The sequence below is a fragment of the Silene latifolia genome, chromosome 10, assembly GCF_048544455.1.
Source record: "Silene latifolia isolate original U9 population chromosome 10, ASM4854445v1, whole genome shotgun sequence".
Taxonomy (NCBI): domain Eukaryota; kingdom Viridiplantae; phylum Streptophyta; class Magnoliopsida; order Caryophyllales; family Caryophyllaceae; genus Silene; species Silene latifolia.
The window spans coordinates 30,034,572-30,106,660 of NC_133535.1; the positions used below are offsets into that span (position 1 = coordinate 30,034,572).

At 38.5% G+C, this 72,089-nt stretch overlaps 6 protein-coding genes across 6 annotated transcripts; 4 read left to right on the top strand and 2 right to left on the bottom strand.

Annotated features, from left to right (window-relative positions):
- Positions 1 to 24,653: 24,653 nt before the first annotated feature.
- Positions 24,654 to 25,783, bottom strand: LOC141607367 (uncharacterized). Its single transcript, XM_074426719.1, has 2 exons — positions 25,438 to 25,783; positions 24,654 to 25,342 (listed from the first exon to the last, which is right to left on the bottom strand). Exons 1-2 carry the CDS (start codon positions 25,781 to 25,783, stop codon positions 24,654 to 24,656), a joined length of 1,035 nt encoding a protein of 344 aa, XP_074282820.1.
- A 354-nt stretch (positions 25,784 to 26,137) lies between these two features.
- On the bottom strand, positions 26,138 to 28,293 carry LOC141607368 (uncharacterized). The gene is made up of 4 exons (XM_074426720.1): positions 27,607 to 28,293; positions 27,171 to 27,519; positions 26,703 to 26,832; positions 26,138 to 26,519 (listed from the first exon to the last, which is right to left on the bottom strand). Exons 1-4 carry the CDS (start codon positions 28,291 to 28,293, stop codon positions 26,138 to 26,140), a joined length of 1,548 nt encoding a protein of 515 aa, XP_074282821.1.
- A 6,705-nt stretch (positions 28,294 to 34,998) lies between these two features.
- Positions 34,999 to 35,910, top strand: LOC141607369 (uncharacterized). Its single transcript, XM_074426721.1, has one exon. The coding sequence runs from the start codon at positions 34,999 to 35,001 to the stop codon at positions 35,908 to 35,910; it is 912 nt and encodes a 303-aa protein (XP_074282822.1).
- A 3,189-nt stretch (positions 35,911 to 39,099) lies between these two features.
- Positions 39,100 to 49,276, top strand: LOC141605431 (protein PHLOEM UNLOADING MODULATOR). The gene is made up of 4 exons (XM_074424193.1): positions 39,100 to 39,629; positions 45,115 to 45,509; positions 47,142 to 47,335; positions 48,619 to 49,276. Exons 1-4 carry the CDS (start codon positions 39,316 to 39,318, stop codon positions 49,012 to 49,014), a joined length of 1,299 nt encoding a protein of 432 aa, XP_074280294.1. The 5' UTR covers positions 39,100 to 39,315; the 3' UTR covers positions 49,015 to 49,276.
- A 15,721-nt stretch (positions 49,277 to 64,997) lies between these two features.
- Positions 64,998 to 66,008, top strand: LOC141607370 (uncharacterized). Its single transcript, XM_074426722.1, has one exon. It carries the CDS (start codon positions 64,998 to 65,000, stop codon positions 66,006 to 66,008), a length of 1,011 nt encoding a protein of 336 aa, XP_074282823.1.
- A 4,215-nt stretch (positions 66,009 to 70,223) lies between these two features.
- Positions 70,224 to 71,962, top strand: LOC141605432 (uncharacterized). Its single transcript, XM_074424194.1, has 2 exons — positions 70,224 to 71,114; positions 71,508 to 71,962. The coding sequence occupies exons 1-2, from the start codon at positions 70,449 to 70,451 to the stop codon at positions 71,706 to 71,708; spliced, it is 867 nt and encodes a 288-aa protein (XP_074280295.1). The 5' UTR covers positions 70,224 to 70,448; the 3' UTR covers positions 71,709 to 71,962.
- The last annotated feature ends 127 nt before the right edge of the window (positions 71,963 to 72,089 follow it).

Sequence of the window (72,089 nt, forward strand, 5' to 3'; positions counted from 1 at the left end):
AAAGACCCAAGTGTAGGATCTCTCCCAAGGATTTATACCCAAAGCTTACTCTTAATTAAAATTAATACTATGAATACTAGATAATATTAATTTTGTAGAAAAATGGCCCAAAAATATTATAAGACACTTAATATTTTCGGTTTTGGGAGGAAGAAGAAGGGAGCTTTTTATCTCTCTAGAATTCTTATTTTGGATGAGTAAAGAATGAATTGCACTAACTACATTTTTAGTGTATTATTAGGTAAAATAAGATGAAAAACCAAAATGGTTTTTTCATCTCAAAAACCGGTGGGAAGGAGGGGCAAAGGGAGCCAATGCATGCCTTTGTTTATCTTCACAATGCAAACTAGGGTTGCATGGCTAGGCTATTAGTGAATGATTATGTTCTCCACTAATTTAAACAACACAATATTAGCCTAAACCTCCCCTTAATTTCGGTACATACATAAAATGGAATCCATTTTATTTTTGTCAATTTTGTCAATATGTCACATGTCATATGTTACATAAATTTGTTATGTATTTTTAACATATTAAAAATCAACGTATTAATAAAAATACGTCATATACAAAAATCGACTTTAGTAATTCATAATTACTTGTACCAAAATATTTCTCCAATTATAAATCACAATAAATTGTATTTATAATAATTCATTCAAATTTAATTGTTTCCTTAAACAATAATTTCATCTGAGTAATGATACAATTCGATTACTCAGACCGTATCTCATTTAATCAAATTTCAATGTGATACGTAAATTTTACTTCCAAAATCGTCCGTCAATTTTCAAGTAATTTAATTAACTCGTAACGTTATACGATTAATTAAATGATCAATTAAGAGTGTTGCCCTATAGGTATGACCTAGGGGATCAACTGATCATCACCGTCGCACGACGACGTAATGTCAAACTCTAGTCACCAATCATTACCGATATATGTTGATCGAGTTGACAAAAAAATTACTTCCCAATTGTATTCTTTATAATGAGATTTAAACATGTGATCATCATGATCAACAGTCGTGATCGCATTATTGTCGGAGGACACATATTCCAACAATCTCCCACTTGTCCTCGACAAGTGTGCGTCACCAATTCTCTTGTCCTATTACTATCTCCCACTCAATGCAAGGTGTCTTTCAGGTCGTACTTGCAAGTGATCATATCGAGAGTGGTTTCCTCGATCTGGAGAATAACTGATTGATCGGACTTATCTATCATAGATACTTTCCGAGCGTGGCCACGCATTTCCAGTTCATTACTCCTCGAGTGGCCCTGAGATATTGTTATAACCCTGACTAGGGGTGGACAATTCCTATCGCACTCATTCCCTTCGATTAGCCACAGCCATCATAACCCAAAATATGCCCATTTGAACCCATTTACGAAGGTCGTAGTAACATAAATCAAAGTTAATCTGAAACTGTGCCATCTTAGGCGAATAGTCTTTAGTCAAAAGAATCGACTCATTTGAATACTATAGCAGCTCTCGCCACGACCAGGCTATATAAATTTGCCAGAACTCTATAAGCGGTCATTAGGCCCGACAAAATGTTCCTAACAGTCTGCCTATATGATCGACTAGTCATCTCACATGACTCTATGGCACTTGAACTTGCCATCAATCGCATCACACTCTAGTCACTTCGAGACGTCACCTCATGTAAGTAACTATGGGCAAATACAATGTTAATCCATGTTCACTTTAACGGGGTTCAATTGTCTCCACAACCCGTTTGGATGTAACAAAGTGTACGGTGAGTTAATAATAACTCAAACGACAAATGTCGACATCACACTCGGGTAGTCAATACCATATTTCAACCTTGTGATGTATATCGTAAGTGAAAACACTTATTGATTGCAATAGAAGTTTAACACGCCATGTTTCCATGTGTTCAAACTTCTTACACTTGCATTTTCCTTTACATTCATGTTCTCTCTCATAGCATGAATCTTACCAAGTACAATTTAAGGTTCCCGACCTTGGTTTCGGTTCCTTAACTTGAAAGAACTTCCTTATCGATTATCACATAACGAACGAATTTGTGATGAATGATATAACTTGTACTGATCAAGTACTCCATCCACACACAATGTACTAGGTACATGTTTTGTAGAGTCTTGCAACAATTTGTCAAGATGATCAGCCTAGCACTTCTTACAAGTCCTAGCATAGTTAGGAAAGATAAGTTTTGAGTAACTTCTTATTCAACTAAGTATCTTTCCAATAACCTCTTATTTCTCCTTTTGATTTGAAAAGTTTAGGATTTTCATAAATCTTTACGTGTGTTCGAACTTTCTATAATATGTGCAACCTCTTAACACATAATAGAGTATTCCGTCAAACACCGAAATCGCTCATCGGATTCTACTTGAGAATTCATGACGTTTCTATTATGGCTTACCAATGAATCATCATGCTCTTATGCATATGATTCACCATTGGACATGTGCATGATTATTCTAATGGCGGAAACATTAGTTACTAATAATCATGAGATCAACCGTTCATAGGTTCAATGAACGACCATGACTGCTAATGGCAATTCCATTTTCATCTACATGAATAACCTATGTGAATGTTGATACGATGTGTATCTCCCAATACTTATCCAACATCCCTAGATGTAATTGGATTCATCATAGTCCATTTTCATCCAGAATTGAAAACTCAAATCTTCCTCTATGAAAGAAGGTATTAGCTCGTCATTCTTCAATGAGTGGTGAGTTGTAAACATTCAAAGGATGATAGCTCCCACTAAATTCCATGTCTTCACATGATAATTTCCTAACTCCCACTCAATTCCACATATTTTGAAATCGACTTTTCAATCGAAACTTTTCAAGAATTGAAATATAAATTGCATCGCCAAGTTATTAAGATAGAACCATATATGTTCCCATCATATCCCTTCAAAATACCTATTTTGAAGTGGTCTTATCTTAACCTTATGGAAAGAGATTTTAATCTTTAACTCACACATATCATAATAATGTGTAGCGATGTCATTATTCAAATATAAATAATATCTAGAACACGTCCTTCGAAATCCCCTTTCGGAAGGAGGTTTAACCATTTCATAATGAGGTTAAGTAATGACATCTGCGTGGTTTAAAACTTTGACTATTGAAGATATCGGTATATCAATCCTTGCAACCTCTAGTCATAAATATCGCTTATTACTAGGATGTTACATTGATTCATTTAGTCTCTTAAGTAAATCTTAAGGTTGAAACTATTGGTCAAAATTTCATAAACTTAGTCAAAAACTTGTTAAGACTTTACATTAGTCATTTTGTTCCAAAACTTTCTTTTGGTCTCCTCGTGTAGTTATCTTAAGAATATGCTCTTATGATTACTTCACTTGGTCTCTTTAGTCATATAGAACTTACTTGAGACCATAGATCTCATCTATTTGGTATACTATGTGAATAGATATACCCTTCATTCAAATCATTCTACCTTGCGTAGATCTCAATTACACAAGTACACAAATTTATCTTGTCTCGTGTGTTGTGTCCTCATTTTTCTCCCACTCTATCTTTAGAATAAATACACTATAGATTCAAAGATAGCATATGAGACACAAATAATGATTTGAAGTATAAGGAGAACTATCTCATAGATTGACTAATATTTATAGATTTCGTATGTGTACTTGGTGATTGACATACCTTTAAGAGAGTTCATAATAGACTCAAAATCGCTTTATAAATGATCATACACAAGCCTTAAGCATGTGGACATATAATAAAACCCGTCATTATATTTGTCTATTAGATCACTTTAAGTTATATGTTTCTAAGAGTAAGAATTTAAACATGAATTTTAGAACAAAAGGATAAAATGATAAAACGGGTGACTTGGGTTGCAAACCAAGTCACCATTATCCAAAATACAACCCATTATCCAAAATACCTTTCCATGTCAAACACGGAAACTTAAGGTTCTAAAATTCAAAACATGAATAAAATAAGACAATAAAAAAGCGAAGCTCCATGAAAGCTATTCCTAGCTTCTTGATGGTATCTTATGCTTGCTTTTCCTTTCCCTTGTCTTTGCTTGGTGGAGGCCCTATTTACAATTAAAAAGGGAGATACATTATCACAACTTTGCATCATAATACCATAGTTGAATTAGAAACATAAAAGAAGGATAGTCATTTACCTACTGGAGTAATCTTTCCAGCCTTAATATCACCAAGGTATTTGGAACAATTTCTTTTCCAATGTCCCATACCATTACAATAATGGCATTTATCAAGAGGACCCTTCTTGATTTTTGAAGTGCTAGCTTCACAAGTCTTAGCTTTGGTGAATGTGGGAGCTTGCTTCTTACCCTTCCTCCCATTCTTTTTGAACTTCCCCTTACTCTTTGTGCTTATGTTAAGCACATCCTTTGGAGGGTTCACATTTAACCCCATGTCCCTTTCGGCTTGCACAAGTAACTTGTGCAATTCTTCAAGAGACACATCCTTGTCTTGCATGTTAAAATTCACCCGGAATTGAACATATGCTTTGACTTTGGACAAGGAGTGTAGAATCTTATCTACAATGAGTTCTTTGGGGATTTCAACCTTTTGAATCTTCAAGGTCTCGACAAGCTCCATAAGTTTGAGCACATGAGGGCTAACCTTTTGGCCCTCTTTGAACTCGAGATCAAAGAATGCCGCGGCCGCCTCATATTGGACGATCCGCGGAGTTTGTGAAAACATTGTCACAAGCTTGGAGTAAATCTCATTAGCATTGCCCATTTTAAAGGCTCTCCTTTGGAGGTCCGCCTCCATCGCAAATATCAAGACATTTTTCATTGCGGCGGACTCCTTTTGGTAAGCCTCATATGCTTCCCTAGTGGCGGCGGTCGACCTAGTAGTAGGTTCGGGTGGAGAGGCCTCGGTAAGGTAACGAAGCTTGTCGTCACCTTGGGCGGCCAATTTGAGTTGGGCATCCCAATCGGAGAAATTTGACCCATTCTTTTCAAGTTTACATCGATCCATGAAGGATCGGAGCCATGAAGTATTAGTGAGAGGCGTGACGTTTGGTGTTGGTGTTGCCATTTGTTATGAGAAAAAGAAGTGGTCTACAAAACAAAATAGAAGGAGTAAAACAAATGTCGTTTTAATAATACTCGTAAAAATGTATGATTTAAACAAGTTTTATGCATTTTTCTAGTGACCTCTACCCAACTAGATAAATGATTCCAAGACCCAAATTCATATCGACTTAGGCATGGTATGGCCGATGAAACCTTTATCAATATAACTCGGTGGATTAACGTTTTAATCGATTCTACTTTTAGAACTCTTGGTCGATAAAATTACTCTAATAATTATCTATAGCCCAAAACACATCCGACAAGGGCACGGTATGGCCGATGAAACCCTTATCGAAAAACTTTTGTTGAGTTCAATCCAAATTTCGAATAAATGTGTCCATGATCCAAATCCACATCAATTTAGGCACGGTATGGCCGATGAAACCCTCATTAACATGAACTCGGTGGATTAACATTCATCACCCACTTCCCCTACGTAACAAGGTTTGTACCCCGGTAGGGCCGAGTGCACTCCCTCGCGAAATAGGTTTTCATGGTTTCTACTATTTGGTAAGGCTATGTCTCAATTAATTGTTTTAGCGAGAGGTCATGTCAATTTATTATCTATCACGTTTTAAGTGAACTAAAGCGGTGAACTACGATAATTCTAATTGACACGGTCGAAAAACTCGATGAAAGAAGATGATGCATGTTTTAGTTATGGCGATTTAGCGATGCATGTGACATAAAATAAAATGCAAGCATAAAATAAATAAATCCTAGTATGGCCTTTCCTAAAATAGAAAAACTATTTAACTATTACATATTCGGAAACCAACTCCATTGGTCCCTTGAACTTCGGTTGTGGCACGCATCTCGAGGTAACACCGTCTTTATGTATCGCCATCTTGAAGAAATCCGTCTTTGGGAACTCCGAGATAAAATAAATTACATAGCAAATTACATAATTTCCTATTATACATTTGTAACTAAAATAAAATAAATCTATTAAATTACAAAACGGTGATACGAGATCACAATAAAATTACAACCGAATCGATATTCCCATACATTTCGGGAAATACCAATTAAAATCTAAGGCCATACTAAGTAAAAATTACATAATTCAAAAAATTACATAAATTAAAATTATGACAATCATAAAGAAAATGCAGCATTATAATATGTATGAACATGCCCAATTTTATGCTAAATCGCCTTTAATTAGCCAATATCGTATATTACTCGGTTTTTACGGATTTGCGTGATTTCAACATTTTATAATCACAAAAATTACATAAATTCATATTTATGCATAAGTTAATTACCCTAACCTCTTAGGACTCGAAATTTAGTCTTCACTAATTATTTCACCATAATTAACTCATATTTCTAAAATTGTTCATTAATGGACCACAAATTACAAAAATAAGCTATAAACTTCAAATAAATCACAAAATTTCAAATAAATTCAAAATTTGAAATTTTAAACTCATGAACATTCTGGAAAAATACCATGACACTCATAATGTTCAAAAACTTAGGTTAAAATTTCAAATTTTTATCCGGAAAAACAATGTTCCGGTTTATCGGTTTTAACTAAAATAATCATAAAAACATGAGAAAAATTATATTCATTAAATTTTCAATTTTAGATCTGAAAATGATAATAAAATGCAACATTGGACATTTTTCCTTAGTCATAGATTATGTTTTATTAATTTTTCACTAATAATGTCACTATTTATGCTATTTTTCTTCAAAAATCCATAAATCATGCAAAAAGACTTCACTATAGCCCATTATTTTACACACATCTTGTAAAATTGCATGTGACAACATACTAAATTTCTATGACCAGATTCGAAATTTATCTCATATTAACCTATTTTTCACCTAAATCCGAATTTAATAATGAAAAATCCATTTTTCGAGCATAAGAAGTCCAAAAATTATGAAAATTTACAGGTTATCTCAAAATAATATATGTGACAACATATCCAAAAATCACTGGAAAATTCGAAGTATAGCTAATTTTAGACCAAAAATGACATTTTTACTCATAAAATCATATTTAAATGCCATTATTGTATAATATGAACAATAAAAATCCGTAAATATAACCAAAATATCCTAAAACATTTTAGGACCAGAAATTTTAACATGCATGAATTAATTTCGTGATATCTCATAATAACACAAAATACAAGTTTTATATGTTATTCTTATAACTCGGAAAAACTTTTAACCGATTTGCATGCAAACAACCATGGCTCTTGATACCGATTGAAGGAAAAGTAGATCTATATACTTGACATACTCATATATGTTTTAATTTAATTTGTCATAAAATTAACTAATGGTCTTATGCATGCAAACAAATAAACAAAATAAGGAAGAAACATCCATTCTTACATTGGATTTTCGGTTCAAATGGGCACAAGAGAGATCACCTTTCTCTCTTGTTCTTGAGCTTTCCTTTTGGATGAACAAAGACCCAAGTGTAGGATCTCTCCCAAGGATTTATACCCAAAGCTTACTCTTAATTAAAATTAATACTATGAATACTAGATAATATTAATTTTGTAGAAAAATGACCCAAAAATATTATAAGACACTTAATATTTTCGGTTTTGGGAGGAAGAAGAACGGAGCTTTTTATCTCTCTAGAATTCTTATTTTGGATGAGTAAAGAATGAATTACACTAACTACATTCTTAGTGTATTATTAGGTAAAATAAGATGAAAAACCAAAATGGTTTTTTCATCTCAAAAACCGGTGGGAAGGAGGGGCAAAGGGAGCCAATGCATGCCTTTGTTTATCTTCACAATGCAAACTAGGGTTGCATGGCTAGGCTATTAGTGAATGATTATGTTCTCCACTAATTTAAACAACACAATATTAGCCTAAACCTCCCCTTAATTTCGGTACATACATAAAATGGAATCCATTTTATTTTTGTCAATTTTGTCAATATGTCACATGTCATATGTTACATAAATTTGTTATGTATTTTTAACATATTAAAAATCAACGTATTAATAAAAATACGTCATATACAAAAATCGACTTTAGTAATTCATAATTACTTGTACCAAAATATTTCTCCAATTATAAATCACAATAAATTGTATTTATAATAATTCATTCAAATTTAATTGTTTCCTTAAACAATAATTTCATCTGAGTAATGATACAATTCGATTACTCAGACCGTATCTCATTTAATCAAATTTCAATGTGATACGTAAATTTTACTTCCAAAATTGTCCGTCAATTTTAAAGTAATTTAATTAACTCGTAACGTTATACGATTAATTAAATGATCAATTAAGAGTGTTGTCCTATAGGTATGACCTAGGGGATCAACTGATCACCACCGTCGCACGACAGTAATGTCAAACTCTAGTCAGCCAATCATTACCGATATATGTTGTATCAGTTGACAAGAACAAAATTACTTCCCAATTGTATTCTTTATAATGAGATTTAAACATGTGATCATCATGATCAACAGTCGTGATCGCATTATTGTCGGAGGACACATATTCCAACAGTTTGCCACTTTAAGACAGAGCTAGGCATTTTATTGATTAAATATGTTGCAGTTAGTAAACAATCTCCCCAGAATTTTATTGGAAGATTAGAATGCAACCTTAATGCTCTATCTGTGTCTAGCAAATGCCTATGTTTGCGTTCAACTCTACCATTTTGCTGAGGTCTACCTGCAATGCTTCTCTGATGTACAATGCCCTCAGACTGAAAAAATTCTTTGCACTGGTCCTAAAAGAATTCAGTGCCATTATCTGATCTAATGATCTTAACACATCTATTGAACTGTGTAGCAACAAATTTAACAAACCCCTTAACCAAGCCAGGAACCTGTGTCTTGTTATGAATAAGAAAGACCCAAGTGTTCCTAGAATGATCATCTAGAACAGTCAAAAAAGATCTAGCTCCGATCATGGTTGGGACTTTATAGGGACCCCAAACATCTACATGTATTAAATCAAAACAACTATGTGCATATGATTTACTTCTAGGAAAAGGAAGAATATGATGCTTGGCAAGTACACACGATTCACAAAAGAAATCTTTTATTGCTGTAGCAGAAGTTACATTCACATGCCTCAATTTTTCAATGGAACTATAACCAAGTCTATTATGAAACAACTGAACATCAGTAGTACTATTATTCCTTGAACTATTTACAGAATGAACAATTTCCTGAACTAGTGAATTACACACAACATTATTTAGTCCTATAGAAGATAATGAGAGTGGCATCCTGAACTTGTAGAGGTCACCATATCTCTTAGCTTTGATCACAACTTCTTTATTTGATGGGTCCTGGAATTGACAACCATTTTGCAAGAAAATGACAATTAATCCAGTAGCAGAAATGAATTTTCCAATAAATAGCAAATTTTGCCTAAAATCAGGAATGTACAACACATTACTCAAAATAATTTTTGATGTCAATCTGACTGTACACGCTTTGTGAACTATTTTTACTTGAACCATCGGTAAAGACACATGAACAGGTTTCAACAGACTCTTTATATCAGATAACAAGCAAATATTGGACACCATATGATCTGATGCCCTTGTATCAATTATCCAATCTTAATTGATATATAAAGAATTAATGGAAGCCATACCTGCAAAGTGCACAGAAGACTGCGGAGGGGTAATTTCAGTCTTGACTTGTCGAAATTGCCTTGAGAACCTTTGCCATGACTGAATCCACAATGTTCTGCACTATTCTGGATGAACTTGATCACCAGTAGTCTTCCCAGTGGTATGAGGCACCGGAGAAGAATGATCATCAAGAGGTGTAACATCAACATATTCATCATCTTGATCAGAACATGATGTATAGGCATTATTAGCAGCTCTAGAAAAACCAGTCATCTTTCCTTTACCCTTGTTCTTTCTAGCATTGAAAGCCTTGAACTTGTAACAATGCTCCTGAATATGACCCTTAATGTTGCAAAAAGTGCAAGTCTTGAGTCTATAACAATCAGCAATATCTTGACCCTTTTTCTCACAATGTGTACAAAACTCAGTTGACGTATCTTTGAACCTCTTCTGCTGGGACTCATCAGTATGAGCAGTATCAGAAAACCTCTTCTTGACATTGTAAGCTGCTCCTTCAACCAAAAACTCAGAAGCATTGTCATTGATGATCTTCTGCATTTCTATCTTCTGCAACATACCCAAAGCACAATTTATTGGAGGTAAAGGCTCCATGGATAGCAAGGTGGTCCGAACCTGTTCATAACAAGAGTTCAATCCCATCAACAGTTGAATCCATTTTCTTGAGTTTCTCGATCAAGAAACCGCTTCATGATATTGCAGGTGCATTTAGACATAACCCCACATTTGCAAGTAGGCATAGGATCCATGTTGTCAATGCCCTCCCAAAGTGACCTGATCTTGCTGTAGTATTCAAGCAAAGAAAAATTTTCTTGAACCAGATTGCTGAGAGTTTTCTTCAGATCATAGAGCTCAATAATGTTAAGCTGACCAAAGCGCTCAATAATTTCAACCCATAAAGCTTTGGAAGAATCAGCATACTGCAAATTGTCTCTGAGATTCTTAGAAACTGAATTAAGAATCTATCGAAGGACCAAGAGATCACATCTAACCCACTAGTTAAATTTCTTGTCAGACGGATCAGGAACACTGCAATCTCCAGTGATGAACCCCACCTTGTTCTTTGAAACCAATGCTTGAATCACATCCACGCCATTGATGGAAATTATTACCATCAAAGAGATAAGCGATAAGTTGAAGATTGGGTTGATCATTTGGTGACAAGAAAAGTGGATCATCCAAAGGAGAATAGAAAGAACGCTGAGAAGAATCTGGTGTTTCAGTAAACTCAGGCATGTTTGAATGATAGGAATTGAAGAATTTGATGAAAAAGATGAAAGAAAGAGATATAGAAGATGAAGATTAATGCGGAAGCTTTTGTGGTTTATGAGGATCGTTCAACAATGGCGATTGATACCATGTGAACCTTCAATGTTGGTGAAGATTATAGAGAAGAAATGTAGAGAGAATTAAGAGAGAAGAATTAAGCAATTGATCATTTTATTATATTATCAAACTTGTGATTATACAATAGATGGGATTCATATATATAGGCTAATGTATAGCTCTAACAACTCCTAACAAACTACTGCTGATGTGGATAACTAACCACTCTATTATACCATAGATGGGAGTTCATATATATAGCCTAATGTATAGCCCTAACAACTCCTAAAAAAACTACTGCTGATGTGGATAACTAACCACTCTAACCGACTAACTAATCTGTAACAACCTAGTTAGTTACATAGTAGGTTAGTTAATTATACATATATGCTCATACAACAACTTACAGAAGAATTGTGATGTCAGAGATATTTTGTTTAGTCCCATTTTTTTTATTAGTTTGTGACTTAGAACAAACCACAATATATAGACACATAGTGTCATTTGAAATATTTGCAAAAGACGATTCATGTCTTTGTATAAGTCTGATAGCCACTTAATAAGGAGAAGAAATGTAACTGAATTTTCCCTTCATTTTATTTTCTTTACATCTTCTAATGCTGTAATTTGTGATCATAGAATTTAAAATATAACTTGTAATAGTCTTTTTAATCATCAAATCTTTGACTTGTTTTTGTTGTAAATCGTCAGTAGATTCAAGACCCCAATGTATGATCTTTGAAAGGAATCACATCTCTCGACCTTGCGTGCTCGCGTATCATCAAATCGGCAATCTATTACGCTCAAAGAATCAAGGTTTAAGGTTCTCCACAACATAGTTTGTTAAGCATTCAAGTATGAACTCCTTTTCTTTGCTTGCTTCAACAATTTCATTTTGATAGTTTTCAATTAAGAATTGCAGTCCCCTTTTTTTTCGACTTCGAAGTTTGAACGAAACCCTCTAGTACATAGTCCATGCTTTAGAGGTATTGGCCTGACTTTATTTTACTATGATGATTATAACAGGCTTTTCACTATCTTAAAGCTTGCGCTTACTTTCTGTTGAAAAGCCCATTAGTCATCTTCTCGTCATCTCTACTTCCTAGTCACATAGCTTGACTCTTGATTTTCTACTTGTTTCATTTTTTTTTTTATGATCACTGGTAGTGTTCACCATTTGTTATCTTCATCAATTCTTCTATGTCCAACAACTTACCGGGCTGATATAACCTCCTTGGGGGCTCTCCTATTGGTTTCCTCGGGGCATGCAGACGGCAAAGCATATCGATCTCCTTGGCAAATAGGTACATGTAACTTACATTTGATTTCTATTAACACATACCCATATATAATTGATAGAGGCCCTCGATCTTTATACAATTTGACGTATAACGTAATTATTTTAAATACCGTGTCGAAGCTATCTGTTGAAAATTAAATTTTTTTGGAATTCTATCACTTCTAACATAGCTATATAGCACTCCATAGCCTTTGTCTTCTTGAAATCAAGTCTGCAAAAATATTTGTTTGAATAGTACAACAGCTGGCATAATTTTTTGCTTTAAATTTGAATTCTAACTATCTTCTACTCTACTCATCTTTTACGTGACATACTTTTATGGATTTAGGATATATGTGAAGAACTAGGCGTGATATAATCCTCTTCATCCATATACCAAAGTATCTAAATATTTGTTTCATCCCGAGTTTGCAGGTGAGTATTATATGCAATTTTTTTTTTTTGAATCTGTCTTGCTCATCATTTTTTCTTTTTCTATGCTAGGTATAGAGCTCAGCATGGCGCACTTTGTCGAACGCGTCAAGGGTGATCGAAAATACTTGTGTATTAATAATGGTGACCATGGTGAAGAGTCCGAGACCAGCCTTCCTGTCTACAAATCATTGTTGCGTGTTCAGTATGAACTAGTTAATACTATTATTCCGGCGGATTTTCAAGAAAACATGTCACTTCATGCTAGACCGGGCGCTTATGGGACTCGTGGTCATACGCTTATCAGCACTTTGCCTACACAATCTATGCAAGATGAAATATTTCCACTTTTGGGGTGTAGAATCATTTCCGGAGATACCAGATGGGGATGTCGCGTCATTCAAATTCCCGGAGAATCAAGTTACATCGCAAGATACTGGGAATGAACCGAAGATGTTCTTGCTAGATATGGAGCCATCCTCAAAAATTTTTCAGTTTATGATGCGGTGTATGCTTCATTATATTCTTATGTCCGAGAACCTTGTATTTTGCGTGCATTCCTAAAAGCTTGGTGTTCCACTACCAACACACTTCATACTATGTTCGGAGAATTTTCTATTGCTTTATGGGATCTTCATCGTCTCAGTTGTTTGCCTATCCTTGGATCAATTTATGATGAAGCTTTTGCTAGTTTTGACAACTTACATGCTCTTGATGCTCAAGGTGTTCGGGTAATTCCCCGAGCATGTCATTTCTTACTGGTTGTTTATCATCGTCTTAAAATGCAATCTGGTAGAAAAGGTGTCAAAGGTGTAACTTCACAACAATGGATTGAGTTTTGGTGCAAGAGGTCTCATGTATATAAAATGCCCCCGAAGCGACGACGAGAGAGCAAGAATCCTCCCAAATTCATGGGAAACCCTTCTGGAAAAATTGACCCAAAACCGCTTGTCTGGACATCTGATGAGTTAAAAATATTTGAGTCAATGGGAATAGTTCATGAAAGTCGGAAGCAATCAACATATTTGGCAACCTTCTTGTCATGTTGGTTATATGTAACTTTGTACTCCCATAATCTGAAGATCGACTTATTAGACCAGAAACTTTTGAGGTAGCAAGCTTGATGGCTCGTGGAGAAGTATTTAGTCTTGCACCGCTTGTGTTAGCAAGTATTTATCGAGGGCTCAACATGATTTCTACATCTCCCAAGCCTGGTTTTCCCTGCCCATTATTTGTATGGCTGGCTTGCTCACTATTTCAGGACACATCATGAAGTTGAACCATGCCCGAGCGGTCCAAGAATGGTGCTTTATTTTGGTGCGCAACCCGCAAAAATTTTCAGAGATGACGAAGCTCGTAGACTCATTCACGAGGGACGGTCCATCGACCTTAGTTGTATTACTAAATTCTTTGACAAGGGTGTATGTTTTCACGATGATGGAGCCTTAGATAAAGTAAACTTAAGCTATTTTATTTGTTTACGTACTGCATATTTTCCATTACGCTCCGGTGCATTATTTGTGCTCCTGCCATACACCCTATACCGGTTTTCCAAACAATTTGGTTTCTGTTAAGGGCTTCCTAGTAGGGCAGAGCAAAAAATCCGATTATCCAAACTGATCCGATATCCGATCTGTATCCGATCCGAATGTTTGGATATCCGATCCGAAAGTTAATTTTGGTTTGGATATCTGATCTGAAATCTTTGGTTTTGGTTTGGATATGGATATTAGAATTAAAATATTTGGATATCCGATCCGATCTGAAACTATAGTTTTCTAGTATAATTTCGAGAAAATAAAATTTTATTTGATACAACAACTTAATTAATGTTTAAAATATTAGAGAAATATCTAGGTAGTACTTAAATTTTATGCCGAGAACATTCGAATAAGAATACTAAAGAAAATCATCATGTAAGACTATGAATATAATCGTGTTTCAAACTTAATTTTAAAGTAAATTCAAAAGTATGGATATCCGATGGATATCCACATCCGATCCGATTATTTTGGATACCCGAACATTGGATATCCGAAACATTTGGTTTGGATATTGGATATCTAATTTCAGGATTTTTAATATGGATATCCGATCCGAACTAGCACTTTAGATTAAATACCCGATCCGTACTCTCTCCTACTTCCTAGCACTCTTACTTCAGACGTTAAACATGTATCTTGCAAAGAAGCACTAAGAAAATGGCGAATGATTTTATTTGAAGGTAGTCGATCTCGGGTGCATTTGTTTCCTCTTCCAAGGTCAAAGTGGCGCGATTTTAAGTCGGTAGCTTTTGAAAAGTGGTGGAGCAAGTTAGATGTAAAGGACTTGTTAGCAAAAGCCCATGTGCTGAATTCGGCAATAGAACCTGATCCGACCAAGAAGTTATCTAAAAGTCATGGAAAAAAGAGTGAAACACGTATACGTACGTCGCCGAATCATTCCATAACTGAAGACTCTGGTGAGACACCATCCATAATTCAATCTCCGAGAAACCAGGCGGGCAGTTCACAACCAAACCAAATTTTTGCAGGAGGAGTGGATAGTGACGATGTGGAGTCGGGCACCAACTTCAAACATAGGCGTCGAGGAGACGTTGATAAAGCCAGAGGAGAAGTTGGTAAAGCTAAAGGAGCTGCTACTATCAATGTGCGAAACCTCAATCGAGTTGATGTGGACCTCTTTGCAAACATACCAGAATTCTCTGACAATCCCTCAAAATTGATTCTGGTAGTACACCTTTAATTATTATTTTTTCTTTTAAATTTCTTTTTGCAGGACGGAGAATTTAACCTTGATAAAGAAGTGCCAAATTTGATAGGTGAACCTCTTCCTGATGTTGTTGTTGACCGACTGAATCCACGCAAAGGTGTAGATACCTCATTCTACACCTTCCGCCAACCACTCAGTGATGATTAGGCCGCATGTTTGGTACACGGAACGATTTATGACAGTCCGTAAGTTTATCGTCAAGTGATAGCTCAAATACCTGTGTCTACCCCTTGGTCATCATCTACGCACCGATACGGCCGTTTTGACAGTAATTAGAGTTCATTTGGAGTCCGGGTAAAAAAACCGCTTCATTTACTAAGAAACCGTTTAAAATGCCCAGTCGGAATGTTCTAGAATATTCTAGATATTTATTTCATAATTTAATTTTATATCTTTTGGTAAAATATCATCCATAAATCATATTTTACGGAATAAGGAAGTAGAGATCTACCGCAATTCCATAATAGGAACGTGGAAATCTTTCTTCCGGAGGAGGAAACCTCTGGGGAAATGACGTAGCAGGTGTTGCGCCTCTTAGAAGGATCGCAGCAGCTGCTGCGCCTCTTCTCCAGCCTATTATCGTTGTTTACAGAACTTTTCCGTGATTTATTTCCAAAGTTTGAGTCATTCCATAACTCTTCACATTTTTTAGTATAAATAGAGACCTTTGGTCTCCATATTTTTCACGCGAGTGTCCGCCCTTCTCTTCTCTCTTTGCATTCTAGACCGTGCTCTAAGCTTTCGACGCATACGTGCTTGATCAATCGACCACGTAAGCTCAGATTATTCTGAGTCCCAGTCACGTTGCATGACTGACCAATTTGACCACTACATATCAATCAATCAATTAATCTAAAATCCTTCAACGAGGTCACTTTCTACATACATTCGAGTCGAGCAATCACTAAACGTTAACGTAGTTAATCTCGTTTCGTCAAACATGTAAGTCTGAGAGTGTAAACCCCATCTTTTTTTATTGTATTTTATTTTTTGTATCAATTAATGTAAGATTCACGTCAAAAGTACACTTAAAGCCGAGTTTAAAAACCTCTTTACAAAACTGTTTTTACGAAACAGCAGTTACCATACGTCGAGAAGAAACCCAGCAGGAGCTACGCCTCTTCCAGAGCCTGCCGCTGCTCCTGCTCTTCTTCTTCCTCCTCGGTTTTCTGTGGTTTTGTTCCTTTTGTTTTATTTTCTTATTTTCTTCCTTTCTTCAGTACAGAAACCGTGCTTTAATCATTCCTTTCAATTATCACGTTTCGTTTTCGACTTAAATCCCTTATAATTCAATATTTGCGGGTTTTCGTCATTAAATCAAACCCGGATTTTAGAAGCTCGATTCGTCCATATCAAGTTTCTAGGATTCGTCTTTTGTACATATTTTCTATTGTTTATTTCCAATTCATCAATTTCTTTTAAAGTTGGTTCCTTTATCGTATTTAAACCTAACTCGTTTTAATTCGTTATAATTCGTTTCTAACCCGTTTTAATTCGTTTTAAATCGTGTTTATCGCTTTTATGACGGTTTCATATATAATTAATATACTAAATCACCTTTCACTTGAGTTTAATATCAATAATCAATCGTAAACACACCAAAGAACATTAACTACCCGCGGTTCTGACTTCACAGCCGGAGCCCAACTCAAGAGTAGACGCGGGAATAGCTGCGCCTATTCTAAGGGATGCAACAGATGCTGCGCTTGTTCTGAGTTGACTTCTGTCCCTGAACTTCCGTTCTCGCTTTGACGTAGCCTTAATTAAGTGTTTAATTGACTATTAATCGTAATATCACTCTTTAATTTGTTCTATTTTGTCACTTTAATTTCTAACATTTTATTTTTCTTTTCTTCTTTTCCTCAAATTTCCGTTTCGAGTGTATTTTTGACCTAAATCAATTATTCATTGTAATTACTTGTAATTTTAATTATCGTTATTTATTTATCGTATCTATTTATGTATGGTTTATTCATTTGTTTTCACATGTAATTAATCCTAATTCCCAATTCGACATAATTGTTTGCTAACTATTTGTGCACCGAAATAGTTTAATTCACATGCTAGGTTTAAAACATTCGATGTTGCATTGCATGCATATAACCGACAACATATCAAGTATGAATAACTTCCCTAATCATTATTAGAGGCCGCTATCGAGGCGGACGGGATTAGTTGTTCGATTAAAGAGCTTCCTAATACGTACCCTCACCCCTTACTCCAGATCTCTATGAACATCCGTGTTCATTGGCATCCACGAGAGTCATTCTAGATATAGAATGCTAAGGATAACGAGTTCTTAGTGTTCATGTCACTACTTTGTGTCTTGACATAACACGAGGTATTCGAACGGTTCTAATTTCCCATAAAAATTGGTGGCGACTCCACAAATGCACGCTTATTTCAAGCGCTTTCGCGCGCGCCGCGGGTGGCCCGTGTCCACAGTTTGGCGACTCCGTTGGGGATTATACACTTACGTATTACCCACGGTGAAACTTGAACGAGGTTAGGGAATAGTTTATACGAGACAGTTGTCGGTTTTCATTACTCAACCGTATTAGGTCGTTTTACTCGGCCTTCCTAGGCCCAACCCAACCAATTCGACCAATCGTCCCGTCTGGACGGTCCAAATTCTTATATGGGCCTAAGGATATATTGAGATTGACGCCAATCATACCGTGGTACATACTCTTGTTTGTATCAAGGGCTTTCACTACTCGAGGAAATGGACTAGGAACCGACCTTACTCATGTTTGGCACGTACCTCTCCACAGACCAGGGTTTGATTGTTTGGTATAGCAACCCACCTTTTAAGCCCAAACCTTTTAAATGCACTCAGCATACCGTTATTATGCCTATTTGTATCATATATGTGATCACCGTTTTGTAAACAAAACCATGACGAAATTTCTGTAAAACAAAATCCCTTTTAAAATGTAAATACTTTCAAAAGTGGCCTAAAATAGCGCAAAATGAGTCGAAACTCTGTCCAAATGTCCAGTTAAAATTCAGGCCTCAAAACCCATTTTAAAACCTCACTTCGAGTCAGCACTCCTACAACTACACTACAGTTGCCTAGGACAAACATTTCAAAATTTGTCATTTTCAAACCTCACTTAACACAAAGGGCACACTCCCACTTCACAAGTCGAGTCTTTTTTGAGTAAGTGCGCTAAAATGGTCGATCGTGTTTTGATTCATCGTCGATCTCTTATCCAGCTTCCTAAATGCCTGGAACTAGTCACGCAAGCGTTAATGGTCAACCCCAACAACCCAAAAATGGTAATGATCTAATCCTAGCTGCGCTCATCCGTCTCCAAACAAGCCAAGACCAAGCTTATGCTCGCCTCAATGCTATTGAAGGTGAATTGTCGCCGAGAAACTAGGCTTCCTCCCCGCAGAGAAAGAAGTTCCCGACATGAGCGTGCATGATAACCTTCCACCCTTTGTTGGACAACCAGAAGTCAACCCGCCACTAAGTCCTACTCAAGCTGAAAAGCGACTCCAATACTTGGAGGAGCAACTAATGTACCTTAAGGGAGATGACATCTACAGGGAGAATAATCGCAAGTATGAAACGGTAAATGCTTAATTGCCAACCAACTTCAACATGACTGACATCCCAAAGTTCAAGGGGTATGAAAATCGTTTGAACCACGTTCGTGCCTTCAAGGATTATATGTCTATCAAAGGCATCAAACCCGAGATGTTCCTAAGGATCTTTCCTTCATCTCTCGACACTATTCTTAAGCAATGGTTTTATTCTTTGGAGCACAAGAAAATTGCCACTTGGGACGATGAAACAATTGAGTTCACTAAACAATACGCGGATAATGCTGAGATTCAAGTCAATATGAGCACTCTCGAGGTTCTTACCCAAAATGAGAAAGAAGGCTTCACCGACTTCCTAAGTAGGTGGAGAAAGACTAACACACAACTTGTTGAACGTCTAGACGAAGCTACTCTTGTAGAAAAGTTCGTGGATAATTTGAGACCTATTTATGCAAACCATTTGAGGTACCAAAACATAAAGTCTTTCAAAGACTTAACTGTGCTAGGAACGAGAATTGAAGACGACATCCGTAAAGCACTCTTGTCCAAATCGATGGGTCGTGGATATCAGGGTTCGACGATTCGTTCTTATGGCTCTACTAGCAAGACTGGTGAGGTTAATCTTTTTTAATTTGCTAAAAAGAATAACCCACAAAGTAAGTTCACGAACATTGGTGATTCATACTCCAACGCTCTGAAAAGGTTGATGAAACAAGGTAAGCTCCAGCCCATAGGACCTACGCCTGACCAAGAGAAGAAGTATAAGTTCTAAGATGAGAACGCATACTGCGAATATCACAGAGGAAAGGGACACGATACGGAGAAATGCTTTAAACTGAAACATGTCCTTCAGGATATGATCGAAGATGGTCGTTTACCCATACCTCCCGGAGGTAAGCCTAACAATACTCAGAATCCTCTTGGAGTTCTGATGATAACAGATGAATAATCCACCTTGGATTGTTCACACCTCATTTCTCCAGTCGAGGATGAGATTCATGCACTAGAAGAGGAAGGGAGTTATTCCGCCATTTCTCCTACCATCGTCGATTTTATCGCATGGGCAAAGAGTGTAAGTAGACAAGTTTCAGAACTGCAAGCTGTAGTGGCATCTCTACGCAATCCAAGCACCATACCTAAGGGAGACACGCCACTGGCTCCAATTCTATCTCAAGAGTCTACAATGCAAGAGGTAATCACAGTAGTTGACAATCTAGTCGAGCAAATAATCAGTCTAGAAGCTGAAATCATCAGGTTGAGAGAACTCAATATCGTAACAGAATATAGGCAAATGACGATGAAGACGAATACCTCACAGAACACTTTCTAGTCAAGGTCAGTGAGGATATAGTCAAGGCTAGCGAAGATCAAGATATAGATCACCTTACTCGCTCAGGGCGTCCATATCAAAATGTCTCTCAGAACGGTCGTACCGTTAATGGTCTAGTTACTAACACCAATGTCATCACACCAAATAATGGCGAAGATACCTCTAATGACCATTTACTAAAACAACTGCAGAAGACAAAGGCTGATCTTTCAGTCTGGCAATTAGTTGCGAGTTCATTTCCCCATCGCCAAGCCTTAATGCAAGCATTGGCTAAATTGAACGTAGCACACAACTCGACGCCTGACGACGTAGTCAGCCTAGTCTTCCAAGACTCAGTTAAGCTAAGTAGCCTAGTTACTTTTTCATATGAGGATTTGCCTCCTTTTGGCGCCAATCATAATCTTGCTCTATACATTACAGTCACGTGCTTAAAGAAGAATGTACCAATGAATTTGGTGGATGACGGCTCCGCAGTCAACGTCATACCACTAAAGACAGCATACAAGTTGGGCATGAAAGAATCAGATAGGACTCCTACCAACCAAGGTGTCCGAGCATACGATGGAACCCGACGTAAAGTAGTAGGGCTAATTAACCTCACTATAGCCACAGGGCCAATCGAGCGAAAGGTTAATTTCCAAATAGTGGACATCGAGGCATCCTTCAATATACTTCTGGGAAGGCCTCGGATTCACGCTTCTAAAGCGGTAACATCCACCTTGCACCAGAAAGTCAAAATACCTCTAGATGGTAAAGTAGTGACGATCACTTCGTCACCTATCAAGGCTGTGAGAGAGAAAATGTCAAGCAATCAAGTAGTCACAGACCCAGTATACGAGCTTGGGGGATTTCAGAGCATAAATCTTATAGAGAGCGAACTGGCACCTCTATATTTCAACCCATACTCCAATTTGGTGGTCAACCGCATACTCAAGTCCCAGGGATACATCCCAGGAATGTCATTAAATCCCACCAAGAAGAATTTCTTTGCACCTTACAAAGAGGGAAACTCTCAAAGGATACCACTAGGATTGGGGTACAAACCCACGAAAGCGGAAGCCCTGGAAATGCTCACTCAGTTTCAAAACCGTAAGAACAAAGGAATCCAAATGCGATCCTATCTTCCTACCCTAAATGGATACTTCGTTAGAGAAGGGATTCACGAGTACTTTCATGGGTTTCCCGAACCTTGGCATTATAAGGGAATACAACTAGCTGGAATCGAGGTATTCCACGATTGCTACTTCATCCCTTCAGAAACGGTTCCTACCGTCAAAACTCGTCAAACACCTTGTTTAGACGAACAAGCTTTTAGCCTTCTGTTTGGCGACCGATTCGTCAGGGCAGCGCAGGATGAGATCATTACCATGATACTTCAAGATGACCATTTCAACCCGACAGCGCTAATTACCGAAACCAGCTCGAATCAGCAGAAAGGATGGAGAAAGTCGATCAAGTGGACTAACAACCAAGGAAAACTCTTCAAGGTCACTATTGGAGAAGGAGAAATGTTCAAAGGAGAATCTGAAGACAACGAATTCGCATCGAAGTCAGAGTCAGAGTCAGGGTCTGAGTCTAGAGAAGTCGCTAGAGAGTCTTCTTCTGTCGTCACTCCTCATCCCATTGTTTCTCCTAGCATAGCGTCACATAGTAATAGCAGCATGAGAAATGTCCCAGCAGCTGTCCCTTTACCGCCACTGACTACTGAACAGATGGCTTCTTTGTTTCAGCTATTTTCAAAATTTAATATGAATAAATCAGATTCTGCTTACTCCTTGTGTTTTTCTGAATGCAATTCTATTTACAATGATAACGAGGATGATCCTAACCTAGACTCAGTCAAATTACATCCCTATATAATTAAAGAGATATTACAAGAGGGGGAAGGCGCACCAGTTATAGAAATTAAAAATACCGAACCCATCAACGTAGGACAGCTTTTGCAGATGTCGAGAAAATTGGGAAAGAAGCCACCTTGGTTTACAAATATATAAAACACTTTAAAAGGGATCCAATCCGACTTCAAGACAAGATTGAGTCGTATGTCGCCACCGTCAAAGCTTTTTGCTTTCTAGAAGAAGCTACCAGGGACCGTCTTCGCCATGAGGATTTGGGCAAAGAAATTACTGAAGAGCGTGAAGGACTCGAAAAATATAGTCATGTTCTTGCTAATGCCGAGGCGGCTTCCCTCACTATAGCGGAAAAGATGTCCGATGTAGGCAAGGAGATAGCTCAACTGGAGGATACGTTAGAAAAGGCTCATCAAGCATATCGTCACTTAGCTAGTGACATGGAAAATCTTGAGAGATCTCGTAAGGCTGCCCGAGACCAAGTTGAAACAAGAGGGTCGAAGATCGCTAAATTGGAGGCCACCCCGCAATTGAGTGCAGAAGATGTAGCCGTTCTTGAGGAGAAGAGTTGTTTAGTCCTAGAATTGCAATCATCGTTGGACCCAGATGCTTGGATGGATTTGGTACTCTAGGATAAATTTTATCATAGGTCACCGTCCCCCCCCCCCCCCTTTTTGTATACGTACCCATTTTTATTTTGACATGATAACGAGGTATGTTATAACGTAGTAAGTAGAAGTTGCAGTGTTTGGTGTAAACATGTACTCTCTTTGTATTCATACTTTTTTTTGTTGTACGTAGTAATTTTTTTAAGTAGCTGATATGTTGTGTACTTCTCCCTTTTGGATGTAATGTAAATGTAATGTTACATTAAAAATCGCTAGACTATATCTATGTATAAGATATAATGTAACGGACACGATGTGATTTTTAGATTTAGTCGTTCGAGTTTAAGCTCATGCGGGCAGGGGAGCGAGAAACGTCTTTTTTTTAAGGCGTGACATAATTTTTTTTTTTTTGAGTATGACACGCCCCTTTGATAAGACTGCATGGACTTTTTTTTTATATGGGTGCACTCGGACTACATGTTCATCCAAGTCGCCTACGTACTTGTAAAGTAAAAACAAGACTTCACAAGATCAAGTCGACGTAGTTTAAAGAGGTTTGCGTTTGACTCTTGCTTAGGAGCATGGCTTGTAGTTTACGCTCTTGCTTAGGAGCATGATGCTGTTTCAAGAGTAGTAACGCTTGAGAAATTTCCCATTTATTGGGCCTATGAGCACACCGTCTTCATCCGCAATCTTGTATGCGCTGTTCTTGTAAACTTCTTGTACCACATACTGGCCATCCTACTTAGAGGTGAATTTACCAACCGGCTTGTGAGAGGTGATAATTAGTCTTCGTATTTCAAGGACTAGGTCTCCTACTTGAAAAGAACGAAGACATACTTTTTTGTTGGATGCTCGCGATAACCTTTCTTGATAACATTGGAGCTTCTGTTGGGCCTCTAGTCTTTTTCATCGAGTGCCTCCAACTCTACTAAACGTAACTTATCATTTTCATCTTCTGTAAGTTCCTCTTCAATAGCAATGCGTAAGGATGGGATCTGCATTTCTAATGGCAACACAGCCTCTACTCTATACACCAACGCATACGGGGTTACTTGAGTAGGAGTTTTGTATGTGGTACGATAGGCCCACAATGCCTCACCAATTCTTTCATGCCAATCTCGCTTTGATTTTGCTACTACTTTTCTCAACAAGTTGCAAAGTGTCTTGTTAAAGCCTTCAGCCAAGCCATTTGCAGGAGCGTTGTACATCGATGACTTGTACTGTCTGAATTTTAACTTCTCTCCTAAACTTGTCATTAGATGGTTATCGAACTGTTTCCCATTATCACTTATGATACGTTGTGGTACACCATATCTATATATTATTTGAGTTCGGATGAGATTCATAACATTTCCTTCTTGACTTCCCGTAATGTGATGGCTTCTGCCCATTTTGAGAAATAGTCAGTACCAGCGAGAATATACTAGTGTCCATTCGAGGCTTTCGAAGTGAGAAGTCCCACAATGTCGAGTCCCCAAGCTTCGAAGGGCTATGAAGATACAGTCGGGTGTAACAGCTCTGGCGGCTGATTTATGAAGTTTGCGTAGAACTGACAGGGTTGACACTTTTTCGCGAAGTCCATGCAGTCTTGAACCATGGTTGGCCAGTAATACCCCATTCTCTTTACACGATCTTAAATTTTAGGTCCAGAATGGTGAGCGCCACAAATTCCAGAATGAGCTTTGTGCATTGCTTCAGTGGCTTCATCTTTATTTAGACACCTCAACCAATGTCCTAAGAAAGAGCGTATGTAGAGCGCCCCTTTGTAATGAAGAAATTTTGGAGCATGTCGGTGTACCTATACCATGTGCCTGGGATCATCGGGTAATTTTTTGTGGTCCAAGAAATCAATGATATGTTGGCGCCAGTCATCTTCATCAGCCATGTAGCCGCAAATCATGTTTGTTGTATCTATATCTTCTACTCTTTCAAGTAAAGCTATTGCCCAGCGATTACAGACTGGCACTTGCATAGATTCTTTTGCCCCCAGTGCCAAAGTGGCTAAAAGGTTAGCAAGCGCGTCAGCCAACTTATTGGCACTCCTCGGTATATGACCAATATTGATGGAGTCAAGTTGATTAAGCAGTTGCAACGCCTGTCGATGGTAGGGAATCAAGTCTTCCTTTCTTACCTCATACTCATCCAGGACTTGGCTGATCACCAATTGTGAGTCTCCGTAAATATCCATGTCCCTTACGCCTATTTCAAGTTCCATTTGAAGACCTAATATCAAAGCTTTATATTCTGCCACGTTATTTGAGCAAAACTGTGTGAGTGTAAATGAGTATGGTATTACATGGTTTTGTGGAGATATGAACACAACTCCTGCTCCAGCTCCGTCTCGCCTTGCATCACCGTCGAAGTACATTTGCCATGGAGGTAAAATGTCCACGTAAAATATTTCTTCTCCTGGTAGTTCATCTGAAAGTTCCCACTCTGTCGGGACTGTATGAACAGCGAAGAAATCTGCAATAACCTGACCTTTTACTGCTTTTTGAGACACAAACACCAAGTCATACTGTTTAAGTAACACTGCCTATTTCGCAAGTCTTCCAGATAAGACTGGTCTTGAGAGTATATACTTGATTGGATCACTTTTGAGACCACGTGTATGGTATGCGCCTGCATGTAGTGCCTCAACTTCTGGATGGCGAACACCAAAGCAAGACATATCTTCTCTATGGGTGAGTAATTTAATTCAGCTCCAACAAAGGTACGACTCAAGTAGTAGAGTGCTCTCTCCTTACGGTCTTCAATTTCTTGTGCACACATTGCCCCCAGCGAACGTTCTTCTGCAGCGATGTATAGAATGAGCGGTTTTCCTGGAATCGGTGCCCCCAACACTGGTGCACTAGCCAGGTACTTTTTTATGCTATCAAAAGCATGTTTGCATTTTTCATCCCACTGAAATGGAGCATCCTTTTTCATGAGATGACTGAACAGCTGACAACGTCCTGCTAGGTTAGAGATGAACCTTCGAATCTATGCCAAACGTCCCTGCAACCCGCGCAGCTCCTTCAACGTCTTTGGTTCTGGTATTTCGTTGATAGCTTTGATTTTGGTCTGGTCGATTTCAATGCCTCTATTCCTTACCACGAACTCCAAGAACTTCCCGGATATGACGCCGAATGCACACTTGAGTGGGTTCATCTTGAGTTGACATTTTCTAAGTCTCTCAAAGACAGTATGAAGGTCTTTAACATGGTCTTTTCTTTTCTTTGATTTGACAACCACGTCGTCGACATAACACTCTATCGTTTTATCAAAGATCCTTTGCATTGCTCACTGATATGTGGCCCTGACATTTTTGAGTCCAAATGGCATGACTTTGTAGCAAAATATCCCTTTTGGTGTGCGAAATGTCGTTACTTCTTGATCTTCAGGTGCCATTTGTATTTGATTGTATCCAGCAATGCAATTCATGAACGAGAGTGCTTCGTGGCCAGTAGTTGCATTTATCATCAACTCTGTAACTGGAAAAGGGAAGTCGTCCTTTGGACATGCATCATTAAGATCTCTGAAGTTGACGCATACACGTAGTTGCCCATTTTTCTTTCTGACTGGAACAATGTTGGCTATCCAGGTAGGATATCTGACTTCACGGATAAATCCAGCCTCAATGAGTTTGTTAACCTCTTTTTCAATTTCAGGTATAAGCTCCGTCCTAAAGCGACGTTAAGATTGCTTTCTAGGACTGATTCCTTTTCTGATTGCCAATCGATGAACTGCAATTTTTGGGCTTAGTCCGGGCATTTCCTTGTAGCTCCAAGAAAAGACGTCCTTGTACTCAACCAACAATTTTTAGTACTCCTCTTCTTCCTCTTTAGTCAACAGAGCACTGACGTACATTGGACGAGGATCTTCACCAGTTCCTAGGTTTACTTCTTTTAAATCATCTACGGTTGATTGTACCTCGTCTTCAAGTGTTTCAGGTGCCTTGTCAGCCTCTACCTCTTCGCTGTCATCAGGTATCTCTTCTGTAGTGATATGATAAGAAGTCACAATTTCCAAGTCTTTTACATTACCGGTGTGTGAAGATGGAGGTTTAGACTCTTCAACATTGCTTGAGGACAAACCAATGAGAACTAATACTCATCTTCATGCTTTTAATGGCTCATGTTGGATGATGTCCACCACTTGCAAATGCTTCATGCGAGAGGGTATTGCGCTTCTCAAGTCATCACTTATGTTTACATCTTCATCGTTTTCTTCCACAGAATTTGAGCACAGAAGAGTCTTACCACTATCATTATTGGAGGCTCCTAAACGAGTTAAGACCGTGTTTGAACGAACACCTAACGATCACTTAATGCACCTTTCTTTCTTGTACATGGCGGAGGGGTTGACGACTTAACTTCATTTGTTCCTCGTTTATCCAGTCGAGTGAAGACAGAAGGACAATTTTTTGTAGGACTCGGTCTCCCCAGCCTGTCGAATATAGAAGGATGGGCTCTCTGTACAGGTGGACTTATCCTGTCGAAGACTGAAGATGTTTTTAGTGTTTTAATGTCTTCTTCTTCATTCTCCTCAGCCTCTTCCACTGTGATATGTTGTGAAGATGTAGTAGTTATGTTCCTACGAGCACTGATCTTCACGGGTGTGGGAGACTTATAACCAAGCCCTGCTTTAGTCTCTATAAAGCTTCCTTCTTGCTTGAACAACTCCTGTTGCGTTTTTTTAAGCCCATATGGTTCAACTTCTACAACTTTCCCGAGTAGAGTTGGTTTTGTAAAGTCTTAACCCGCATTTGCCAGTAGCTTGTATGCGTTAGAATGAAATATTCCCACATTTTGATCGCTTGATGATTGGTTTGATGAACAGACGAAACCAACTAGAGGAGGTCTCATAAATTTCATTTGGTTTGAACTTGGAAGAGGTGTAGTGACTTCCACCATCCATTCTTGCTTGATCATTGGACTTGGTTTACTTTTGTCTTTAAGATCTCTCTTTGTTAGACATTCTGCAAAAGAACTATCTCCTTCTTTGCGGCGAGACTTGGGAATATACCGCAATACTGGTGAGGTAGACTTCTGTGGCATTTCTTGCTTCTTATGTGATATAACGGGAGTATATGCTTTACTAGCGTTGTCTATATTTTGCTTATCATTTTCTTTAACATGACTCGTAACAACATCTTCTTTGGTATTCTCTTTCAGCTTACCTCCTTTTCCAGTTAAAGAAATGGTAGTTGGCATGAACTCACTAGAAGTACCATTTTCTTCAAAGAACTTTGCGTCAGCGAAGAAAGAGTCAGCCTTAGTGAAAGGCTTGGCGTCTCCATTTATCTTCCTTTCACCGCCGCGATAATACTTCAAGCATTGATGGAGGGTTGATGCAACGACTCCATTTTCATGTTTCCATGGTCGACCTAATAATAACTTGAATGATGTCTTGGCCTCGATGACATGGAAGCGTGTTTTAGATGACAAGTCACCCATGCTAAGGGTTACACGAATCATGCCAATAGCCCGCTCTCCAATAAGTTGAAACCGTGAATTACTGTTCGACTGCTAGAAAGTTCATCAACTGTGATGCCTAGCTCTTTCATGGTTGCTTTGGACATGAGATTTACTCCTGGGCCTCCATCTATTAAGATTTTGTTTACTTTTTGTCCTCGAATGTAGCCTGACACATAAAGCGGCCTATTGTGAGGCTTGGAACCAAGAAGCAGATATTCATCTGAAAAGGTCAAGGCTGCATTGCAGAAGACACATTGTGTTGATCGCTCTACAAGCTCTCCCGCATCTTTCATCTTACCAAATATAGTTCGGTTTATCAAGTCCTTGGAGTATTATCTGACGCTTCTCTTTCGGCAGGTGAAAGATTTGTCTCCACCCCATATTTGCGGGAAGGGCGTTGAGAGCCTTTTCAACTTCATTTTCCTTTTGAGGGTAAGATTGCAATTGTTGTGATGGTACCGCATCATCCGCTTTCCTTTACTTTTTCTTTATCATCATGACCTCTGCGAAAATGGTACATACGGTAACATTGTTCAAGAAAGCTCTTGGAAGAAATTCTTCTAGAGCAATATGACTCAACGATTTTTGCTTAGGCATATTGATAGGCAAGACACATGGTTTGATCACTGTTTTAGACTTCTTCTCCCCATTAGACATACAAGATTTCATCTTCTTTGATTGCTTTCGTCGATGATGGACATGTTCGACTATTTTCCATACTTGTTTTTTTGTCTTCTTGCGTGTGACTAAGGTCCACCCTTCATCATCATCATCTACATTCTTCTCATCTTGAGGACCTAATCCTACTTTTGGGGATATCGATGAAGATGGCTTTTGAAACCATATAGCAACAAGTTAAAGGCTCCTGAATTGCAACATGTATACATCCCACCCGCGATGCATCGTTGGCTCCTCGTGTTCCTCATCTTTGCTCCAATCTGCAGTAGTTTGATTTGTAGCTACTTGTTTTTCATCCAAGTTAAGGATAATCTTTCCGTCTCTAGAGAGTTGCATAATTTTCTCTTTCGGTGTTATACACTTTTCAAGGGGATGACTTACCGATCTGTGATAGCGACAATAGTTGGAATCACTTGTCTTGTTAGTCCGATCGGGTCTCTTGGACTCGGAAGTTGTATAACCTTTTTCTCCGAAAGGTCATCTAGCATTCCAGATAAGTCAAAGTCTGGGAAAGGGCACTTCTTAGCTTGTAACTCTTTTAACGTGGGCTTGTTCTGCTGATAATTGTAAGCATATGACTCCTTCTTCTTTTCAAACTTAGGCTTTGATGAGATCTTAACGGGCGAGTCGCTGGTTTCGACGACCATTGCCTCCTTTCCAATCGACTTGAAGCCTTTATCTGTCTTTCTAAACTCCTTCTTTTCACTTGGCGCCTTAGAAGAGGTTGATCGAGCTTTGCCATGCCCTTTGATTATAATTTCCATGTCGTGAGTAAGGGTTGCCAATTCTGGAAAGCTTTTCAGCTTGATCCCTTTTATTACATAAAGAATATCCCAGGTCATCCCGTTAATGCACATTTCCACTGCTGAGGATTCACTTAAGCGATCTTTGCATTGCAGACTCAATGCACGCCATCGATCGATGTAGTCGACGATAGGTTCATCCTCCCACTGTGTAGTGTTTGTTAGTTCGCTCATGCTGACGATACGCCCAGTGTTGTAGAACCTGTTAAGAAATTTGTCTTCCATGCGACCCCAGCTGTCAATTGACCCAGAGTCCAAGTCTGTGTACCAATCAAAAGCAATTCCTTTAAGAGAACGTACAAAATGCTTGACTAGACGATCACCATTAGTTCCAGCATTGTTACATGTCTCGACGAAGTGGGCAATGTGTTGCTTTGGATTTCCCTTCCCGTCGAATTGTTGAAACTTTGGAGGCTGGTAACCAAGAGGCATGCGTAGACTGTCAATCCTCTTAGTGTAAGGCTTGATGTAGCGCCCACTGCTTGTCGAACTTTCACCTAGCTGACTTTTGATTGTCTTAACTATCAACTCCTGGAGCTTCTCTTCGAAGGCGCCAATTCATTGCCGGTTTTTCCATTATCATCTTTGTCATCGTCCTTATCGTATCATCATCCTTGTCGAGTCGGTGTGCTCACTTGAGATATTTTTCTCGCGAAGCTCCACCACCTCCTTTTGAAGTTCATCAATCTTCTTGTTCTTTTCTTCATTCTCCTTCATCATCTTATCAAGGAGCTTATTCATGCTTTGGACTTGCTCCTCTAATGTAGAACCAGCAATCACCATGACCAAGCGCTGATAGGAGTGGAGACATCCTTCTTTTTTGGCGACGCCCTAGGTTTACAAGGGAAAGCGTTTTTGTCGACGTTAGAACTTCGAGTCTCTTCACGCGAAGGAGTAGAGGCAGACAAGGATAGGCTGTAGCAGCAGCAGCTATGGAGGCAACGAGATCTTGCGCGGCCTGGTAGGGACATGTGCGGAGCGTAGGCTAGCGATGCGAGCAGCGGCGAGATAGCGCTTTCTTCCCATTCCACTAGTGCGATGCCAAATCGATTGCACACCGGGAGGTAGCAAAGGCGGTGGGAGTGCCTTGCAGGATAGCTGCGTAGGTTTTCTTGGAAGCGTTAGGTGATGCATCCTGCTTGGTAGACATCTTTTTTTAGTAGACTTGGCTTGTAAAGTAGTAGAGATGTTCACATCGGGTTCACCAAATTTGTAACGACAAATTTTGTATTGCGATAACTGAAATACAAAACAAGGAAACAAAATGAGTTTTTATTAATATCAGAAAAGTTCGTGTACAATCTCTAATAATCCTCTGATTCTAAATAAACAAATAGGGTACGCGTGCACGATCCACGTAGAGGGTGCGCGTGCGTTTTGCAGGGAGTGCATGTGTAGAGGGTGTATGCACTCTACGCGCGACGTTGACTTGTATTCTTGAGAGGGTCGAACGACTTGAGTCTCTCTTAAATGTTTGAATGTTTGAATATTCGAGTTTGAATGTTTGAGTTTTCTGCGCAGCGCACACGAATTTGTTATGCTTGTTGATTGTTTATGATGAATTTCACGAGTTTTTCAGAGAGAATTCCAGAGCTTTTCTTTTCTTCTTCTTTCTTCGAGTTTTTTCTATTCACGAGGTTTTTTTTAAATGAATGAACTTCGCTCTATTTATAGAGAAAAAGTTGGGCTTTCTCCAGCTTAGGGTTGCGGGCCCATTTCTCGGCCCGTTTGTAATTTTAGCCCAATTTCACTTCATTTGGACCGAATAACTCTGAATGACCCAAATTTGATTTAAAAGGGACAAAAATAATTAAATTGGGTAATTTATTTATTATTACCTCAAATTAATTAATTTCTGTATTTTCGACGCTTAAAATAAAATTTCAGTGCCTATAGCCTCATATTATTATATTTTGTAGACACTTATAAAGACGATCTTCCATTTTTATTCTACCGATATGGGGCATGAGTTTGCACCCTAACACCACCAATAATAAATATCCCGGAAAGAATTGGACGAACAAAGTAAAAAGGATAATATCATTATTGACATAAAGTAGAAGATAAGCAATGTCATCACCTAACCAATATATAAATAGGGATTGTCAGATTCTACGATGGAAACCAATGGTAGAAACATTATTTTAAGAAGACAAACATCATTGGGATGAACACGATCATGGAACCCGGGAGCTTCATACATATAAACAACTCGTGCAAGATGTCCGTGAAGAAAAGCATTATTCACGCCTGATTGATATATGGACAACTTCTTCGACACATTTAGGCTAAGCATTGTGTGAATTGTTGCCGGCTTAACCACATGGTAAACGTTTCATCAGAATCAACACCCACCTCTTGAGGCATGCCATTAACATCAATATGATCTTTGTGGCACTCTAGGTCTCCATTAGATCTGAATTTATGTTTAAAAGGTCACATATACCGCGTGCTATTAACATTAGATGGCTATGGAACTAAGACCCAAGTCTTATTTTTAAGTAGAGCGTCAAACTTATGTCATAGCATGTTTTCAATGCAGATCATTGAGCGCCGTGATGGGATTTGAAGGTATGGGTGAAGGGGTAATGGTGATGACGATGAAGACATGCTTGGATTTGTAGATACTATGTCCTCGTGTTGTCATTTGTGGCCAGGAGAGAAGTGGTGGGATGTCGAATGAGGAGGGGATCGGCCGGTGGTGGAGGACAAAGTTGTTCGTAGGTCTGGTGGCAAAGGACACGGGTCGATTGTTTGTTGTTGTGGTGCGTCCAACCTCTTACATATATAAGAATAAAAGATTTCAGGGGCCTATTTACTAGTTTAAAATTAAGGAATAAAATTACACAATTGGACAGGGTAACACGATTCCCCGAACACAAATACTCCGAAAAGACAGTTTCTCAATAACGTTATTGAGAGACCTCTCACATGATGGGGTGAGGGTCCCCCAAAATTTCTTTTTTCTCTATTATGTCTCCCACTAAATTAATAAGAGACGGTCTCTCATGAAACCTACTGTTCCCCGAATACACGATTCCCCGATGGAGATCGAATACATAAGTGCAAAAGATGAACTAATACTCAAAAATTTTCCTTCAACCAAAAAATATTTCATTAAAATCATCCAGCAAAATGATAAAATGAAAAAAAGTTTCTCTCTCTATCACTAGAGAGTTTCTCTCTAATTGAGAGTTTTCTTACCCTTTGGGTTTTATCCACCGCTAAACTTCTTTGTCCTGTTTCCGACACATCTCCGACAACTTGATCCACCATATCTTATCTTTCCTCCTCGCCAAACCCCATTTATCAACTTGTTTTTCCTTCTCGGCCAAACTCCACTCTTTTCTGGATAGACTGTCTCTTTGGCCGCCCTGTTTTAGCACACGTGTTGGTGCTATGTCCGGTCTGATGCCACGTCGTGCTCCGGCCTAACCTTTGTTTCCCGTTTTTCTTCTATATATACCTTTCTACAGTTTTTAATTCACCCCTAGAGCTTCACCTTCATATTTTATCTATATAAACCAAAACATAAAACCATGGCTTCTTCCTCCTCCACCGCCCCTTGTCGGGCTGGTGTGAATATAAAACTACCACCTCACCTTTGTGTTGACCTCACGGGGTTAGATTTCAATAGAGTCCTAACTGCCCGTTTTTTAGACCAGAGATATCTGGCTATTGACCGTATTCTGTACCAGATTGGTATTCACTGGAGGTTAAATGGGTCGATTTCGATTCGACCCATGAACCCTTATTACTTGTTTTCTTTTTCATCTATGGCTGATTACAAGTACTTCCGCAAGCGTCAAACTGTCAATATTGATGGCAGTTTACCGGTGCTTCGTCCGTGCTCTGCAACTTCCTTCCCGGACAATATGCTTTTTCATATTGTCCCTGTTTGGGTTCATGTCCTGCATCTTCCGTTTCATCTAATGCACTCCTCTGTTGCGGCTTACCTGTTGTCTCATGTGGGAGACATTTGCGAGGAGGAGGTTGTGAATTCTTTAACCCCCTCTCGCTGCTTTGTTAGAGTAAAGGTATGGGTGGACCTTTCGAAACCGTTGATCCCTGGTTGCTACTTGGAGATTGATGATAGAACTCATCAGTGGATTGGGTTTTCGTACGAGGGAGTGTTCAGATTCTGTAAAACTTGTGGAGAAGTGGGTCATCGAGTATCCTTCTGTCCGTCTGGGAAATTTCATGGTGCTCGCCGGATTCGGGCCCGGATGGAGGAGCTAAGTGCAAGTGGGTTAACAGTTCTCCATGGCCCGCCTGGTTCACGCTTTTACACGCCGGAGATTATGGGGTTACCTTCAAGAGTGAAGTACTTGACCTCTAAGATTGATATCGCTGAACCTGATGAGTCTGCTCAAGTTGATTCAGGAGGAGATTCACCAGTTTTTTCGTTTTCTTCTTCACCTTCTGACAATGGAGGTGATGAGGAAGCTCCTTTCGCTGCGCCGCCACCTGCGTTTACGGTCCATGAAGATGAATCTCGAGAAGTCCTGCTTGAGACTCATCCTTTGAGACGCACTCTCCCTGATCTTAATGGCGCTTCGACCTCTGTTGTTCCTGTTTCACCTGGTTTTCGTATGATGGCTCCTGAGATGGAATTGGATCCTATCATGGATCTTGGTCTCCCTGACCCAGCTACTCCCCCACGCCATGTGGATGTGGGCATCCTTTTTCGTGACCCTCTGGCTGCTGGGCCTAGCTCTGGGTCTGGTAATTGTTCCGTTCCTATGGACTCGTCTGGTAGGAAATTGAAATTTGTTTTCAAGAGGAAGGTAAACAACGAGCTGCACCGTTTGAGTTGTCCTAAGTTTAAACGATCTTTTCGTTCAAAATTTATGGACTTGGCCTTGGATTCGTCCTTGTCTGTCCTTGAGCCACGAGCACTCCCCCCTGAGTGTCTCTATGTTTTTCTGGGTTTACCAGGTTTTAGTTACACGAAACCTAAATCGCCGGATTTAGTTCAGCATGCTGGTGTTTGTGGGCCGAATAAGCGCAAATTTATGAGCTCAGATTCGGCCCTGGAGTTTTGTTCTTATAAACGTTTTAAATGTTCTTTTGGCAGTATGTGGGGTTTCCTTTTTTCGTCACTAACTGTTTTTCCGTCTCTTTTCCTGTCTTCTCACAGCGCTGAAGATAGGACGGATCTGTTAGGTCAGGTGGTGGACCTTAAGTCACCACCAGGGTACCCATGACTATCTTTTGTTGGAATTGTAGGGGCTGTGGGGAAGCGGATGATCCTACAATTCCGTATCTACATCAGTGTGTCCTTAAATATCATCCGCTGATTTTGTTTTTGCAAGAGACTCATTCTAATGTCGACATAGCAACAACGAAGACTCACCATCTTGGTTATCCTAACTTCTTTGGGGTGGACTCTGTTGGTCGTAGTGGTGGTCTTCTTTTGTACTGGGATGACTCTGTAGATATACAAGTTATAAGTAGTTGCCCCCGTTTTATTTTTTGTAAAGTGGGCATAGTTGTAAATCAAGCTGCTTTTAAAGATATGTATGTAATGTTCCTGTATGGGGAACCTGTTTTCCAATATAGGTCTTTTCTATGGGATAACATTTCTAATGAAATCTCTGGTTGCTCTCCTTTTCTGGTTATTGGCGATTTCAATCAAGTGGAATTACATTCGGACAAACTTGGTGGTTCTTTAACAATAAGAGACCAAGCTGAGTTTACAGCGTGGAAATTTCATAACAATCTCGTGGATATTCCTTTCTTTGGTCCTCGTTTTACCTGGATGAATGGCCAGCTTGCTAACCACTGTATTATGGAACGCCTCGATCGTGCATATGCAACCCAAGATTGGATTGATCTTTTTCCCGCAACCTCAGTCCTTAACTTACCTATTCTTATTTCGGATCACTCGCCAATTATGTTACGTTTTCTGCCGCAACCAAAATCACGTAGAAGACCATACCGCCTTGATAACTGGTGTCTTCAAATACCGGAAGTGATGACCCTTGTATCTAATGCTTGGAATACTCCAGTTTGTGGCTCCTCTTCTTATGTCCTATTCCGAAAGTTAGCTGCTGCGCGTTTCGCTATTCTGAATTGGATTATTCAACACCGCATCCGCTATGGTATAAACTGATCTTCGATTGAATATGATCTTCATCAAGCATCTTCTCCTCTTTCGGACTCGGAAGACGCCCTCAGGTACCACAACCTGCGATCTTCCCACCTTCAGCTGCTCTCCAAGCAACATAGTTACTGGATTCAGCGAAATAAGACCCGTAAAGAGATTCTGGATGGCCTTCCGACCCGTTTTTTGTTTAACCGTGTTAAACAACGATCTTCCAAGCAACGGCTGATTTCTCTTCGCACTTCTCATGGCACATGGATCAATGACCCAATTGAAATAGAGGCGGAGATTTGTTCTTATTTTCGATCTATTATGGGTAGTCAGCAGTCGTCTCAAGCACATATTTTTCAGTACACTGAAGATTTTCTTGATGACCTGGATATTCCTTCGCTTTCGCCGGCTGACTGCTCCATTCTCTCTACTTCTTTCACAGAAACTGATGTTCTCAGAGTAATTCGTAGTATGGATGGTTCGAAATCACCTGGCCCGGATGGTATTACTCCCTGCTTTTATCAGGTTTTCTGGCCTCAGATTGGTCATCTTATAACTGCGGCCATCTTACATTTCCTCAATTCCGGCGTAATGCTGAAGGAATGGAATTAGACACATATTATACTCATTCCGAAGGTGGAACACCCTGAGTTGGTCACCCAGTATCGGCCTATTAGTCTTTGTAATGTTATCTACCGAATTGCGTCCAAATGTCTGGCAAATAGACTTAAGCTGGTGATACCATCTATTATATCTGACTCGCAACAAGCTTTTGTCCCAGGACGCCTGATGACTGATAGCTGCCTTGTCGCTCATGAGGTGCTGCACTATATTAACAAAACCACAAAAGGTTCGAACTGTTTCGCTGTGCTTAAGCTTGACATGAACAAGGCCTTTGATCGTGTTTCGTGGAGTTTTCTCATGATGGTTATGAAGCGTATGGGTTTCCCAATTTTCTGGCGCAATATTATTTGGGAATGTGCGTGTGTCTACGATCACTTATAGGGTTCTTATTAATGGTGAACCATCTGAATCTTTCCGATCTGTCTGTGGTCTTCGTCAAGGGGATCCTTTGTCTCCCTACCTTTTTATTATGTGTATGGAAATTTTGTCCCGCCAGCTGATCAAGGCTGAAAAAATTGGCTCCTTAACCGGCATCAAAATTTCAAGATATGCACCAACGCTTTCGCACTTATTCTATGCGGATGATGCTTTTCTATGCTGCAAGGCAACACCTTTGTCCTTTGAGACTTTACGGGATTTGTTCAAGGACTTCGAAGTGCTTTCGGGACAGATGATTAATTTTAGTAAGTCCTATATCAAATTTAGTCCGAATACACCTGCAGACTTCCGAGAGCATCTGACTTCGATTTTGAAGATGTCTCATGTTCCCTCTTTTGGTACCTATTTGGGAGTTCCTATTGATATCCCTCGCAAGAGGTCTGCGCTTTTTCTTCCTTTTATTGATGCTCTCACTTTGCGTATTTCATCCTGGTCTGCTCTCCATCTCAGCCAGCCAAGCAAATTGATTGTTATTTCGGCAATCTTGCTTGCTTCTTTGAATCATGTCTTTTCTGCGATACCTATTCCTATTGGTGTGTGTCGCAAAATTGATGCCTTGCTGACGGCTTTTTGGTGGCGAAATGACTGGAATAAGCACTCCATTCACTGGACTTCCAAAAGTATACTGCAAGCACCAAAGGAATATGGTGGTCTTGGTTTCAAAAACACCCATCTGCTCAGCCAAGCTTTGCTTCTTAAGAATTTTTGGCGCGTTCACACCCAGCCGACTGCGTTTTTGGCAAGATACATGACCCCGAAGTATGCCCGAGATTTGCCTATTCCTCTGGCAACCTCTCGCGTTTCTCAACCTTCTTTTATATGGTCTGGCATTTGCAAGGCTGTTTCTGCGGCTAAAAATGGTATTTGTTGGAAGCTTGGTAATGGACGGTTACTTGACCTTTGGTCGAGTCGTTGGATTAATGGTAAACGACCTTTTGCACTTTGCTCCGATTCCGTTCGAGCTGCACCATCTCTCTCGATTTCTTGTTTGGAATCCGGTGGACGGAATCCGTCTATGGTTTTCCGATACTTTTCCTCTATTTGTGCAAAGGAAATTACTTTGCTATGGAACCACCAAATCGAATTTTGATGACTTTCTCTCTTTGAAATATACGAGAGGATGGCTCTTATTCGGTAAAATCCTATTATTCCCCCCGCGGTCTGAATCTTGATTTGCCCTCTTGTCCGATCTTTTGTTCATACTTTTCCTTGGAAACAAGTGTGGCGAAAAGGAATTCCACCAAAGATCTCATTTATGTTATGGCGTTTGGCTCATAATATTATGCCAACGAATGATAATTTACTATCCAAACATGTGCTTGGTTGACTCCATGTGTTCTCTCTGTCATTCTTCCCCTGAAACAGAGGAGCATTTATTTCGTTCATGTGCATCTGCCCAGCGCGTCTGGAAAGCATCCGCCCTTGGGATTAACGCCATAGCTAACCCATCAACTTCCTTTATATCTTGGATTGGAGACTTCTTGTCTTATCTTCACAAACAATCTTTGGTGCCGGATCAAAAATGGCTCTTGCTTTACTTTTGCTGTGTTCTCCAGGCCATTTGGACTACTCGTAATGCGGTGATTTTTCGAAATCACAATGGTGACCAAAGATTACACTGTAGACTTATTGAGGATTTCTTTTCGCATGTTCAGTTACCCAAGGTACGTCCTACACCGTTGCACCCCTCTAATGACCTTGTTACACCATGTGTTATCACAGATCCATCTTCACATCAACGGAGTGCGGTTTCCTTTTCTGTTTCCACACGACATGTCCCAACAACGAGCTGTTTCAGTTGCTGCATCATCAGTACCGAGTTGGATTGCTCCAAGTCAAGTGTTGTACGCGCAAGCTCGTCTTTTGAAGCTTCCACCAGGGCCCTTCTATGTGCTATGCGCTACGCCCACTCTCTGAGCCTGAGTTCTGTTTGTTTCTTAGTCACTTGTTGTAAACTATCTGCAGTTCTGGCAACCTCTTTGCCAGTCCCAATTAGTGCGCAGCATTCCTTTCGAGAAATCCGTGCTTTGTTTGTCATTTATCCTTCATCGAGTGCATGACGCTTTGCAACAAAGCTAACATCAGATCTCTAGTTGTGTTTCCTTTAATATATATCAGTTTATTATTGTCAAAAAAAAAAAAAAAAAATCATCCAGCAAGGAAGTAACTCATGAATTCGATAATTCTGAGCTCATTTTATATCAATCTCGAATCTAGAACGGTTTTGGTTGAAAACCCAAAACGACCCGGTGATCTCGGACATCACCATTGGATCCGACTCAAATATTTATAGTAAACGTTTGACTTCCATAGTACTTTAGTCTCGATCATTTCTTGTAGAGCGCCAAACTCACTCTCTCAATGCGGCGTCCATGGCGGTCATCACCACGCCTCTTCGGCAATGGCGGAGGCTTAGGACTAGCTGCAATAGCATACATAGCAGTAGACTACACTCGAGAAATCTCACCAATATGGCACGCTCGACTACAACCATTACTCTACTCCGCTCTCGCTCTCGCCGTGCTCTCTCGTATCCCCTTTTACACTCATTGGTCTTCCGAGTTCCGCTCCGCTCTCCCCTTTGTTTTCTCCGTTGTCTTTCTTCTCGCTACTTTGCTCTTTGAAGTTCTTTCTGTTCGCTTTGTTACTGCCGTTCTTGGCCTTGATTGGCATCGGTAATTGCTTCGCTTCTTTCGCTTTTTCTTTAGCTAATTTTGGGTTTTTTTGTATTCCCTCCGTCCCAATTATTTGTTTACCTTTGATTAAAATACCTCTTCACCTTGATTGGCGTCGGTATTGCTTTTCTTCGCTTGGACTGGGTTAAATGTTGCTGGGTTTAGCTGATCTCGGGTTTAATGTGCTCCCTCCGTCTCAGTAATTTGTTTAGCTTTGATTAAAATACCCTCAGGATAAGATTATAAGAATAAAAAGTAAACAATTGGCTTGGACGGAAGGAGTAATTAATTTAGACGAGTTTTGTGTGATCTTTTAAGTGGGTTGATGCTTTGATGTTTCTATTTATAGTCGGATTGTTCTAAATTGAATTGATGGAACCAGGTAAATATATGTTTGTGATTTAGAATAATCGATTCTAATTGGGTTTTCTGATTTTACTCCATTTCTAGAGGTTTTGATGCACTAATTTGTTCATCTCTGGTTTTGGTAGTTCTGTTGATTGATTGAAGGTTGGAATTTTAGGGAAGTCCCCATTTTCGTTAATGTCTATTTGAAAGTTTGTGAAATAGCATCCAATCTAAGCAATTTGATACACAATTTATGATTCTATACATAAAATAGGCATTTCTAGACAAAATTTACAGAATACATCATTACAAGCGGGAGTTAAAGTGAATGCATTTAATCATATTATCCTGCGATAGAGATATCGTTTTGGTATTTAGTTATTTAATTGAGCGCTGTCCTTGAAAAATGTCGGATGCATGCTTGCTTAGTGAGGAACAATGCACATACTGTATGGTTTGTTGCGGCTGATATAGAAGAATGGCTTGCATTGGAGGTACTCTAAGCTTGCTAGTGTTGCTACCCAAATAATGAATGATTGTAATTTGTAAGCCTTTAGCATTATGAGTTTTAATGTTTCAGTTTGTCGTAACTCGTAAGCCTTTTTTTGTGACAAGATTATATATATTGTTAAATAAATGTTATATTTTGTTCCTTCAATCATTCTCCACTAACCAAATACGCCGTATCTTTTAGTTCCTTCTGATTGATTACCTTCAGTTAGTTTCCAATTTTAAGAAAACTTAGTAGATAACATAGAAACTCTCTATACTCTCTCATGATAGTAAGGTTGTGCTTTTATATGACTCCTTACAATTTGTTTCTTTTCGTTGAATGAAATTAGAGAAAACTATAATTTAAAGCTAGCTTTTATTTTTTATTTTTTTGGTGGAAATGTAAGTAGTATTAAAATAGGCCCAAAGGGCATCACCAACCGGAATACAAACTCAAGCCTGATACATCTCAATTATCACTAAGGCATACAGACACGATAACACCTAATTCCTCTCAACTACTGTCCTTACACATAAGACCTCTACCAATACACCAAACAATATCCTCTCTTTTTAGCTGCCCTAACTGGCAGTGCTTCAATCTCATCTTTAAATCCTCCTTGACAGCAACAATAAGCTTCTCTGGTCTAATCACGTACATGTCATTCCTGCACACATTCCTGGCCATCCAAATATGATACTGAGTAGCCACAACCAGTGCACTCAATAATAATCTGATGAAACCTGACAATCTTCGTATCCTCAACACTTGTTCTGAACTCACCAAAGTGCTCACCTGTATGTCCAACCACACATTCAAATTGTTGTAACAATTCCTAGAATAGTAACAATCCTGGAAAAGATGTTGATGATTTTCAGGGTGCACTCCACAAAGGTAGCACATAGTCTGACTGGTAACCCCCATCCTGTTAAGTCTGTCCAGGGTAAGGAGCCTCTCCTGCTTCAGTAACCAGATTATAAAACAATGTTTGGGAACATTGAGATGGTTCCAAACAATCTTAGTCCAAGGAACTTTTTGATCCTCATTCCTAGTAAGCCAATCATAACCACTAGCTATAGTATACTCACCATCTCCCCCCAACCACTTATCATTTACATACGCATCCTTCATTTTCTCCTTCACCTCACAAACTTTCCTCCAAGCCCATGAACTCGCAGCAGTAGGCATATAATCCTTCCAACCTCTCGCTTTCTTCGTAAACTTTATCAATCCATTGAATCCAAAGATGGTCTTTTTCTCAGTATATCCACCAAACCACCGCCCTACAAAGAAAGACATTCCATTGTTTACTATCAAACATACCCAGACCACCCTTATCCTTCCCTTTACAAATGGTACTCCAGGCTACAAGAGGAGCTTTGGAATAATTTTCAGTGCCTTCCCACAAAAAGTTCCTGCACAGAGCTTTAATTCTGTCTATGATCCCCACAGGCAAAATAAAAATTTGTGCCCAATACAAATGAATAGTATTGAGCACAGATTTAACCAAAGTAAGCCTCCCTGTATAAGAAATCTTCCTCTTATTCCAGCCCCTAATTCTAGCCACCATCCTATCCACCAGCAAATTACAATCATTTTTAGACAGCCTTTTATGAGAGATTCTGACCCCCAGATATTTAAAGGGGAGGGTCCCTTTCTTAAAACCAGTATATTCAAGAATTGCAGCTTCAATCTCATTAGAGACTCCATTGAGAATCATATCAGATTTCTCATTACTAATCTTCAGGCCAGAAGCAGCAGAGAAACAAGAGAAGGCCTCCATAATAGTCACAATAGAGTTAATGTCACCCTTGCAAAAAAGGAGGAGGTCATCAGCGAACATTAGGTGAGTCAACTTGGTGCCCTTGCAGAGAGGATGGAAAGTAAAATTAGGCTTTATACACACTTCCTCAAGCAACCTACTAAGATACTCCATGCACAATGTGAAAAGAAGAGGAGAAAGAGGGTCCCCTTGCCTCAATCCTCTTTTGCCTTTAAAAAAACCATGGGACTGACCATTGATAACAATTGAATAGGTAGTTGTAGTGACGCATTGCATAATCATCTGAATGAACTGAGGAGGGAAATTAAGACTCTTGAGCATTTGATGCACAAACTTCCACTCAATGGAGTCGTAAGCTTTTCTTAAATCTACCTTCATCAAGCATCTAGGGGAAGCACTTCTCCGCATATATAACCTCACAAGGTCTTGGCTAATTAAAATATTACCCATGATACTTCTCCCTTTGATAAAGGCAGACTGAGAAGAGTTAATAAGTTTAGGTAACACCTCAGCCAATCTAGAACAAAGAAGCTTGGAAATAATTTTGTAGAGAGTATTGCAACAAGCCAAAGGACGAAATTCTTTCACAGAAATGGGATTATCCACCTTAGGGATCAAAACCAAGTTAGTGCTGTTAAGTTGTTTCAGCAGCTTCCCCTGGCTAAAGAAGTCCCTAATAGCATTACAAATATCCCCTCGTATAATATCCCACCCAGCTTTGTAGAAACAATTTGGAATACCCATCAGTCCAAAGACTTTTATCATCGGAATAGAGAACACGGTTTGTTTAATCTCAGCAGCAGTTGGTATAGAGATAAGATGCCCCCAATCCTCTTCAAGTACCAGCTTGCCCTTGGTAATAATGTTAGTGTAAAAGCCACTTGTACTAGCATTAGTACCCAGCAAATCAGTATAGTACTCAACAAAAGCTTGAAGGATATCCTCAGGTTTTTTACACACCCTGCCATTACCATCTTCAATTTGAATGACCTTATTATGAATCTGTCTTTGCTTAATAATCCTATGAAACATAGCACTATTGATATCTCCATCCTTAGCCCAATCACATTTAGCTTTTTGTTTGAGAAAATCCTCTCTTGCCTTAGCTAACATGTGATAACTTTCCCTAACCTGAGCTTCAGTATCCATTAGAACCTTATTATAAGGGTCAGCTTGAAGTTGTTTTTGGTAATCCAGCAAAAGACCATAAGCAATATCAGCATTTCTTTCCACATCAGAGAACAACTCCTTATTAAGCACACTAAGCCGAGGTTTAAGATTTTTCAATTTTTGCACCACTCTATACATACAAGTCCCCTGAAAAGTCTCAGTCCAACCAACTCTCACTATCTCCTTGAAATCAGGTACCCTAGTCCACATATTAAAAAATTTAAATGCTTTCCTTTTCTTCACCTGAGTATCCCCACTCTCTATAATACAGGGACAGTGATCAAACTCCCCCTCAGGAGCATAGTAAGCAAAATAGTCCATCCATTTTGTCATCCAGCCATCATTCACCAACACTCTGTCTATTCTACTAAAAACCCTTGTGTTGCTAGGTTGCTTGTTATTCCAAGTGAAAAACGCACCAGTACATTTCATATCCTGCAGCTCACAGGCATCAATAGTATTTTGAAAAGGCAACACCTCAGCATCTTTAACTGGCAGGCCAATCTTCTCATTAGAAAACAGGACATTATTAAAGTCTCCCAAAATCACCCATGGTTCCACCATATTAAACTGCACTAAAGCATCCCAAAGAGGAACTCTATCTTCAATTTTATTGAATCCATAAACAAAAGTAGCAAAGAAAATATCAGAATCTAGCTTATTTGTCACCTTGACATGAATATATTGAGCAGCCATAGAAATAACCTCCACCTTCATTTTTTGGTCCCTCCACAGAACCCAAATTCTCCCCCCATTATGGTATGTATGATTAGTAACATAAGACCAACCATGACACACATTATCAGCTACTTTATTCAAAGACACAGGTTTTACCCTAGTCTCTAGGAGCCCAAATAGGTCCACATTAGCTTGATGTAGACACCACTTAACATCTTTTTGTTTTAGCACACTATTTAAGCCCCTCACGTTCCAGAATCCAAATCTACTCATGGGAAGACGAGGCTACCCCCCCTCCCCCTCCTTTATCAACCATTTCAGTATTCTTAGCCATTTCAGCATTAAAGTTCATTACAAGTTGACCTTCTTTACCTCCTTGTAATCTTGATTCATGTCTAGTTATCCTTGTTAGAATCCTAGCTGGAGTGAAGGACAATCTCCCACCAGCTGAGCTAGCTTTTATTGAAAGTGATGAATTGTTCTGAGACAAGCAAAAGCAGAAAGAGATAATTCTTGTCGGAACGGAGGCACATTTTATTATTTATGTGCTTTATTTGTTCTGTTCTGTAAATTTTGATATTCTAAGTAAACATCATATTAATGATTATAGTGTCTGAGCTTTGAAGGCATTAATGTAATCTCATTTGTTTGAAAGATTTATATGATTTGTAATCTTTAGTGTGCTTTGAAAATAAATGCTCTACAAACGAGCTTGTGAGTTCATAATTGGTTTCTCATCTTGTGCAGTATGTTTGTGTCAGTGTGGGTAGTCTTGAGTCTTGAATTGAATCTAACCTATATAATGTCACATGTTAGTGTCCTACGTTGATAGAAGAGGGGTGTGTTGACACTTTCCAAACCAATGAGCTATGCCTCCTATAACATATGTTTTTGGAGTGAAACCTCATGTGGCCAACGAAGTGGACTCTCTCTACTGTCCGTATGGCCGTACGAGTGTGTCCCATACTCAAACTTCAAATCTTCTGATTTAACTGTAATCGCACTTGTCGCAGAAACACACTTCCTCTCCCTGACACTGGTCAGTGGCTACTCCTAGCATTGAATGAGAAGCTGCCTCAGACTGTGGTTGAGATTTTACGAGCACACATAGCTGCGCTGCAGCATTTCTTGATGTTGTTTATTATGCTAGGCTTCTCTGTTGTATTTGACTCTGTAAAGGCCCCTGGTCTTGGACTGGGAGCAAGGTACTTGTTCACAATGGCAATTGGTAGGCTATTACGGGCCTTAACTTTTGTATCAACTATTCTGCCATCAGCTCGGCCTTGGTGTGCTGCAGCTCGGTTTAAAGTTCCTGGGCATCCTCATCGTTGGGCTCAGAAATATTACGTTCCATATGCTTCAGATGCTAATGCAATTCGTCAAGTGATAAATCAGGACTTTGCTTATGGTAAGCTTTTGTTAGCTCTCTTAGCAGATTATTTCCAATTTCCTTCTGTTGGCTACTGTAAAATGGTGCTCCTCAAGATACTTAGGGATATTCCCCCTTCCCCCCGATTCAGAATAACTTCTATTTTACTAATAAAGGGTAAAGTGGTGCACTTCAATTTGGATCCTCTCCATTTCCTTTTAGCGGTCCAGATTCCATCCTGGAACAATATGACGGTCAGAATATCAAATAATGGATGATGACATGGGGAAGAAATAATGTATTAAATTAAAGTTATTAGAGGCAAATACTGGAGAGAAAGAGATGAGAGGATTCTAACCCGGTGCACTTGGCACTTTTGCACCATATTTAGTTCACTTTTTAGGCAACTGTTGTATAGTTGACCCGTTTGTACTTTACACTCACTTTTCTAGCTACTCTTGTGTGAGGCTGTCGTGTGCATAACACGCTATTAGTAAATTACCATTAGATGAAATACATTACATGAAATGGGATCGTTGTACACCTAAAACGGTCTCATATATGGTTTTGGGCCACTTCTGTATTGTCTTCCTTTAGTATTGTCCCATTGTTGAAATTGAAGGTATTTATGAATACGAGGGAGTAGTAGTAAAATAGTAACTTGTGCCCTTCTATGATACTAGGCATCAGCATTGTTTAGAAATTTTTCATTGTCCTCGGTGTCAATCTTCGTGGTTTTATGCTTCTATCTTTTGTGAAGTGGCGAAATACTTTATTAACCTCTGAGATTGGCGATTGTGAAGTGGTGTAAGTTTGCGAAATCTTGTTTCTTGATGCTGCCGCTCATGTAAAATGTAACTATAACTAAAGGCGGATCCAGATTTCCGGGGACTGCAAAAATATTATAGCTGTTTTACATAAAAAGTAGGGGTTATTTAACAATAATAATCCAAACTCTGTGTGATCTTCCAATAATAATCTCGACTTCAATTATTCCCGGGATAAATCGTACTATTGATTTCATCTGCTCATAATGCACTATATAACCGGCTATGTGTTCTTCATGTCACACTTTTATTTTGAAAAAAAAAAAATTTCTTAAATCATTAAGGCATTAATAGCAATAACTTTCCTGTTAGTTCTCTACCTTCAGTTTACTAACTTTAGTCCAACGGGTGGAGATGTAGCATAGCATGTTGATTGTTCATCCGACCTACTATTTGGCAGTTGGAGGATGAAGCATAATTCCACATGTGATGGTCTGTCTCTAACCCTACTCAGAAGCCTTGAATTTATAGGTGTAAACTGGCTTGGAGGGTACGCCAATAAATAAATATATTGTAGTATATACTGGAAATATTTTCACACATTTTAATATTTTATTATATAATAATTGTCTATGTATCATAGTAAAATACTACGCCCTCCAGTAAAATACTACTCACATATATTCAAGCAATGTTGCAATTCGAGTGAACAGGAGGGAGTGCTCCACTAGTTTGAGTACAGTTATAAAGAGTTGTGGTGTCTATGACCAGACTCACACGTTGATTAATTGTTCATGGAAATCGCATGGAACTCTGAGTTCATCAAGCCCTTGAGCCACAAATAAATAAACATAGATAATTACAGAACAATGCCCCTTACAATCATGCATCCAATGTTTTGCAGCTGACCCTGGTAAATTAGTTGGTGACTATCGTCCAGATTGGGGATCAATGAGCTTTTTAATTGATTTTCTACGGCCTACGCCTTCTGAGGGGTCCACATGGTACCATCTGCTTACAAAAGCTGGAGGTGGATGCAATGACCTCTTGTACAGCGGACACATGCTTGTTGCTGTACTAACTGCCATGGCTTGGACGGTATGCTCGTCGATTTCCCTCTTTTATTCCTCCTGATACATAGTGTTAGTATTAAAGGAAAAAAGAGAAAAAAAAAACGTTTTTGGCAAGTAAAAAACTAATGGATCAGGTCATTATTTGAAGAACACTGAAACAAAAAGTATCAGACAGAGGTGTCCGGCTTATTTAGGGAAGGCTTATTTAGGAAGTCTGCGGATCTTACTTACATTAAGAGACCTCTAAAATTTGACCAATGCTCGAGAGCAATTAGGGCGTTCTTCCACATCTCTCTAGCTTCTTCTGCATACCTACTTGAGTATCATTCCTTTTCATTGCTTCTTTCATGATTATTGTAAGATTCAGTGGCAGCATAAGAAAATTCTTTTCCTGGCGCCCCTTAAATATTTGGAAGATATTTTCATGTAAAGTTTACATATTCTTAATTTAAAGCTCAAAAAATGGACATGCAATAAAATAGTAGGGCTATTAGCTTTTGGTGTCACAAGTTCACAATGGCTGTACATGCATCCATGATCCGCCATTCTGCTAAAGGTGGGTCACTCAGGGTCGGTTATGGGTCAGATTAATGCCGGTCGAGTCGGGTTTCGGTTTTATCTGGTCAATAACAGTTTCGGGTCGATTAGAGTTCATGTTGTGTAACTGTCAGGTCGGTTCATCATGGGGTTGGGTTTGGTTCTGTAGGAGCCTAGGAGGTTAGGTTATCAGTCTATATTTTATGGTATGTATTTGGTTTTTGATCAATAATTTCATGTTAAAAGGATTTATAGGTGTAATTATTTTAGTGTTAAGTGAAAACAAATAAGATGAATGTAAATTGGCTTATTTGGACGACCATTAATAGTTCGTTATCGGGTCATGCATCGATTTGAGTCAATATCGTGTCATGGGTCGGTTTGGGGCGGTTTAGGCCGGGTTCGAGTTGTAACAAACAAGGTTGCTTTCAGTTATCAGGTTAACCTCGGGTCGGGTCGGTCTCGCCGTCTCGTATCACCCAGTTTAGGGTTTTATCATGTCGTATTTCTGGCTGTTCTGGTTGGGTCAGCTTTTGCCAGTTCTACGTACTGCTAGCAGCAGCAACAACAACATTACACACATTGTGCAAATGTCAGTTAAACTAGTTGATAAAGTCGCTTAGTAATAGTTGTGAGGTGCGTTCGAGATCCAGCAACATCACAATTACTCTGGTGGCTCCTGTTTAGACCAAAACAAATGACATGAATACATGATGCACTTATTTGAATGATGCTGATCCCTTGATCCCATCACAATCTATATTTTTGCAGGAAGCATATGGAGGCTATAGCTCAGCTCTAGTGTGGTTGCTAGTCCTACACAGTGCACAGAGAGAAATCAGAGAGCGCCACCATTACAGTGTAGATTGTATTGTAGCTATCTATGTGGGCATCCTCTTATGGAAGATGACAGGTTTTTTATGGTCATCAAAGAACCTCTCTAAAAACAAAAAGCTTGTTAAGCTAGATAAAATCCATGGCAAACTAATCCAAGCTGCTAAAGATTCTGACATGGAAGGTGTTCGGGAACTCCTGAAGGAAGTGGAGTTAGACAGTCAGAAAGAGCAGAAAGTCAATAGCAAGTTATTGTGGTTGTTCCCTTTGGTTACTACTATCTCTACCTTCACAATTGTTATTTTGGCATTCACCCATACTAGTGACGGGTAATGCTCTAGTTCTATGTTAGTTAGATTTAACCTGTAACTTGTTTTATGTAATTCCTACCACTTGTATTGTGTTTTCTGTAATTTGATTGCCTCCCTGAGATTTGTATCAAGTAAGCTTAGCCCTCATAGTTCTATGTCTCTAGAGAGAATATTGGGACTGCCCTTACCGAGGCTTGGATTCTAGGCTGCCAGGTCCAAATGTTGTAAACTTTTGTACTACATGTATTCTGATATTGTATGGAAGTGTCACTTTTGCCTTTAAACAGTGGATATAGTTGGTGTTATCGGATAAGAAGACTGAGCATCATTGATGTATAAGTTTTTGTTGATTTCAGTCTCTGATTTGATGTAGTTTTCTGGTTTTTTTAACGGTATGAGTGTAACATACGTGTTGTGTCTGTGTGAATGATTTCATTCTTTGCTTGTGCGTTACGGAACTTATCCGATTTTTGTCACCTATAGGCCTGATGAGTGATGAGAGAGGTGTCATACTCTCATGTACTTCATATCAGACGTTTGAGACTAAATTGTGGTCATACGCTTGAGAAAAATGCCCTACAAACTTTGTTTGGACAAGAGTCGAGGGATTCCGAGTTAAAGGGAGCACGATGGAGAAAAACGCTATTAGGTTAGTATATATAATAACGGTAGTATATTTTCCAATTATAAATCCTTTGCGACCCAAAAAATAATATTCTTTCACTGTTCCATTCACCTTGTTTATCCAAACAAGGGAGAAAGTCTTCGAACATGAAATACAGAGTCTAACGAGCTACTATGAGTAACCGTTTCCACACCGAGACTGCGCAAGTTGTTTCATATTGAGGGGCAGTTTCATTAGATATTTGACTTGAAAACTCGAAAATAAATCTTTTGTTATAGAATAAGAAATAGAGAAGAAATAGTAGAGAGAACTTAGAGAGAAATAAGCAAATCGATTGAGAGAGAGGTAAGAGAGTTCACTATTATTCATCTCATATGGGGTATATATAGTACATAGATGATGGGTTTATCAATACCCTAGTTACATGTATAATGGTTATAAGCCCAATGGACATCCATCTAACTAATGTTTCATAACACTCCCCCTTGGATGTACATTACTGAAGAATACGCCTCGTTAAAATCTTACTAAAAAAACCCTGTGGGAAAAACACTAGTAGGGAAAAAGAGTACAATATTCCTCTAGCACGCAAAGGAATAAGCTGCCTCATTAAAACCTTTCTATGGAAAACCCAGTGGGACAAAACCATAGATAAGGAAAAAGAAATCTGACGCGTCACACTCCCGATGATTACATCAGTTGTAGAACGTCAATCCAACTCATGATGTGACAAACTTTCTCGATCTTGAAAATAGCTGTCATCGTACTTAATCAACTTGATAGATGTCTTCAATTAATAGGAGTCGTTGATTGCTTCAAATTTCATAATATGAAGATAGTAATTCATAACGATTTTTGCGTCTTCACTTCAAATAATCTTGTCACTTTTGTAATACTGCACCTTTTCTTTGAATGGTCATATCATCAACAATAATATGTGCATGCATATGATATGTGACTAAGTTCTAAACTATATGATATGAATTAATGCAATGATGTAATAGAAGAATAAAATGCAAATGCTTAACTTAGTCTATGTATATGCATATGATGACTCGATAATGCAAACTGTACAGTTTTATTTTCAATATCCATGATTTGAATGGATTTCAGGTTTATGAGCTCATAACCATAAGTATATCGACGGTCAAATAGACTTATAAAGTCCTAATTCAATGGCAATTAAATAGTGCGCGCAAATGTGTATCCGTTTCATATGGATATACTTTTATGATCATATAGTAGAATTTGTAGAATCAGTATTCTTCATATATTACACTGTAGGTGTAATTTAATATGATAAAACTTCTTTTGTTTTACCAACTTTTCACTTACTTTCTTCCCCTAAGGTGGTAAAAACTATATTCAAGATAGATTGCAATCATTTACATAACCACCTTAGAATCCGATTTCTCATATCATATATAAATGAGATACAATAGTGGGCATTTTGTAAAATCATAAAATATTTTGGGGAGTAGTGAATAATGTAACTGGCTCTTAATGTGCTGAATCAAGACGCCCAATTTAGAAGATCATCAACTTGTTCACATGATAAAAATCAAACTGTGAAATGTAATTGCACAATTACTCGTATTTTGTTATATGGTCTTCAAGCCATTAAAGCAATATCAATTTGTACAATTGAATTTATTAGGTATTTTCAACCTCGAGTATTAACGTGGAACGTCAATGTTTAGATCTTCGAATATCAATCATACTCAAATTTAGTGTAGTCTCCTGTTGTAATACGGAGTAATATAATGCTACACAGAAGAGTTTTGGCACATTATAAGCTTTATGTTTATAATAAACGGATATAGTAAAACCCAAATGAACTCAATGTTACATCAAAGTTCTTTAAGCACATATTGATCATATATGTCATTTCATGTCAACTTTTGATAGTAGTTTGCAAGCAATGTATTATAATCCTCCATATTTGTGGTTGGATATGCCTTAATATGTGCAATTGTGCACTACTGAGTTGCCAAACTAAAGTTGGATGCTAATTTATGGTTAGCTATTATATCGTATGTGCTCAAAATAGTTTATCGTCATCTCGCCAAATATATGAATTGTTATATGACACATTTAGTGTCTTAGGTAAATTGGCAAGAATTAATATCCCTCTGGGAAATATGACGAATGATAAATAATTAAGTCAAAAGAAATTAGAAAATATGATTTCCAATGAAAAACTAAGAGTAAGACTACTCCATAAAAAAAAATTAGTCTCTCATTAAATTTATAGGAGACTCAGTCACATTTTAGAGATAGTGAACTGGTATAAGGTTGTTTTGATAGAAGGTCATCCCACATTATTATACTATTAAAAAAAAAACTATTTCACATTAATGTGATGGGATATTGTATCCCTTATAATGACATGAGACTCCTTAACATGGATTGATAAAAGATTGTCTTAAATTATAATGACTGGTAAGAGATCGTCTCATGTTAAATAGATACGAGATGTCTTACATGAAATAGATAGGTGCTTGTCTCAATTAAATAAATATGAGATCTTCTTGAATTAAATAGATAGAAGATCGTAAATTATAATGACAGGAGACCGTCTCACACTGAACGGACCGAAGATTATGTCAGATAGGAGAATGTCTCATATTATATTGATAGAAGATCGTCTTAAATTAAAATGATGATCGTTTCAAATTAAATAGATATGAGATTAGATAGAAGACCGTCTCACATTAAACTGATAGGAGACTGTGTTATATTAGCAACAACGTGAGACTGCCTCTTCTTAAAGTGATACCCCGTCTTAAATTATGATGACTGGTGAGAAGTATCTCATATTAAATAGATAGAAGATTGTCTCACGTTAAATAGATGTAAGCAATTGTTATACTTAATATTTCGTAAAATCGCTAATACATCCAAGTATATCTGGTAATAATCTTTACCGTAATCAAATAATCTAAATAATATAAATAAGATACTTAACCATATGATAATAGGGTCGAAGCCAAGGGAAGCAGAGGCAACCAAAAGGACGGAGTTTATGATAATTCGGTGGTTTGTGATGGAGTATTTCGTATGGGGATTTGTTTTGGAGAGTTGGGGTGGGAAGTCGGTTAATAAGATAAGCTGCAGTGGAGAAGGCATAGGGCCAGAATGTGGTTGGTAAATGGGCTTGAGTAAGAAGGGCGAGTCCGGTTTCGACAATGTGTCGATGACGTCGCTCCGCAAAACCGTTGTGTTCAGGTGTGTGAGGAGGCGAGGTTAAGTGGGTGATGCCGTCATTGAGAAGAGCAGGGGTTAGTTTCTTGTATTCACCGCCATTGTCGGAGTAAAATTGACGGATAGGTTTATTAAAGTATTTTTCGACAATGGATTTAAATTGGTGGAAAATAGTAAAGGTGTCGGATTTATTTTTAATAGGGTATAGCCAAAAATAGTGACTAAAATGATCGACAAAAATTATGTAATATTTAAATTTGTCATGGGAAAGAACAGGGGCGGTCCAGACATCCGAATATACGATGTCGAGGGGAGAGGTCGATGTGAGTGTCGAGATAGAGAAGGGCAATTTTTGACTTTTATTCATCAAGCATGAATTACAATGACTGAAATTGGAAATGCGGAAATTAAATTGTGAATTAAGTAATTTGAGGGTTGCATTGGAAGGGTGGCCAAGACGGTGGTGCCACGAGCTTGAGGTTGCGGAGAAGGCATGGGTTGTGGATGATGGTTGCCACTCGTAGGTTCCTTCACGGAATTGGCCCTGAAGAAGTGTTGCTCCCGTCGAGATGGTCTTAAAACAAAAAGAGGAGGGTGAGAATAAAGCAATTGCATTATTATCCTTACAGAATTGCGAAACAGAAATTAGTTTACGAGATATAGTGGGTACAACTAGAACATTATTGAAAATAAGAGATTGAAAGGAGAAGGAACCATGATGAGTTATGGGAAGAGATGAACCATCTCCAATGACAAGATCGTCGGGTCCAGCATATGGAGCATGGAGGGAGAGTGTAGCGAGGTCATTGACAACGTGGTGAGATGCACCGCTGTCAATTAGGTAGGAGGAGGAGGGGTTGGACGAGGCAGTGGCTGTGTGTGCATAGGCACGGTTCTTCCGTGGGGTGGGAGGTGGAAAAGTGACGTTAGGATAGTCTCGTTTGAAATCCGGACAATCACTAATCACATGGCCTTTGCTACGACAGTATTGGCATCGACCAAGAAAGGGTTTCGAGGCTTGGTTGGTAGGCTGAGTTTGGGTAGAGTAACGGTTCTGGGATTGGGTGTTGTTATGGTACTGAGGACGAGGCTGGTAAGGTTGGGAAGGGTAGTGTGGCTGGGAGGGTGTATAGGTTCGGGCAGTGGCAGCGTTGGCCGTGGGAGTGAAGGGGGTTGGAGGGGTTTGTTTTTGCACAATCAGTTCATGGTTGATTAATTTTTCATGGAGGTCTTCGAAGGTGATGGGCACATCACGAGCACGAACGGCGTCGATGACGGGTTTGTACAATTTTTCGTCGAGGCCATCGAGAATTTGGCTCGTGATGTCCTCATCATCAACCGGTTTTCCTAATTGGGCGAGATTAGCGGCACAGGTTTTTATGGCAAGCATATAGTCAGTGATGGTTTTGTCACCAAGGGTGATATTTTTAAGACGGTCTTTTAGTTGTAGAATGTGGCCACGGGAGGGGTTGGCGTAGGTCGTGGCGAGGAGATTCCAGGCGGCTTGAGAGGTTGTACAGTCAAGAATTAAGGGTGCAACGGTTTCATGGAGTGTTCCGGCAAGAGCGCCGAGGATAAGTTGGTCTTGTTTGAACCATGTACAATAGGCAGGGTTCGGGATAGGGTCGGGGTTTGGTTTAGCAGTGGTGGCGGCTGGCCTGGTGGTTTTGGGTGGAGGTGTGGACGAGCCATCAAGGAAACCAAAGAGGCCGAAACCTTGAAGGAGTCTGGTGATTTGAAAGCGCCATGATCGATAGGTGGTTGGTGTGAGTTTGGTGCAAGTAGGAAAAGAGATGGAGATGAGAGGGTGATTGGGTTCATCGGCATTAGGGATGAGGCTGTTGGATTGGGTTGCCATGGGTGTTCGACTGCCAAGAAGGACGAGATGAAGAAGAAGGTTTAGGATCGATAGAGACAATGATACCATATAAGAATTGTGAATGTATATTGATATCGTTGATGTAAATTACATGTGTATATATACAAAGAGGAATAACTAAACCTAGATTTACACGCTAACAACTTCATAAAAGTAGGAGCAAATAAACTAAAAGATAAGTACAATATATTTCTAAACAACCTAGATATAGAGGATAGGAGTAGAAGATTGCGGAAGATTAGTTAGATCTTCAATAGGCAATTCATCAATTGTTATAGCAACGGCAGAAACAAATTGTCAAAAATGGATCTTTATCCCTAGTAAATTATACGGGTTTACTTAAGGTCATGTACTGTCATATAGATCTAATTCACGATGCAAACACCACTGATCTAATCTGTCTAGAAGCGCAAAATCAATAGTGCATACAATAATACATCTAAGAATTTGTTGTTTTCACAATCTGTACACATAGGCAAACACCACTGATAAAATACGTACGCAAGTAATTCAATTTATTCAAGCATATTTACTGAAAATAATGCATTCACAAATTGCTTAGAATGAAACTCAAACAAAATCACACAAACTATGTCACATGATATGACCCAACTCGATTTTAATTCGAAATGCCGGTGAATAGTAGCGAAATTAAATTCACAGTGTAATGAATTAATTATTGTCATATCATTTGATAAAGTTTGTGATGGATGCATACCTCAATCAACAAAATTAATTTTCTCGTTTGCTCAGTCAGTTAGATTTCGTGTTGATAACGTGTTATAGAATAAGAAATAGAGAAGAAATAGTAGAGAGAACTTAGAGAGAAATAAGCAAATCGATTGAGAGAGAGGTAAGAGAGTTCACTATTATTCATCTCATATGGGGTATAGTATATAGATGATGGGTTTATCAATACCCTAGTTACATGTATAATGGTTATAAGCCCAATGGACATCCATCTAACTAATGTTTCATAACATCTTTCAATTTAATTATATACAATTATTTACCTCCTTCGTTCCGATAAATTGTCATCTATTTTCATCTTTTAGGTGTATTATTCATAAATATGATAGATAACAATTGAGCAGGACCGAATGAATACTTTTCAAACTAGACAAATAACATTAGTGTTTCCAATCTGAATCTATTGTCGACACAAGTTCTAGAGGTGGTAATAATATAGGACTTCAATTGTAGAACAATAAATCCAAAACTAGGACCATGTTGAAAAATCATCCAAATACTCGGCTCCTCAGCAACTAAAACTGTCGGCAGTGTTAACTCAAATACAAAAGGTAACTGCCGACAGTGGGCCACATTCTAATTTTTCATGAATCGCCAGATTGGTCAGGTAATACTCCCTCTATTCAACTCCACAAGGCCAATATGCTTTATCACATTTGCCAACGCGGTTTTTACTCGACAAATATCTTTAATTACGTATTTGCAAAAATTATAAAAGTTAGATATTTTTAATGTACTCTTAAAGCCGAATCAAATAAGATCTCACATGAATATATTTTCACTTATGTATCGAGAGAAAATTGAAGTTGAATGTCGGCTTGTAAATAGTGTGCAAAAGAGATAATGACCTTGTGGAATTGAATGGAGGGAGTAAATCGTTTCATACTTTAACTGTCCTTTTAAAACTTTTGGCCAAGTATCAAGTAATGCCACAAAAAAATTAAAAAAAATTACTCCATAGATATTTTATGCGAGTAGTCAATTAGTTTTTTGTTTTTGTTGTAAATTCGGATGTCAACCGTCGACAATAGTGTATAATCCCCTCGCCGCAGGTGCTCTCACGAAAAGATAAACGGTTGGCCGAAAAGTTTTCTTCATTCCTATAATCCCATGGACAGGGATCAAACCCCCGATCGGATAAAATAAGCAACCACCACACCAAATTCATTTGGTTCAAGTAGTCAATTAGTCAAGCGGAGAAAAGGAGAGGATAAAAGAAAAGTGTCGACGGACTATTCGTCCATTTGTCCTGGTTGATAATTTAATCATCATAAAAATAAATAAGTATTGCTTACACTTTAGTTATTTGTCAGTTGCAGACCCGTCTTTGAGGGGGTGCGGCCCGTGCGATCAAACAGGGCCCCCAAAATTTTGGCCTAAAACTGGTCAGAGGCGCATGGAAAAAAATGAGAACTGAAATAATAAGATCATATTAACAGAGTAAATTGCTATGTAGTTCAACGTAGCATAACGGTTAGAATTTTACATTTAAGTTTTGATTTAGCAAGACATCCCAGATTCGAATCCTGCTGGCATTTTTTTTGACAAACTTTTTTTTTTTTTTTTGGCATTTGTTTTTTCTTGGATTTAAGCTATCTATTCATTTACAAACTCTTTGATTTTACGTCATCTTTATGGTAAGTATATTCTTTTTTTTTTCTTGGGTTCTTCAAGTTCATTTACATACCCTATATATTTAAATTAGTTGGGATAAATATAAGTTAAAAATAACATATTATTATATGATGATAATTTTAGAATTTTTACATTAAAATTTTGAATTTTGTAAAATTTTTGAATTTTTCCGTGTTTAACCTATGAAATTCACATCTGTCCCCTTGATTTTTTCTCACCTACCTGCGAATTTTGGCTCCGCAACCATTGGTTCAATTTTAATTTATATAACCGATAGAATTTAACAAAAAAAAATTGCTATAATAGGGCCCCAATTTCACATTTTGCATAGGGCCCTGAAATGTTGGAGACGGTCCTGGTCAGTTGTCACCTTTAACTAAAATATTCTACAAAAAATATAATAGGTAAATAAATGATGGGACCGAAGGAGTATAAGTTATCAAGATTTTTTTTTGGTACATTAGTACTCCCTATGTATTTTCTTGTATCCCTTTTAGGCTTTTATTATGCGCCTGATTCAAAGTGACTATTTTGTGCTGGGATTGCCGCCTCTGGCACTCCGTCACATTACTCTAATATTGTCCGCTTTAAGCTAACTCTGTATGGTCTTGTTTTTGGGCTTCTTTCCAAAAAAGTCTCATATTAATCAAGTAGCGAGTCTCTTATAAAGAAGGTAAGACTTCTTTTCTTTTCCAATGTGGAATTTGGGTTGTACCTAGGGATGGCAGTAGGTAGGGGACCCTACCCAGACCCTGAGGGTCGGACCCTAATGGGTCGTGTATGGGTCTCATTTTTTCAGACCCAATGGGTATGGGTCGGGTATGGGTCTTTAGAAAATATTTCGGGTCCGGGTCCGGGTCTAAGTTATTAGACCCATACCCGACCCTTAGACCCTTTATTAAAGAAAAAAAAAATCAAAATCACAACTTTTCTCGAATTCATACTTGTGAGATCAGAAAACCCAACTAAAGTCTCTTTCTCTTCCCTCATCCTATAAAGTGATAAAACCCTACCAAACTCTTCTGACAATACCATCACTCCACCACTGACACAAGAAAACCACCACCACAGCACTGATACACGACTGACAACCACCTCTATAATAGGCGGCGACCGACAACCACCATTAACGGCAGATTAATAAACTCATAATGTTAAAGTAGTATGAATTTTTTTTTTTAATATTATAGACCCCATACCGTTAATTTTTTGTTACTAAAAGTGGTGGCTCTGACCGTCGGTGAGACTGGACCTACCCTCCCATAGGGTCCGCGTATGGGTCCTCAAATTTTAGACCACTTCGCGTGCAGGTGACGGACGACGGTCCAAAGGGAAAATCTCGGGTCCGGGTCTAGGCGGGCTCTACCCAGACCCTACCCATTGTCATCCCTAGTTGTACCCTCAACATTTTGTGTACGTTTGGTAATGTTGAAATTATGAAATATGTTAATCATGCCCAATTTTTGCTAGTAAATTATTTTATAACCTACGTGCTGATTTTATTGTTTTTGGTACAAAGTCACCTAAAATTGTAAAATAATTTTGCAATAAATTTATTATCTGAATGTCATATAAATGAATCTTTTTGGCTTAATTTCATTAGCTATCATATCGGGGACGATTCGATTTATAAATGAATCTTTTCAGCTTAATTTATAAAAGAATCGACTTTAAATAAATCGGCTTAATTTATAAATAAATGGACTTTACACGATAATTACATGAAACTGTCATACCGAGGACGATTTGCTTAATCCAGATGAAGCCAGTCGCGACTAATCCACGTATCAATTCAAGAGAGGACAAGTGGGCAACCAATCATAAATTCACAATGCAATTTCTTCCATATTAATTTGGGAATACACTTGGCAGTTGAAATCAGATACCAACGTTATAACTATATCATCATTAACTTCCTTAAAACAATAAAACCTTAATCTAGTTCAATAAGTCTCCCTTAACACGACACTATTTATATAAAAACTAAGATGGATCAAATACATATTACTTGTATACATACATAGGAAAAAGTAATATATTTGTCTTATACGACGTATATACAAATGCTATGATACTTAACCCGTCTCAAATTTAAGATTGATAGTGTCATCTTAAATGAAAATTCTAAATAAGTGTATGATCCAAGATTGTCTACTAAAGTGATGCCGAAAGGAGATTATGTGAGTGACTCATCTGGTCCATTTTCTTGACATAATTCAACCCCTTTAATATTGGGACGTTTACGCGGAGTTTATGTAGGATTTTAGTCTCCATCTTACCAAATCCATTTAATGGCCCGCCTCTGTGTATTAACAATCAGGGTTCTAATCTTGCCATGTCTCAATTTTCTTTCCTAATAGTCGGTTCAGTTGGGGCTTAACTAACAAGTGTCTTTTTGGTACGTGTCTTCTGTCAATAGGTCATACAACATGCCACGTATATAAAAAACATAAATACATAAATACAAAATTAACAGAATACAAAGATTATTATAAAAAAAAAATGGTAAATCTTATTAGAAAACAAGTTGTGAAACTTCACCCGACAATGAAGTGACTTTATCAAGTGATAATGAGTCTTGCAACTACATACATAAGCAATTAAGCATGTGAGAAGATGCTACCGAGACTCGATATTACAGATAATACTTTATTATTGTCCATTTAATATAAACATTCGAGTAAGAGCTAGACCAATGATGAAGAGAAAAATTCCATTTCTTCAAATCAAAGGATATGAATTACATTAAAATTATTGTCCATTTATTATACTATTAATTAACAAACCCTAATAATTTCAACATGATATATTAATAATTGGTAAATAACAAAATTACTTCACTAGTTGGAGAATTATAATCCATTATTCAAATTTTTAGAACAATTAGATTCGATTTTAGAGAGAAACTAATATATAAGCTTTAATTTGCATAGGTTTAGGAAAAGGGTATAAAATGGAAAGTTAATGAAAAAGTGTATGTGAAAGAGCAAAATCCGTATGTGAAAAAAGTAATTATGTTGGCTTTACAATAAAACTCCTTAACCGAATATGTCTTAGTCTACTAGTTAAGACGGAGGTATTGTAGACAATATGTCCATGGTTCAAATCCACTTTCCTCTATTGTAATGCGACTAAGTGCGTACTTCGTTAAACCAAAAAAACAATAAAACTCCTTAATAAGCTTGTAAAATGAGCTCTCTCTTTCTCTCTCTTCCATTGGCATGATCCATGCCCTATTACGAAACCTTAACAGATGTTTATTCCATTAATATAATCATTTACTCTGTTATTCTATATGATACGGAGTATATTTTACTATATCATATACTCTATTTAAATTATTATATCAAGATCTTGATATAGATATCAACAATTGTTCAACTTTTTGATTTTTTTTTGTTTCTTTCTCGTGAGGGTAGCGATATGGAATTCATTATTCCACCAAAACACTTTTTTTTTTTTTTTTTTTTTTTTTTTTTTTTTTGCAGCTGTAAAAAGAGTTTTACCTAACTATCCATAGCCTTACATGCGAGACTATGGGCAACATGATTAAAGCGCCTAGGAACATAACTTAAAGCTAAACAATGAAAAAAAGTAAAACAATCACAAATCTCCTCAAAGATAGCCTTTAGAAGATGATGACGTCGCTCCATTCCTGCAAGCTGCAAAATCAGTGATAAACAATCGGATGAAATCTCCAAGTGACGCAGTCCCCTTTCACGAGCCCATAGAAGCACCAAGAGCACACCAAGACCTTCAGCTTGCAAAGCAGATTCCGCCTTAATTTTCCTTTCCATGATATGAAAGATTTGGCCGTTTTCAGACATAGCAATCCACCCAACACCTGCTCTGTCGAATCCCTTCCAACCCGCATCAACCATTGCCCGCACATAACCACAATCACCAATCCTACCCACAACACAAAAAGGGTTACTATTACGAATCCAATTAGCATTATCCCTCGCAAATGGTGGTGGATTCCCTTCTAAGGCACAAGCAGCCTTTTTCAACTCAACAATAGCTTGAATCCCAGTACTTACAATTTGTGACCAATGGTTAAAGAACATCATAGGATGAAAAACCACACCTTGAAAATGAATTTGATTGCGAGTACTCCAAATGCACCAAAGTGCTGCAAGAAAACGGATCTGTTGTTCCTCGCGACACTCGGACTTTTCCAAATATAACAACCAATCAATAATCCACCAAAACACTGAGAGCTTTAAAAGTGAAATTAATTTCAAGGTAGGTCTTTGATGAGCCAAGATTCTCTACATTACATATCCACTACTTATCAATGAATCGGATTGCCTTTGGGGATAAAATAAAAGACCCGATTTGTTTTAGACACTGCGATCTCTACCTCAATTTTTATATAACCTTGATAAATCTAAACAGTCAATTTTTTTTTTCAAATCAAATCATATCCATTAATAGATAATGGAGAGGATTTGCCTTTCATCATCATATAGTCATTTGAGTCTATACAAATTTTGCATTATAAGAGAAATTTTTTTGTAGCCATATATACAATTTATTAAACATTAAACACAAAATACTAATTACTACGGAGTACAACTTTCCCAATTTTGTACAGTTGTTTTTATATATCTAATTAATAATTGCCCCGACTTTTTATATATGCTATCCTCACTTTTCAAGATACTCACTTATCTCTTCAATATCTCTTAAAATATAAGAAAAAAATATCATAAAATGTATACTCAAATGAAAACTCTTAATTAAGTAATTTTATGGTGTAATTTTTATAATTTTGACAACAATATTTTTCTAAAAATTAAATTAAAAGGCTCATCTCGGAAAACAAAAACGTCATCTATACAAAAAAAACGGAGGAGTATAACTTTAACGTATAAGCTATATTGGAATTGAGAAATTTATATGAAGTACTCATATGAATACTGTTAAAATCTGTAAAATATTTAAAATATTTTAAAATTAATGTCAAGTTGTAGTAAAATTTAAGATATAAGAGTATTTTTATATGTATATTGTATAATGACTATAACTAATTATGGAGTATAAAATTTTAATGATTAGATTTAGGCCAATAAAAAAAATGAAATTGGTTTTTTCCCTTTTAGATGAATTTAAATAGGGCTCAATTGTATGTGAGATAAAGTGACTGAAAGATCTCCTACTTAGATTGGGCATCCATCGCCCTTAAGCTCCTCTAATTTTTTTTGAGACGTTGTATCTTACTCAAAAGTCCCGTTTTTTAGGTGCGTATCAAACATTTGAGATTGACGATCATTTTATCTCTGGTACAATTATTGAAGGACTTATAACCACGTCTCATGTGTTTACTATCGATTAGTTAGTTGGTCAATCTGTATTCTCACTAAAGTCTAAAGTGCTATGTAAATTCAAACACAACATAAAGGAAAAAGAAGAGTTTTGAAAATAACCTAGAGAGAGAAAAAACCTTTGTTTTTCAAAATGCCTGACCCTATTAGCGGCCTCCCGCCGGAAACCGTTCCTATAGATAATTCACAGGTGAACGATGAGAACCCCACCAGTGAAACTCCCACTATCCCAGTTAAAAATGCAAAGAGAAAGACTATGCATTTGAGTAATTTCCTTGCCACATCTCCGACTCAAGCAGGATCTGAGGAAAATCCTAAAATCCCCAGCAATGTCCTTCGCTCTCCGGAGCAGAGACCGGTTGTGAATTCATCTTACAAGGATATGGTACAAGGATTTAACCCAGAGTCTTACTCCTTTGATGATCCTATGCTAGACGATTTCGAAGACGATTCCGAGGATGATATTGATTACAACGATGAAGAAGAGGATAAGACTTGCCCTAGAATATGCCTAACGAAGCAGGAAAAATCACAAATTCGAAAGCCATGGCGCCATTCTCTAATCGTCAAGATGTTTGACAAAAATATCGGGTACCTTTCGCTCATGAGAAAATTACAAGCCAAATGGTCGATTAAGGGTAAGCTAACTCTCACAGATTTGTCTGGCTCTTACTATATCGCTCGTTTCTCATCTAGACAACATTATGAATTCGTCATCACCCAAGGACCTTGGATGATTGACGATCATTATTTAACTATTCGAAAATTGGTGCCTAATTTTGTGCCGGCGGAGGATAGCATCAAGTATTTGACAGCTTGGGTCAGAATCCCAAATCTGCCAGTCGAGTACTTTAACGAGAATTTTCTCAGAAAAGTCGGTTCAAAAATAGGAAAAGTTATCAGAATCGATAAGAATACGGCCTCAGCGGAACGAGGTCAATTTACCAGGCTAAGTGTTGAAGTCGATATTTCGAAACCGTTGCTCTCTAAGTTTCGATTATATGGAAAAGTTTATTGCATTCAGTACGAAGGATTAAAAATGATATGTTTTAAATGCGGGAAAATGGGTCATCAAGCAGAGAGTTGTGTCAAGGAGCTGGACGGTAACTCCATTATGGTCACTGACTCCGACATTAGAAGTGACACCTCCTCTGTTCCCGTGGGAGAGCACTCATTGGAGGCAGGCCTTCGGCCAGAAGAACAATCCGACTTTGGAGATTGGATGGTGGTTAAAAAACCTCCTCGTCGGAAGCCAGCAGGAAAGGGTGACGTTTCCAATGTGCAGCCTAACCATAAACAAAGCACTTTCGAATTCGGGAGCACTTCCAAAGACGGATCCAGGTTTGGTGCCCTTAGTACTTTGGGACAGTCTGATAGCATTCTAATTTATCCAATGGAATATTTGGTCAACCAATGAAATATTCTACAAGCAAAAATATCTCTCCAAATAATAGTAAAAATAATACAATCCTTCCTAATCTAAACCAATTACCAAAAAATAGGAGAATCTCATCTTCTAAAAATATTAGCAACAATAAAGTTACCCGAAATATTCAGCAAAAATCTCCCCTCAGTCCATCTATCCACGCTGAGTCCAATATTCTACGTAATATTTCCAATAATATTCCTATTCCAACTAAAAATCAAACAACCAAGCTTACAAACAATAATATCAAATCTACTCATCCCATTAATCAGCCTATCAACCCTATTATTCCACCACCAACGCAGAAAGAAAATTCACCCGTAAACACCGAGACCTCAGACCCTGTTCAGAAATGCTCAATTACTCGACAGTAGTCGAGTGCAATCCAGGGTCGGAGCACTCGATAGTAGATCTAACTCAGGTTCTTATGATACCCCCATATCGCCGGTTCATGTTCACGACTTGGGAGGGGATGGCCGTACCCTTTATGGGGGTGATGGCAAGGGAGTCTCCATCAATGAACCTGACATTCGAAGTGGTCAAGGAGAATCCAACGAGCTTATGGGTCGAGATGTCGATTCCATGGAATGTTAACGAGGTATTATCTATCGTCAGTCGAGCGTATGTTTCGCAGCTGTCTTCTTTTCCTTATTTTATGTCGGATAGAATACCAAATTTAACCCCAAACTTACCTCACATCACGTGTATGGTATGGAATTTCCAAGGCTCTGCTAGCAAACCAAAGCTTGCAGCTTTAAAAGAAATTATTCGAACCTATAAACCCTCTGTTTTTGCACTTATCGAAACCCATATGGGCGGAGAGCATGCTGAAAAAGTTCAAAAAATTGTGGGATATGATAGTCATGCTAGAGTAGACGCAGTAGGTTTTCGAGGAGGTATTTGGGTTTATTGGAAATCAGATATCGTCGAAATTACTCCCATTACTAAACATTCCCAGTACATTACCATGGAAGTATAAAGAAGTAGCGGCACTCCTTGGTTTTTCACAGCAGTTTACGCCAGCCCGGACCCCCATAATAGGAGAGAACTTTGGGTGGAATTAGAGGAGTTCGCGAGGCGTAATAATCAGCCCTGGATGGTGGCGGGTGATTTCAATGAAACGCGGAATCTCTCTGAAAGGCACGGTGGTAATGCAAATATGGCCCGTCGTTGTGACTTGTTTAATAACTGGATCGAATCATGCGAATTGGTCGAGCTAGAATTTTCAGGTGCTGCTCATACTTGGTCCCGAGGTAATAGTGTCGAAACCAGGCAAAGTGCTAGATTGGACCGTGCTTTATGTAACAGTGACTGGAGTCTCTTATTCAGCGAGGCAAGCGTTAAATATCTGTCGGCTATTCAGTCCGACCACTGTCCCTTATTAATATCCCCTAACGGTTTCGCCCCTCTCAATGCCATCCATAGACAGTTTCGGTTCCAAGCTGCGTGGCTAACACACGAAAAATTCTCGGATTTCGTTACCAATAATTGGCAACCCGGAGGTGATCTTACTACTCAACTTAGCACTCTTTCTACTAAATTGCAGAATTGGAATGAAGAAGTGTTTGACAATATTTTTAGAAAGAAGAGAGAACTCATTGCTAGAATTAATGGATGCCAAAAGAAGTTGGCCTTAGTACGAGACAAAGGAACTATTGTGTTAGAGGCAAAACTCCGCCGTGAACTAGACGAAACACTCGATCGTGAAGAAATCCTTTGGTGCCAGAAATCGCGATTTGATTTTATTAGGGATGGAGATAGAAACACCTCTTATTTCCATGTTAGTACCCTCGTTCGTCGTTGGTGCAATCGAATAAAATCCCTCAAAAACAGCGAGGGCATCTGGGTAGAGGATCGAAATGCTCTTATCGACCTAGTAATTAATTTCTATAAAAATCTTTATACACAGGAAGGCAATTATGATGCGAATGCCGAAGTCCCTTATGATCTTTTTCCCGAATTAAGTCCCGACGACTTTGGTTGGCTCACACGACCGTATACAGAGGCTGAGGTTGAAGGTGTAGTTCATAATATGGGGGCCTTAAAAGCTCCGGGTCCCGATGGTTTTCAAGCTCTTTTTTTACCAAAAGAATTGGGAATTAGTGAGAACGTCGGTTTGTGCGACAGTCATCAAAGCCCTCCAAGGGAAGGGATTCCCGACGGATTTTAACGATACCCAGATCGTTTTAATCCCCAAGGTAACAGGTCCCGAGTATATCACGCAATTTCGCCCGATAAGTCTCTGTAACGTCTCTTATAAAATTGTTAGTAAAATTTTGGCCAATAGAATAAAACGGGTGCTTCCTCGTTTAATTTCGGAGACTCAAAGCGGGTTTGTCCCGGTCCGGCAAATATCCGACAATATTGTGGTATTCTAAGAGGTCATCCATACCATGAGAAAAAAGAAGGGTAATAAAGGGTTTATGGCGATAAAAATCGACCTTGAAAAAGCTTATGATCGCCTCTGCCGGGACTTTATTCGAGACTCTAAATGACATGTGCATACCGGCTTACTTACTAGATGTCACTATGGAATGTGTCACAACTTCTAGGATGCAAATTTTATGGAACGGGGAACCGACTGAAATGTTTACGCCATCAAGAGGTGTTCGACAAGGGGATCCTCTCTCATCCTACCTCTTTTTTATGTGTCTAGAGAAACTACAACAGCTTATTGATGCGGAAGTTCGAGAAAATAATTGGAAACCGATCTCAGTATGTTCGAATGGACCTCGTATATCCAACCTCTTTTTTGCAGACGATATGGTCTTATTTGCAGAGGCTACAACTGAACAGGCAGCAGTCATAACTAAAGTTTTGGATATCTTTTGTCGAGCTTCTGGCGAGAAGGTTAGCCTAGCTAAATCCCGCGTTTTCTTCTCTGCAAACACGAGTATAGATGTCCAACAATCTGTTTCGAACCGTTTAGGCTTCAAGGTAACTAATGATTTAGGCTCATATTTGGGTATGCCTACTATAAATGGACGGGTTACAAGACACACTTTCTCAAGTATCATGGAGCGGTTTAATCGGAGACTAGCAGGTTGGAGCACCAAGCACTTATCCCTTGCGGGTAGAGCTACTTTAATTCTATCCACTCTGTCTACGATGGCTAATTATAGTATGCAGATGACAAAGATCCCGAAAACGACTTGCGACATACTAGACCGCAAAATGAGAAGCTTTCTCTGGGGCGGGAATGAGGAGAAAAGGAAGGTCCATCTTATCTCATGGGAAACTATTCAAAAACCGAAAGGGCTTGGTGGGCTCGGCATTACATCTTCCCGTCAAGCTAATGCCGATTTCCTTACAAAATTGGGCTAGAGAGTCTTAGCAGAACCCCAAAGTCTCTGGTCCCGAGTCCTTAGAGCGAAATATTGCAATGGGAGGTGTGACATGGATATGTTTACATCCAAGGCAAATATGTCTAATGTGTGGGCAGGCATCTCATCGCAAGCAGGTAATATAGTAAAAGGTACTACCTCGGCAGTTGGAAACGGTCACAAGACTCTTTTTTGGGACCATTCATGGGTTAAAGCCGGAACCCTTTCCGACATTGTTGTAATGCCCATTCCTAACTCGCTGTTAGGAGCTACGGTGAGTGATATGTGGGACGAGAATAACGGGTGGAAATGGGATATTTTCGCCAACTATTTACCGCAAGAAGCTCTTCTGAAAATTGCCTCTTTTTCGCTATCTCCGGATCCTAATTTAGCTGATTCTCTTTATTGGAACGGTACGTCTCATGGTAAATTTTCTATAAAATCCGCTTTGAACATTATAAAAGCATTGGAACCGTTCCCGGAAGTTAATCAAGTACAATGGCACGTGATATGGAAGTTGCCGGTCCAACAACGAATTAAATTCTTTATATGGCTAGCTGCACATGGTCGAGCTATGTGTAATGTGAACCGAGTCAGGCGTAATCTCTCATACGATCCAAGCTGCCCACGGTGCCAAGCTAGTGAGGAAACTATGGACCACGTTCTTAGGCATTGCCCCATCTCTCGAGAAATATGGTCCTCACTGGGTATATCGAATTCATCGTCTGCTTTCTATTTGTCATCGTTTTCGGATTGGATTTCGCTTAATGCTTCTAATAAAGTGCTCGTGGATATACAAGATTGGTCGATGAAATTTGCTATTACGTGTTGGTGGATTTGGAGGTGGAGGAATAGTGTCGCGTTCGGCCGTCCCAATGAGAATCCTATTAATCCGAGTGCTCTCCTCCGTCAACAGTTCGAGGCTTCTAAGCAGGCCTTCGATAAATACTCCCTGTTTATACCTACACCCGGATCAATTCGCAACGAGATTTTCATTCGTTGGCATCCACCTCCCTTCGGTTGGTGTCTTTTGAATACTGACGGTGCGTCTAAGGGGAATCCGGGTCCTGCAGGTTGCGGCGGTATTTTTAGAGACGATACAGGTAACTTCATTTCAGCTTACTTTTTCTCCGGTGGCATTTGCACCTCAATGAGAGCGGAAATGCTCGCCCTACTTATTGGTCTTCAACGCGCGAAGGAGCTTCATATAGACAAGCTTTTAATCCATATGGATAATGTCACTTGTGTGAATTTGGTGTTGGAGGAACAACTTCTTAGCAACAGCCTTCGTCATCTTGTGAATCGATGTAGAGAGCTAATACAGGAACCCGGTTGGAAGGTCAAACTTTTACATGTGTATCGAGAAGCAAACAAAGCCAGTGACTGGTTAGCGAATCAAGGAGTCTCGTCGTCCACAACCGTGATCCATCTCGATGAACCCCCTGCGGCTCTCCGTACTATTTTACGAGAGGATATTATGGGTGTTACAACCGCTCGTCTAGTTCCTTAGTTATGGGCTATGCCCTCTTATGTACCAAAAAAAAAAAAAGCCTATGTGCTATTCATTTTAAAAGTTTGCTTGCCAAGTTTAGATTTCTCAGTTCAAAGCCGATGATATTATTCTAATATTTTCTTTTGTTTAACGTAATTGCTATTTTCTACACGCATTTTTATTTAATCCTACATAAATTTTCCGATTTTGCCCCTCTCATTTCTAACCCCAATTAAAAAAATCAAACCCAAATCATGGCTCTCGTCAACACTCTAGCATCTCCTCCAATCAAATCCCATTGCCTCCTGCCGCTCCCTCGAACGCCGCTGCCGCTCTCCTCCTCCCTTTTTCGACGACGGCGGTCTCTTTCTCAGTTGCTGTTACGGCAGTAAAAATTGGAAATTTGGAGGCGGCAATAGATAGAGCGCAACAATTGATTCTCGTCTTTCAATAACGATAATAATACTCTGTACTAAATATCCAGAGGATCCAGCCATTGATTTTGTGTTAAAGGTTGTCTGCTGAATTGTGTTGTTTAATTGCTCGCATTTCACATTAATGAAGGTTGTGCGATAGTTTCAAAGGAGACGGAGAAAGTTTCGATCATGATTGTCTCCGGTTGCTGATATTATAATCGGTATTAACTTTAATTGATTAATTTATAATCCATAAACTCATAAATTGGGGGCTAGGGTTTGAGGTAATTTTTTGTTGTTGTGTGCGTTTTGGAATAAAAGAGGGATAAAATTGAAAAAAGTGGGAAATTTTGTGTAGGATTTAATAAAAGGTGTGCTGGAAATAGCACGTCCCTTGTTTAATTGGAGTTAACTAGTGTAAAAACAAACAATTTTGGCAGCAAGTTTTATTTCAGACGACATATTCTGTATGAAAGTTTTAGACGTATTTATGCGATCATTTTTATGGTCAGATATGACCATTTTAAAATGGTTACCATTTCAAAATGTTCATATAAATCCGTCTAAACTTTTAATTGAAATATGCCGTTTAAAATGAGATTTTATGTAATTTTAAAGGATAATTTTTCCCTAAGTAGTGAGTGAGTTGCATGGATTTAAAGTTTAGTTAAGCAAATAACTAGGAAAAGTCAATTGTACTCACTAAGGTGGTGTTTGACCTAACTTTAAAAGTGCTTTTGCAATTGAATAAGTAGAAACTAGGCCAAACAATATAAATTAGGGAGGATTAAAAGTGTTTTTAAAAAGCCAAAAGTTGATAATTAACCCCTAAAAGTAGAAGTAGAAAATTGTTACTTCTACTTTTCACTCTATTGCCTAAAAACCCAAAAAATAGTTAGTCCAAACATCAATATTTATTTAAAAAACGTTTTTACAAAAATTTGGCGAAACAATCAATTTTTTTACGAAAAGTAACTTGTTAATAAACTCATTTTAAAAAGAAAAAATTATTTTACATAATTAAGGCCAAACAGCACCTAAAACTTGTCTGTAATATCTACTTTAATTTGCGTTCATTTCTACTGATAGCAAGTAAAGTGATGAGTTATTATTTACTCACTTATAAAAGTTGTCGACTGTGATAATATCTACTTGGTGTTCATTTCTACTACTAGCAAAAGTAGCATTGACAAGTGGATCCGAATATCGGATCTTATTATTATTATTATTCCTTGGTTACTCGTATTATCCACGTATTAATCAACGTATAGTTGCACTATAAATACACCATTTATCCATCTCCAAAATCACAACTCAAACCAATCTACTCTTCACTCACTCACAAAACTAAACAACACAAAACAAAAACAAAACCAAAAATGTCGTCTACAGACAGAGGCCTCTTCCACCACCGCAAGAACGATGATGAGGACATCCCCTCATCTGGTTACGGTGGCAACACCGATGAAAACCGCTATGGTTCTGATGACACTACTGGATACGGCGGCAACACTGGGGGAAACAAGTACGGTTCTGATGACACTACTACTGGATACGGTGGCAACACCGGGGGAAACAAGTATGGTTCTGATGACACTACTGGATACGGTGGCAACACTGGGGGAAACAAGTATGGTTCTGATGACACTACTACTGGATACGGTGGCAACACCGGGGGAAACAAGTATGGCTCTGATGACACTGGTTATGGTGGTGGCAACACGGAGGAAAAGAGGTATGGCTCCAGTGACACTACCGGCTATGGTGGTGGAAACACAGAGGGAAAGAGGTATGGCTCTGATGACACTACTGGTTATGGTGGCGGAAACACTACTGGATATGGTGGCGGTGTGACAGAAGGAGACGGTTATGGTAAGAAGGAGAGCGGTAGCTATGAGAGTGGTGAAGGGGGATATAATAAGAATACTTATGGAGACACTACTACTGATGAGCCAGAAAAGGATTATACGAAGGAAGAGAAGCATCACAAGCATCTTGAGGAGCTTGGTATTGCTGCTGCTGCTGCTTCTGGTGGTTATGCTCTGGTATTTCTTTCTTTTAATTTAACTACCTCCTCCTCCCCACTTTTTTTTTAGTTCAAATTTAATATCAAATGAATAAATAAATAAATGATAAATCGTTAATTCTTATTTAAGAGCGTCTAAAATCAATAATAAGGGTGAAAATGAAAGGAATTTGTGAGACGTCTAAAGTTAAGATGGTCTTAAACGGTATCCCACCCCAATAATAATTGAAATGGGTAAATCTTGTTTTTTTTTTTTTTTTTAATGTTTACATAGCATGTATACTAGTAATACGTCCTAACCATTTGTGTTTCTTTTCTTTTTTTTCTTTTTTCTTTTTTTTTGTCTTGGTGAAATATTTTAGTGTGTGTGTTTAAGACATTCAAATAATATTATTGTTGTGAAATGTTTTAGTATGAGAAACACCAAGCAAAGAAGGACCCAGAACATGCCCACAGGCACAAGACAGCGGAAGAGCTAGCGGCTGTGGGAGCGGTGGCGTCCGGTGGATTTGCATTCCATGAGAAGCATGAGAAGAAGGAAACTAAGGAAGAGCGAGAGGAGGCCGAGGAGGAGTCCGAGGGCAAGGAAAAGAAGAAGCATCATTTCTTCTAATTAATTTGCTCTCAAATTAAACTTTTAAAGCTTATTTTTAAATTAAAAGCACCCATATTATCTGTATGTTTATGAATTATGTATTCCGAATTTCCTTTGTATTTCAGACGTCTTTTTCGTTTCCTCCCACTTATTATGTACGTGTACGTGTGAGGTTTCATTTTCTTGCTTTTAGTGTTCGGAAAGTGAAATATTGCCTGTATGCTTGTATCCTTTAATTTGTGTGAATAATACGGAGTAAACTTATCTTATGTTGTTATGTATTATTGATGTTGCGCCTTTTCATTTATTGTATGTGCAATGTGTATAAGGACTAAGGCATATGTGAATAATATGGAGTAAAAAAAAGTTGTCTTTCTATTCATTAAAAAAGCTATTTAT

What these genes read in the sequence shown, in the direction of transcription:
- LOC141607368 (XM_074426720.1), bottom strand. Translation starts at nt 28,293, where the DNA reads ATGGGTGACTTGTCATCTAAAACACGCTTCCATGTCATCGAGGCCAAG. An exon ending in GCCATGTACAAGAAAGAAAG is followed by an intron (nt 26,833 to 27,170) that starts GTGCATTAAGTG and finishes ATATCACTACAG; the next exon opens with AAGAGATACCTGATGACAGC. An exon ending in GGTGAAGATCCTCGTCCAAT is followed by an intron (nt 26,520 to 26,702) that starts GTACGTCAGTGC and finishes ACGTCGCTTTAG; the next exon opens with GACGGAGCTTATACCTGAAA.
- LOC141607367 (XM_074426719.1), bottom strand. Translation starts at nt 25,783, where the DNA reads ATGAAAAAGGATGCTCCATTTCAGTGGGATGAAAAATGCAAACATGCT. An exon ending in CTCAAAAGTGATCCAATCAA is followed by an intron (nt 25,343 to 25,437) that starts GTATATACTCTC and finishes CTCAAAAAGCAG; the next exon opens with TAAAAGGTCAGGTTATTGCA.
- LOC141605431 (XM_074424193.1), top strand. Translation starts at nt 39,316, where the DNA reads ATGCGGCGTCCATGGCGGTCATCACCACGCCTCTTCGGCAATGGCGGA. An exon ending in AAATCAGGACTTTGCTTATG is followed by an intron (nt 45,510 to 47,141) that starts GTAAGCTTTTGT and finishes AATGTTTTGCAG; the next exon opens with CTGACCCTGGTAAATTAGTT. An exon ending in TAACTGCCATGGCTTGGACG is followed by an intron (nt 47,336 to 48,618) that starts GTATGCTCGTCG and finishes ATATTTTTGCAG; the next exon opens with GAAGCATATGGAGGCTATAG.
- LOC141607370 (XM_074426722.1), top strand. Translation starts at nt 64,998, where the DNA reads ATGGCCCGTCGTTGTGACTTGTTTAATAACTGGATCGAATCATGCGAA.
- LOC141605432 (XM_074424194.1), top strand. Translation starts at nt 70,449, where the DNA reads ATGTCGTCTACAGACAGAGGCCTCTTCCACCACCGCAAGAACGATGAT. An exon ending in CTTCTGGTGGTTATGCTCTG is followed by an intron (nt 71,115 to 71,507) that starts GTATTTCTTTCT and finishes GAAATGTTTTAG; the next exon opens with TATGAGAAACACCAAGCAAA.
- LOC141607369 (XM_074426721.1), top strand. Translation starts at nt 34,999, where the DNA reads ATGACTATCTTTTGTTGGAATTGTAGGGGCTGTGGGGAAGCGGATGAT.